This window comes from Varroa destructor, unplaced genomic scaffold, assembly GCF_002443255.2.
Source record: "Varroa destructor unplaced genomic scaffold, Vdes_3.0 BEIS01000005.1, whole genome shotgun sequence".
Lineage (NCBI taxonomy): Eukaryota > Metazoa > Arthropoda > Arachnida > Mesostigmata > Varroidae > Varroa > Varroa destructor.
In genome coordinates, this window is record NW_019211458.1 from 29,975,664 (window position 1) to 30,047,752 (window position 72,089).

Here is a 72,089-nt window from a genome sequence, read left to right on the forward strand (position 1 = left end):
TAGTGCAATCCAACACAAAGCAATATGCAGAAAACTATCTGTACACGGATATGTTAACTCATATAAATATTTACTTTCGGTAAATATAAAAGCTTTTTCATATCTATTCATAAATAACCAAGCTACGTAGGGTTTCGGCTGCCGCACCGACCACAGACTACTATAGTTATCCATAAATTTAGGCAAGTATAGTTGAATGCTAGCTTGTTTCAGTTTCTTTTATGTAGACAAAAATAGTAAGGTACTCAATAGAAAAGTAGGTCTATTTATGAGACTTACGTACTATAATCATAGGTACTTATCTAAGAAAGGCGACATAAAAATCAAGCCTACCGACCGCTACGCAGCAGATAACTAAGCATATGTCAGTAGGGAAAATTGTTAAAAGAGGCCGTCGTCTAAAGAAGGCACCAGGAATGTTGTTTTAGGATCAAGGATATATGATATGCCGTAGAGCGGTAGCGAGACCTAACGCCCCTTTCTTTGAAAAGACGTGAAGCCACGTCAATATTGGTGACTAAATTGATCGACCGTGGCTATTGCCGACTTTTCGGGGACTGAGTACGAAATGCTACCCCTGACGAAATATGGGAGACTCGTTCTGCTGCCTGTCGGCTATAGTCTAACCTGTAATCTAAGTATATAATGCTTACAGTCATCGGAAGGACTAGAAGTGACCAGTGTTTCTCATACACCTTTTCCTGGAGAAGCTCTATTAAGTACCTCTCTAGAAGCAACCGATAGAGAAAAAATCGTAGTTCTTTTTTTACCAGTCCAAGCTGTCGTCTCGTGTAAGAAAAAACGGGCGTTTCAGATGGCGACGAGGGCTATAGAGTAACTACATCCTTTACAAGAACGAGTAGAGTTTGATGTTTTTTAGGGTAGATTCCACTCTTACGCGCATCAGATTGTTGCCGCGTATTTGGAAGATAAAAGTGAGTAGAAACTATCCGGGAAATGAAAGCTTAAGTAAACGAAGGATTTTCAGGATAGCAGCTAAACACTGTAAATATCGTGTTATGGAAAAAAAAACCGTTCCCTTACTTTTCGACGTTTTTGTTTATAATATATAAGTCATAAAAACTATTATCTCTCTATTTTCGATTTTTGTGTATATTCCTAACAACCTAATTAAAATACGGACAAACAAAGGCCTTTCTTATAATCCGACATTCTGGCACAGTCTACGCACGTTGTTGAGCACATGGAAAAACTGCTACCTAAAATCCCTTTTAGAAAGCCAACGATTGAGTATGGACATTGTTGTTTTTCTGTGTCTATTGCTTCATTAAAATATACCTATCTCAGTGCACTGTATTTATTTATAAAGATGCATACTTTAAACCAAGTAAAGGCAATGTCCGTTTGATGACCTAGGTGACCGGTGCTTAATTTACGATTTTTAGCTGAATCGATGGTTTTCACTCATTGCGTTCTCTTCCTTTGAGCAACAGTGAATGAAAATGATCAGTCACTGCTATGTCCATCATATTCTGAACGCTATACATTAAACGTTTCCAAAGAGAATTTGTGTAAAGTAGGTTTAGGTAGAAATTTATTAAGTGTAGCTGAAGCATTTTTAGCATTACATGCTAAAAATATACTTCTTGAAATTCCTATGGGATAGTTGTCTCGAAGTGTTGATGTTTGAATGACTCAGTAATGCCGTAGGACGGAACGAAAGTATTAGAAACGAAAGAAAAGGTACAATTTTAATCAAATGAAAAAAAGTATCTAGATTAGATGTCTGGTCATTCAAAAAACCTGCCTTATAAGATCTTTGCCTATACACAGGCCCGTGGTTACGTATTTGCTCTATACAAGTTATTGCATATGTTAAATTACTTTTGACATGAAGCTTTCTGGAAATATCATGTAATGGTGTCTGGTATGTTTTTTTAACTGTTCTATTAGAGGGAATTGTTATAATTTTAACTGAAAAATGCTAGCAGGTTACAGGCGCCAAATTTCACCACTCATAAGTACTACGTATGTGTGTGTTAGCAACGTGTTTAACGTGTCTGAGTAACACAAGCATGAAATTTATCTTACTTATCTTCTATTTTTATCTAACTAACGTAACAATAGCAACTAAACGCTTTTATCTATGTGTATAATAATTTATTAACTTGTAATGTACCTCATTCAACATTAGTTATGCATAGTAATTTTCAAGCGATTTTATATAAATACTCATATATCTATATACTTTAATTCACAGCAAAATTTAAATTAAAAAAAAAATTAAAATAAAAAAAAGTAGAGTAAGATATACTGATCTTTACGCGTCCGGCCTATCTGTCCAACGTTTTGTTGATAAGGTGGTGATACCCACGGAGAGAATTATATCATTGGCATTATTAATTGCTGAGATGATTGTATGATTCTAGCTCAATGAACGGCATTACATCAGGCCTTTGGCTTGAAACAAATGTATCGATTCTAAGATTTAAGCCTATTAAACCTCCAGGGCTTTCAGGTTTACAAAAATTGATGTATGTGCTTCTTAATCAACTAGACTACCCCTACTAAATAAAGCGGCATCTCTAATACCGACACATTGCTAGCACAGATCGCAACGCGTTAGTATAGGAAGTAGTATCACAAGACAAAGAGGGACCCCTGTTACGATTTCGGTGCGCTCATTATCCTAGCGGTTTTAGAGAAGTGCGTGTTGCCAATAGGCGCTATCCTCACGCTATTCAAGGCGTTGACGTTTGATTTCCATTCCGTATATCATTTGGTCGTCGAGTCCTAATTAAAGTATATAACCATTTCGAACGCTAAAGCGCTCGCGTCTACAACAAAACGACTCTTCGTATAAATGTAGCTGATTGATGCTTGCGTACGTACTTCGACTTGACGAATTTCTTTCGGTTGTGGCACGTTTTCGTGTCGAAACAATATAATATATAAACACTGTCTCTTATTTTGGCAATAGATACATAATACAAACGATGTTGTTTTCGAATAGGAGAAATATACATTACACTGCGCGGTTGAGTTTTATGATTAAGGGATTCGCCCGGTAGCGGGGTAGCTTCATTAGTTAAAAACAGAACTTGTCTGCGTTGTATGGCCCCGATAAAAAAGATTATGGAAGACAAGACGCCGAAACGACTGACCAACGTTAGTTTGGCGTCACAGACGGCCTGTGTATGTATTTAGGTGTTCAGCGATGCATTTCAGTTTTTGTTCCAGAGCGTCATATAATAACATCATTGAAACCCTTTTATTTGTGGTATATAGCGGCTGGTAGTAGACACTAAATATCTCGTTTTGTCTATGACGCTGACGGATTGCATCTAAAATATGGCCTAGATTGATCTCAGATGTCATTCAAATTCGACTTCTTCAGAGGTTCCTCCACTTAGACGACACCACGCCGGGGCTAAAGACTCGCTCAAACGATCTATGAAGGTCATAGATACATTCTCACTGGTAATACTGGTGACTGACACAGTATTGCGGCCGTGTAATTTAGCTATAGTGAAATGCTGACAAATTTAAGGAAGGCACATTATACACGTTTATTCTACAATCCTGAGAATTCCCAAACAGAATTAGCCGCCCGTGCTCAGACGATAGAAAGACATGTCCTGATTGTCCTTGCTAGATGCAGAATTTCAAAAACGATAGGTGCCTCCTGCTATTGAAACAGTCCCATTATGAGCTTTCTAATTGACGCTTGGCCGATTCGCTAGATACAGTTCGGAGCTAGAAGTGCCAGTAGCCTGAAAATGATTACCCATTGATACTGCCGTAAACATTGTAGTGAACGTATTAGGCCCTGAGCTACTGGATTTTAGTACGGTTTTTGGCAATGGAGTTAAAAATGATGTGTTGGAATGTTCAGGTGTCCTTCGCTGAGTGAACATTGCTGCGGACATTAATGGCATAAATGTCCAGAAGCGTTAGACATTGCAAACACTTGCATAGGCAATTTTGTAGGCCCCGTTTTTTCGAGTAGAATTGCCAGGTTGAATTTTGTCCGCTCGATTCGAACAATAAGCTCGGTTTCGAGTTTCAAAGAGGTGACATTTTTATCAGTTTAGCGTTATCCACTCATGGAAAATAAACGGCAGGTGTGCATTTATTCATGCCCTTGTAGCTAAGATTATCGCCGTTTGGCTCCATCGGTCGAATGTGATGAAAAAAAAAGTTGATAATAAAGGACTGACGTATGACGACTCACAGATGACAAGGTAACATTGGGCCTGTATTGCAGTGATGACGTATACTCAGTGATTCGATACGCACCGGATATGCTACGAAGGTTTCCAGTAGCAATCCACGACTTTGGCAGAACCTTTATAATGACAATGCGATAACAATGAACATCGTGAGCGGCTGCAAGGACGACCCAGCTACTCCAGAAACGCCTTTGTAGTCAAAATACGAGTAATATCTATCAAATATATTGTAATCGAATTTAGCCGGAAGTAACTCCGCGTCGTGTATCAAGTGGCAAAATCAGGTGTAGAAGTGGCTAGTTAAAATAGACATTGGTCAACGAGCACGTAGTGATCAAGGACTATAGGTTGTTGACTATAGGACACACGATGTTTGTGTACTGGTTCTCTGGATGTCTATATTAGGAACAGGACATGCGGTCTAATCGGTGCCAATCGGTGGTCCCACTTCTGCGCGCCAGGCCTGACAGTGAGCTAAGAACAGAATAAGACGACAAGCGGCTGCGACCGAGATCGCGTCATGCTTGCAATGCCCTGCAGCGCTTGAAAATGTTTACATCGGCACTTACGTCGATCTTTTGCTCTGGCGGTTCGTGCATCGAGCACAACGCTATGCCGATAGTTCTCCTGATTAGGCCCCCGCCTGTAATCCCCTAATTTTATCGAAGCAGATCCAAAAGCAAGGAGAGCTGCATTTTAGGCTCGGACATCTCGTAGAATCTCGTACAGATATTGGTCAAGCGAATCGATAGATGAAAAGGCATTGTCAGCACAGTACAGGACGGAGTGAGCAATAGGACTTTGTTCGAAGGTGCAAATGCAAGACGACGAATACGAACGAAAGTGAACTACATAATTGTTTTATTACATGGAGAAAAATAAGGAGGATGAACAGATAAACGCACCGTTTCCTTGTACAGGGAAAAGCCAACATACTGTTTAATGGACGATTGTGCTTTGAACGAAGCGGCACCTTTTCAAGGTCTATCACGACGAATATCATGGTGCCAAGCGTAACATAGCCAGAGGGGTACATATGGAGGTCGCGTGACGCACCTCATGCCTTTTGTAGTAGTGTCCTGAACGACTACAGAGCTGGAAATTGTAAACCAATTGAAACGTAGTCCACAAAAGCAAAGAGAAATAAGCCATGCATCCTTAGCGCCGCTCATCGTTGGCTGTAAGTTAAGTTACAAAGCGCAACACCTATTTTATGCAAACCCAGATTAAATACCTAATTTTTTTTGTTTACGATAGACGTACGCATATGACAAATGCTTACCCTCGATGTGCTTTACACATTCATCGTGTAAGAATCATATTTATATTCAATACATGCAATAGAATAATGTACATGATGAAAACTATATTTCTGACTGATCTTTTTCTGACCTGCTCCTTGAAGTTCGTCCCGAACATCTGGCAAATGATTTGTTATGCGTAACACAGTACCATACAGCAAACAATTTGAAGCTGTATAAATAACGTATTCACTGGACTCACGTACTCTATGATCAGATCACCTGTGGGTAACGTAGGCAGAACAAAAAAGAAATACACAGTACGTAGAGTTATCAGGAAAGGGCACATGTTTTAGAAATTGCGCATCCGTACCTATTTAGTTCTTAAGTTCGTTATTATCTACTATCTATAGCAATAAAGCAAAGCAATAGATTGAACTAGATTTGTTTAGTAACTATATTTTACCAATAAATAAAGACTCGACAAATGTTGATTGGCCTATCGATGTCCTACATGTAGAAGTTTGCAAAATATTTTTATAAAACTTTTTTTTTTTCTATCGGGAGGTTTAAAATATCGACTCGTTTTTAATTAATTAACTTGTTACTTAGATGTTATGTTTCATCAAGTGTTGATTTTTACACTTGATGAGATCTTTCTATTCAAGACATTTAAATTTCCTGATCTACGTTTGAACAAAATTACTTTAATAGCCAACTGCTGTTATCCACCTCAAGAAGCAGCTTTACAGTTGCACCTCAAGATGTTCATGTTTTAACTAGAAATTAGCGAAATCGAACCGGGAAATCGGTAAATTTACATTATCTCTGTTATTCTGATTAAGATAAACGCATCGAATTTACAAAAGAACAAAGATAGATGGCGCCTTCTCAAGCTATGTTAGGGCAGGTAATATTATTCATACAAAATCTTTGTTATCGATTTGCGAAATTTTCAATGAACGGAGTTACGAGCGAGTCGGCGTCAAGCTAGCTTGTCGCCTATAGTTCCAAACATAAGCCTACTGAAGGTACTAGACATAGACATTTTTTGTTTTCATTTGATGTAAAATTACTTTAAATAAAAGGTCGTTTGCAATAGCTCGCCCTTTTGCTAGAGGAACGCCGTTTGGGGAGCCACCCATAACCCAGAACCAGGGAGACATAACCAATAATATAAATTTATTGTTGCAATTAACTAGTCTGCCTAAGAACTCTGAAGAGGAAACGAGAGCCGGCGATAAGCTAAGCTGACATTAAGAGGATCGACGATGAGTGCCGTTTTTGTCGTCGGTAAGGGAGATACTGCAAAAACGTTTTTTGAGTTGCTACTTTGCGAACGATTCTGCGGTCAGGCGATGGACGCTACAACGAATCGTTGTCATCATACTTCGAAACAAATAAAAACGTTTTGTCTCGTATCTAAAGTTCACTACTGGCAAAAGCGGTCGATTTCTAGGAAGTTCGTCGTGGTCATAAGCTGGTCGATGCACCTAAATGTAAAAAATATGGTCTAGGTCCTCTACGGGAAGCAACGATCAACAGCTATATAGGTTGCGATCTAAAAATATATTCCGTGTATTTAATGCGACACGCAGAACCTGACTGGTGTTCTGGCATCCGGAATAGTCGCCATTTTGAGTGTCAACCTGGGTTACTAAATGTAGGTTTAGACACTTGCCAACGAAGAAGTAACAGCGAGACAGCAGACAGGTTTTACTGTGCCACGGAAGTTAATCGCATTATTTAAATTATAGATACCTTTCAATTTTCAGAACCTAAAACCGAGAAATAGAAAGAATGAGAAAATAATGTTTTTTTAATAATAAAAATTTTTTTTAGCTAGATGGTTGTATATTATATATGACTATAATTAGGGAATTAGATAATTTCTGAGTTAATTTAATTAGACATAACTGCTTCCTAATTCAACAACTTATTAGATTTATCCGTAAATATAACGAGACTTTTGTTTCAATCAAATGTCAAATCTCAATATATTAAGATCGAGGGCACTTTGATAGTCTAGGTATTGTCTGATATTTTAGTATTATTTTTTATCTGGTTTGTTTGCTTAAGAGGTATTTTCACCTTTTAAGCAAACTAATAGGGCAGGACCATATAGGACACGTTAAGGGTATTATTGGAAGGCTACATATGGAATAGAAACTATAATCGATCTAGTTTATCAAAAAAGTAAACCCAGATGTAAACCATCGAGATCAATCTAAGTTTGATGCCCAACATTTCCCCCATCACCCATCAAAGTAAGCGATATTTCATACAGAATCAACTTTTCAACATGTCACCCTCCTCTAAGTCCTTGGTAATGTCTCGATCTGTTGTTTTGCCAAACAACAGGAGTATATAAAGCTACCAGGCTGACACATTGATCTAGTGAGTACATCAGATCTGGTGTCTTGTTCTTCGTAGATTCACGCTCTAAACGGGTTTAAAAAACGAAGACAAGAGAGTCTCCGTTTAAGTGGCTTTACTTCTTCTCAAAGGGCTTTGCTTTTCATCTTTTTTTTTGCGACTTTTTCCAGCTTCACGTTCTTCAGCGTCCCTATAGTGTATTCGACCGTGGACGTGTTCGTTTTTGAGCTCGGCAGGGTGTGCATTCCAGCGAATGAGCGATCGGTCGGTCGGTCGATCGATAATTTGTAGTAGAGGATACCGCCACGTTGGGAATAAATACTTTTCATAGCTCCTTTGTGTTGCGCTAATAGAAGGAGGAGACGTGGCGATAACGAATTAAATTTTTTGAAAAAATCTTTTGGCGCTTGTATAACCCATCGTGATCTCGTGTAAGTCGTCCTTGTTACAACGCGCTCGCTTATAACATTGCAAACAGCTCGAGAGCGCGAGATTTTGCAACGCACGGTGATTACGCGCAGAGTGTGAACGTGTGAACACTTATTCCATCGTGCGGTAAGATGTATGGTGTCATCGTTATTGTTTAACTCAAGGTTTTTACCAACCAAAAAGAAGGACTACTTGATACTAGTAGATTTCCTTATATGCATTATGTGTATTCTTATGCGCTAAATGAGGCGCTTGTTGGTAAACTGCTCCGCTTGGAAAATGGTCTCGTCGTCGAAATGCACCTTCATTGTTTATTTCTTTTTATCGTTCTGTCTACGCAATGTTCACAGGAAAAGCAAATCAGTGTATTGGAGGGCACTTACTTGCGAAAACTCCGCAGGGCATAGGCTGAGAAAGTTTCCTATCGTTTGTCCTGTTTCCTGTTACTCGATAGGATCCGTCAGTTATACTGTTAGAAAAACCGTCCATTGTTATAGTTTTCTTCTTAACTAATAGATGCATATATAGTTCATAGTCACTGGTAGAACTTCTCTAGAAGCGTGTGAACGTGAGGAACAAAAAAAAAAAAGAGAAACAGAGCAAATCTTTGTAGTCTCCGCTGATCTAAAGAACTTCTCGAGGCAGGAGGGAACGATATGAATGTAGTAGAAACGACCCGTAGCATAAGACCCCCTATAAAGAAACACTGCAACGAGGATCAAAACAGAACTTTGGCCATATTCCCGTTTTGATTTAAACCGAAGGCAGTGTCGTTGTGGTGGAACGAAACTGCGGAAAGTTACGAGAACCAGAGGTGGGTTGGTGCTAGATGTCAAGCGCAGTTGGTAGCTGTCAGTGGATATTCGTAATAGACAGCAGATGGGTGCAAATGGTCTCAAGATCATTGTTCCTGACGGGCAAAGGTCATAAAGCTGCCTTTTGCGATCTTCATAAGTAGCAATGGGTGGGAAGAAAGTCGCGGGGAATTTTTGATGGATCCCTTTTTCACGGCTGGTGTTATGGTGTGGTGCATTGTGAGACAGTGAGGATGGGAAGATGAGAATGAAGAGGAAAGTAGAGGCGTGTGTCCCTGGAGAAGGCTCGATCGTAAAAACGTCTTGGAATCCTTAACGAACGCTCAGGGACCGTATTTAATGTTGTTACCATGACGTCCACTTCTATCCTATTGATTATCCAGGTGCCAATATTGGCAGGACTCGACAACACAATATTAGCTAAAGAAACTGCACAGATTCAGGAACCACTATAGCAGATCATCTTCTGTATCTTTTTTACGTTTTACCACGCGAACAACGTCGTAGCGTCAAGACAATGAATTAACCAACCTAAAGCTGATTCTCTTTTTAAATAATTTTCTAAGCAATTTACATAAACTAAACCATATCAGTCATGCACACAACAAAAGAACTGCGATTGTATCGATGCATGGGTTTCATTGGATCCTATAGCTTTTGTAGTACCCCCAGTAGCTGAGCTGTACCATTTGGACGTTATTGACTGAACATTTATTATGCATAAATAACACTGTCTTGATTTTAATTAGCATTTACCCTCCAGAGATAATCATTGAAAAATCAAAAATTTAGCAATAAAATGCACGATGCAAAGAAAGAGAAGTGTATCTAAAAACCACATAGTTCTACTGTTTCAAAATAAACTCTATATGTGAAAATAGTTTTTCCATTAGTATCTCAGATTTTGTTATTTGTTTCTTACTGATCTCAAGGATTATGGACGTTGATTTATTACAAAGCAAACTTAAAACGTGTGTCAACATATTTACAAAAGTAAGAGACAATCAGCGGTTAGGAGCAACTGTACTAGAGATAACGTGGCTTTTATTTTTGCGTAATGAAAATGAGAAATCGAGAGTTAGAACATTTAGCTATACAACAGACTATATTTGTTATAGTAATTCTCAACTGTTGTCCAAACTGGAAGCTTCTACCATTTTATAATATGTATAATAATATATGTAATTGAAAAAACAACTATCTTCCCGCCTTATAAAATATCTATTGTAAGACTCCCTATGTGCGCCCCCTTGGACCACTACCCGGGACACTGAATAATGATGCTTCACATAGACTCCGTTTGCACTGTTAGTCTCTTCAATTGAAGATAGCTAAGGACGCACTTGGCGAAACGGTGATAAAGCGGTGCCCGAAATTTCGCGAAAGTCCTGTAATAAATACGTCCCCAAACCATAAGGTAAGTGCTTTTCAACTTGCCTATATCAAGTTGCCAATTGACAATTGCTAAGTGGGTTATTTGCGGTCCACTGCTTCTTTCTTACACTACAAAAAATACTAAGGAGTAAAGCTATACCTTGAGTCTTAACGATGAAATCGTCACAAGATAACAAAATCCTGTTTGGTACTTATATGGCACCCATACAAATTACGCGAATCTCCTTCTATCCATATTGTTGTTTGATACCTATTGTCAGCTGAAGTTTACGATAATATGTGACAATAAAACAAGATCATTTCTCTTTTCGAGAACAGGAAAATTTTCCTTAGCCCACGTATGCACGTTTCGGCCTGATGGCATTAATATCTGAGATGTATTTATATGGTAACAAAGCGAGAGGATTGAAGTTCCTTAGGTTATGGGGTAACGGCACGTGTTCATTTTGCTCTCTGTGGCACTAGCTTCCCTCCACTGTTAGGAGAGGGGGAGAATGCAGAAGGCGCTACAATCGCACTTTGAGCGAACTGAGAGAGACCGTGTAGCTCTACAGACACATCTGTCTCAAAAAAGATAAAAAAAATTGACTTTTTACTTTTACAAAGTGTTCGACGACACTTTTTTTTAATAGATGTTCTTTTCTTAACAAATATGCTTGACAACAAGGTAACGGTGGTTTGTTCATGTCTGCTAAAATAAATGAGTAACGTTTTATAGTTCGGTCGGATTATAATTCCTGAATTAATTATCGCGAACTTTTATTTTTTGACTTCTTTTTATGTGTGAAGTTCTGAAGACCTTGTTTCTCATCACATGTCGTGGTACAAATTGGATCCGCTGTTCAATTGCTGGTAAAGATGGTACTCTCTCAGGTCGTTTTCGACGGTTAGTACCTATCTGCCTCCGAGCCTTACTATAATCATCGGCCTAGTGCAAGCGAAATTTTCAAATGATCAGAATATACGCCTTTTAAAAATGTTGATTTGCTACCATTCTGAACGGATTTTACTGTGAATTGCGATTAGTTGCCGGGGCCAAATAGGGTTATCTGTAGTATGTGCTGCTTCGGATTGGGATTACCCTGTGACCTCGTCGAGTCAGAGCCACGAGTTTAAGTCTACCTATTTTTAAGCTTAATATTGAATTAACTAATGCAGATGTTCGATTTCGACATTTTAAAAATTTGTTTGTCTGTCACTTTAGCGCAGGAACAGTGGGATTTCTTGCTAGCATAATCAGGATGCTAAAGTGTTTGTATTTAAAAAACAAAACGTTTCGTTAGTATAGTTTACGACTAGGTATGATATATTTGGTTCTTGAAAATATATGAACCGTTTTTCTATCTAGATGAGTTTAAAATTATATGTCTTAAGTATCGGCGTCTATGGGAAAGCTGAGATTCGGTGGTAATAAATGCGATAAATTTAGACAATTAATTTCCAATGCCCTTATTCAGACTCTAGATAAGTGAAACTTCTGAAAAATTCTATGCTATATTTTGCAGTTTTATTACGACAAAGGCACAAAAATCGTTCTGTAAATTTCGAAACTCGTAGCCGTTGGTTGACGAAATTATCGAGAAAATTGGTACCTGAGTAGCTACGATTTTTGCCAACATTTCTAAACTACTTTTACCAAACAGTTCTAAGCTACTTCAAGGAGCGCGATGCTTGCTTGTTGCACGATTTCATGCAAAAAAGCTTGTATTTACATTTGCGACACCTTAGAGAAACGTAACGAAATTAAGCTATGCCTCAAGCAACTGACCTCCAGCAATCAGAAGTGGCTCACATACGACCATATTATGTAAATGAAAAATTAAAAAATAATGTGCTCCACAATCTGTGGCAAGGTTCAGATTGATCGCGCATTATGAGCCAGGCAAAACGAGTGATTCGGACCTCTACTGTCAAAACTAACAAAATAAAAATGAGCCATTGAAAAAAATCGAACGTCTTTCACGATGACAACGCCAAATCATATGCATTTCTGGTTACCCGACAAAAATTGAGAGAGCTTCAAATGTATCCGCCGTATAGCCAAACCCTCAGACTGTCGTTTCCTTTGGTCTCTGCAGAACTTCTTTAATGGTTTAAATGTAACATTTAGGTTTAAAGTATGAAAAATTATTCCTTTTATTTTGGTTTAAAAACGTTCGAAAAACCAACATTTCAAAACATTTTCTATTTTCTATTGTATAATCGTCTTCGAAACGCTAAACAAGAGCTGGAAAGCAGTTTATCTAGCCCTAATTAGAGTAGCTTGTCCCACAAGGAAATGTTTGACATTGATGTCAGAGGCATTTTTTGCTTACTGCCTAAGCCAGCTACCTTAACAGCGAATTAATGTATTTTCAATATCAGCCTTTTGTGTACTGCTCTGCATAAACTGAAAGAATAGTGCGGGGTTATATATTCTTACGCTTGTTTTATAGGTACGTGGCTGTGGTACGGTTTAAAGTACCTACCTCGCGGATGTAGCCAGTAGCGCGTAGTAGTAGTAGTAGGTGGATAATCCCGTATCTATGCAGGATTCTAAAAACTGGACCTAAGCTTCAAGACTATTTTGCTTGAACAACGAAAGGCGGCTTGCTTCTATAAAAGCGAGAAATTTTCGTCGAAACGAACCGCGCAGATGTGCCTTCATATAAATGCGACTAATGCATCTGTTGTTTATGACCTAGGCTAATATAACCCTTCTGATTAAACAAATATGCCGTTTTTCAGACGGGAAAAATTGGTCCTTTTTAAGTTTTTTGATTTTTGTAAAGTATCGCAACGATGATTTTTAAGCTATATAGGCATTACGGCGTTGGCCTTATCGCGCTTAAAACATCTAGTGCTTACTAATCACCAGCACTTTGTGGATGTTGGCACCATGCATTTAATACAGGAAAATAATGAGGACAAGATCTGGCTTCTGCAAAAACTTCTGGCCAGTAACACAAGACATGGAGTTCAATAAAGCTATTTTTCCTTTCTAATGATGAAAGGATACCGTGTGCTGACAACCAGTAGCGCCCAAGAGTTCGGTTATCCTATTAAGGTACTGCTTACCAAAATAATGACCGGTAGTTTATAAATGTGTAAACTTCGACCATTGATCTAAAGGCTCAAAACTTGAATCCGCCAAGATAGGAAGTAAAGCGGTGACAGTACATAGCGATCCGCGTGATAGCTTAACGTAGCGTGTTTGCCTACTTATTTAAGGACACGTTGTGATCTAGGTTCAAACCTGAGCATAGACTTCATTTCGTGCTAGGAGCAAGTCGTCTGATTGAATGCCTAACAGCGATACCAGACGTAAAACTCGAAAGTAAACTCGAGTACATAGCGATTAGAAGTAGCAGACGGACTTGAACGCTTGTGCGGGGATCGATCACATATTCCTCATCCATCATGAGTGGAGTTTATCTGCCGTCGAAGTAGCATATGTATTCCATGAGAACACTGTTGATGTTGAGATACATCTTTGACAAATCATGGCTACTGAGGCTTAAACATCTCAAAATATTCTCTCTTAGTCGTGGATAAGTCCCGACCATTTATATGGGACAGCTTACGGAAATAGAATAGTTTCTGGCTGATCGACTAATTCTTGTCCCAGAGATAGTTTTCCTTATATCGAAGCTTATCATTTCGCCCACGCCAATAGTGGACTGTTTCAAGGATGTACTTTACTTTATGTCATCGTGTCATCGAAAACACCTATGAGCGATTCTACTGTATGTGTGGCACCTTTAAAAAACCCCAAGATAAGGCAAGTATGTCCTATTTTGGTTTCGTTTTTAAACATGGTTCTGATCGTACCGCTAATAGCACGCACAAAATGCCTGATATTTAGTGAAGCCTAAAGAGTTTACAAAAATGGTTTGATTTTCGAGAAAAGGGCATTTAACGACCAGTTTCATGCCGCTTGTCCATAGGCACCGCAGGCTTCCATGCATATGGACCAGCGTTGGGCCTGCACAGGCCACAAATTATTTTGTGCAAACAAAGATACACGGTAAATGTGCCCTTCTCTGAAAAAGGAGCTGTACTCTTCTGTAGAAAAAAACAACCACTCTGCAAAATAACCGAAGTGCCAAACTTTGTAGTCAAATCGTGGATTTTTGTGAAGTGCTACAAAGTATATAAAACCGTGCTTCTAACTGTTCAATTCTTTTATTTTCAAGTCGTTTATATCTATATCTTTCAAAGAGTTATATTTTAATCAACAAGTGAGGGAAATAAGTGGAAATCGACGCTGATTTCACTTCGCCTCTTGGAAGTCTTGCCCATATTGGGCTTCTCGACGATTTTGTTGTACGAAAAATTGTCCAAAAATCCTGGTTCTCCACCATGTCACACATCTAGAGGCGGTGCTGTTTTCCCTCAATGGTTCGGCGCGGCAATGCGGTTTTCGAAAACAATTTTGAAGGCTAGAGGTAAGACAGGAAAAATGATAGCTTCACATATCTGTACACGGTAACAATTACCTGGCGGGTGACCTTGTGGCAGTTTAATTGAAGATATGTCTTCTTAACGGGCTTAAAAGACCTATTTGCTACTGTACTAGTAGTAAATCGGGTTCCCTTAGCAGAGTCGTTTCAATCTTCCTGGTCATCAAAGTAAAGTGAGGCCCGTATCTGGTACAAATGCTTATAATGTCACATGTCCTTATTCTTGTTTATAGCTCAGTTTGATCATTTGCCACAGTTACCACTGGAAGGTCATCCAGAAAGGCCCCTACTGTAAAATTAATCCATAAACAATGTCCCATAGTAAGAATTCGTAAGTAAACCTGTTTCTAGCTTTCGATGACGCTGCATCATTCTGGCGATATAATCCTATCATATTGCTGATATCGAATATAAGTAAGTTATGGAAAACCTTTATTTGTCTATTTTTAAATGTTCTAGCAGTTAGTTGGTACTTTCCCATAGACGTTATGCATAAAGACGGTGGAAAAGTGGTAGAAAGTAGGGAAATTGTTCTTTATGTCTACTTTCTGCTTGTAATCTACTTCTAGTTTTCAGGCATTTTTTTATTAAGTTAAAAAACTAAGTTAGTCAACACGTTACTAAGTGCGCCTTATTTTCCCAAGATTTGAATAATAAAGTTAGATCTAGCACTCTCTGACTGGCTAAAAAAAAATGTGTTCCAAATCTTGACGGTCTATGTAGTCATCTTTCTTTGCACGAGTTTCGGAAAGATTTCTATAAGCCAACTCAGAAGCACCCGTATAAACAAAGGACGTAAAAACGGGTACATAATTACATAACAATATTTCAATTAGGACGTATTTTCGTATACTAAGTTTATGTGGTCCCTAAGAAGAATTCATACAGCTGTACTTTCTTTCATGTTATCGTCTTTTACTTTTTTTTTTCTGAAAAAAACTGCTCATTCGCTTACTACTCTATATACTTATAATAATAATATAATTTAATTTAATAATAAATAATATAATTTAATTTAAAAAATAAAATGTTCTTTTATGTCTGAAAGGGTACGCGAGGTAACCTCATGTAGTTGGACCTACTTTGTGAAGGCGAAAATGCGGTGTTGAACACAACCCTGTCGGGCTCAATGAGAATTTTAAACGGAGTTTTTCTAAATTTATAAGCAGTCTTAGTCTCAAATTAAGAAATATTGATGTGAATATCCGCTACATTTAAGCATTTTAACTAACAATATGTTTGTCGGCATATTAAAAAAATATCGTTCAAACGTTTTTTTCAGGCAACATCAGGTTCTGGGCCAGATGGGTTTAGCTGGTTACCTTCTTTTTCTATCGTTGAACAAAATCTGGGTTTCAAGTGTATTAGACATTAAAACCAATGTTACTCTATTATTAGGAAGGATCTAGTGGCGCATATAAGCACGGTATATCGTACTGGTCAATCCTGTACATAGTTAGAACGTTATTACTTTAGCATTTTAAACCTGTTCGTGTACGCAAGCCGCTTACTACCAAAGGTCCTCTTCCTTCATTATACTCTTAATAAGCTTCAGCCAATTGTAGTAAAATGTACCCCCTATCCAGGATAATTTAACTGCCCACTTGGGTACTTCTGATGCAGCTAATATTGAAGTCGCGTTGGTGGTTCGTCGTGATACTTCCTCAATACGAATCAATGGCATCGTTTTCGATGCGGATTCAATGAATGCTAGTGTAGTTGATCTGATATAACTGTGGTAAGTACTGTTTTGTTACACTTTTAGCTAGTTTCGATCTAGATAAGTTATGTCGGTGAAACCCGTTCGCACCATTTTCCCGTCCTATAATTAGAGGCGGCATAGAGTACATCTATGCTATTCCTGCAGCGCCGGTGTTCAATCTTAAAGACGTTCGAAATTATGGTAACCAATAGACGACGTACTGTTGCACTTAAATGCGTGTACTGTTTGTTTTAATTTGAATTAGTTCAGTGTCGAAGATTAGTACGCCGTAAAAAAAGTAGACGCCCAAAAATGAATAAATAAGGCGACACTTTTCAAAGAATCGTAAGAACAACTTACATATACATACAAAATAAATGGTTGCAGATTTTCTGGGTGCAATTGGCCGAGTGAATTTCAACTACCCGTTTCAGATCAGCTAAAGGGCTGCTTTTAAGGCCGTGGATATGGTTATTTAGAAATGTTCAAAGGCTACCTGCATTTACAAAGCTATAAATGAAGGTCATACTGTCAGAAAAATTCGAAGCGGATAAAAACATGATACAAGCTTGAATAGATATTGCTCAGTGTCGTAAGTAAAACGGCTCCTGAACGAGGTACAGCTTGTGTACAGCTCGTAATTATCCGAGAAGCTTCAATGTTCTTAATTTAGCTTTCGCGAACTAGGTTTCCACGTTAGGTTGTTACTGGGGTAAGTGAGGCCGAACAGAAGCTTGATTCAATGCGATTTCCCTATCGCTGAGGTCAATTGATTGACTTAGGTTAGTGTAACCTTTTCCAAACTTATCTTCACTTTTTCGGTTCAATCGGCAAACTTTTGACGACGCTTGAAACGTAGACGTTTAACAAATTGTTTTCTTTTTTTTGACTTCTTTGTTGAGTTTCGGTAACACTTAACTGTTAGTTATGTATTACCATAGAGAATGCTAAATAATGAACTAGCAGGTATTACTACTGATAGCAGGCAAACAGCTAATGGAAATTAATTCGAGAAGAAGATCGATAGCTTGGGTACACTGTAGCAACGAGGGTCTCTCTAGAGTATTCTCTTGCCTTTCCGAAGATAGGTTTTTTGTAATAGCTTAGCTTTCATAAACAAATACAGATCATACTTTCAAATAAATTCTCACGAACACCAGTACCACGTCAGGGCACGCTCGTTTTTGCTTGCTCGTGCATAATAGAAGTACAAGGGCATTTGTTCAATGGGCACTGAGAATGTTTTATGCTTATGCGTTCAACGCATGTGGAGTGAAGACAAAATTGCCGGGTTCCTTCGATGCAATTTCAACACAGCTACGGAAGGAGAGCTCGCACTTATTAATTTGCTTGATATTTAAATGGAAATATGGTCCAATCAAGCGAAAAATTGTGGTCTATCATTGATGCCATTAGGCAAATCATCGTCAATAGTATAAGCGCTAAAAACCGTTGAGGATCATCCAAAGTCATTAATCATAGCTGTTTACAATGGATGGCCTGAAAACTAATAGGAGATGAGATCATGGTGACTATTTGGTACAAAAAGGCACAACACAACTGGGGTACTAAGAGGCCAACTTTTTAAAAAAGCCATATATATGAAGCCATGTGCTATAAAACATATGCACAGAATCTTGACCAATCAAATTTATGTCCTTCTTCATTCGTTCATCAGCTAATCGTTGCGCCCCGTAGACCTTTCCAGAAGCTTCCTTATAGACGCGTTGGAGCAGACCTGTCCTAATCACATTTTGTGAACATTATAGTTTTCGAGCTCTGCGAAGCTCTAAGTAGCTCCCTCAACTTGAAGACATCAACTGTGCATGCTTGTCAAAATGCACAAGTGTCTAACGCTCATGTGGCAACTCCGACATTTTTATTACCCAGCTTAAAAATTTGATTGCGCTAACCTCACGTTACCCCCGGTCAATCATGGCAGCCGACTTTTTTTTGGTATAGCTGCTACAGCATCTGCTAAACACAATCCTGTACAAGAAATCCTCGGAATACAACTAATAAATTGTAGCATCATGAAGCTAGGAAATCATTTAATTTCGCCATAGCACTGTCAGCCTACTCCGTGCAGATTTCCTCCTGACCTGTAAGTAAGTATTCAGACGAAATCGTGAAAGAAGTTCAGAAGACAAATGAGGTGGATAATGGGTGACGATTGTTTATTGTGCCTAATATAGATCAAATCTGCTGTATAAGTGTGCTCATCTAAGTATCGCAGTAGCAGTATCAAGCTGACTGAATATAAAAACCCACGTCGTATTTCGGAAGGTGCGTAGACGTTTAGCTCGAAAATGCGAAGTTTTCGTCCTACTTCCAGACAAGATAGTTCTAACTCCTTAACGGATCAGTTCGTATTACGCTGTCTGGTTGAACAGACCAACAACGTCGCTGAAGTCCCACTAATTATTAAAACTGAATATACGCAAAACACTTTCTTCAAAAATGAAGTATGTCCTTATTCGTTTCAATTCAGTCGAAGGTCTCCGCTGAATTTTCCAGTTTATCAAAGTAGCTTCGAATTTGATCAGCGGCTTTTCTGTTACTTTTTTTTTACTATATCGAAACGTTTCCACTAGAATTCCTTAAGCTTGAAAAATCACAGGAAGCTAGGTCCGGTGAGACAGGGAGTCGAATGTGTGAGCCGGTGCATCGTCATGATGGAAGACTCAGGATCTAAAGGCAGGATTATAATGGTCGCACTTGTAAAAACATTTCAACCATACTCCTCAGGTACCGTGTAGTCGGATAACACAAACTAATGATAAACGATTTCCCGACAATCGGAAGAAAACTATAAGAATACGTTCTCGTGCGTGATCGCTGTCACAGGCCTTCCAGGATAAAGATTGTCGTCGATGAACTTCTTCTATGCATTTTCGAGACGCTTGAACCATCTGTTTACTTGAGCTTTGCTCAGAGTCTGTTTTCCGTAGGCACTCTGCAACGTCTGTGCGACTGATTTTATTCTTCATAGAAAAATCTAGTGCAGACAAAGCCGCAGAACGCTCAGCACATGAGACACATCTCTATCTCGCTCTCTCTATCTTCATTTAGGATCCCATCGAAGAATTCGAGATCGTTTTAGGCTCCTATTAGAATATGTATAGCAGGAATCCTATTTCTCGTAAATGTCTTACGAACATCGCTTCGATGTCACCCGGTAGGGTCTGCAATCGATACCTCATCATGAACAATTGTTTAACATTATTTCCTTATTGATTTTCAGGCCGCCTGATACACAATCCGTCTGAGCTGGATGTAGCTTAGTAGATCATTAAAAACGTAACTTAACGTCGAGTGGTTGCCACTGTGGTCAGGTGTTTCTATCATATGTAGCACAAAGTTGTTGTGCCATTTTAAAGTACGACTATTAACAACATACAGTACATATTTTCAAGCAAAATATATGATGTACCCTATAGCTGACAAAGTTACATCTATAGGATTGATGTTATCAGTCGTTAATGCTTGTGTTTCCAATCAAATTAAGATGCCGATGATGTTCCGCACGTCTATGAGTAGGCATTCTGAGACTGCATGTGGTTATTACAAAAGGGAAATAGCAAGAAATTTATGCAACACTATACCACATTGAAAGCCGGCTCTATCGCAATGTTGACTCCTAGACGTTTTGTTCCGTTGTCAGTTGTACCTGCTCTAACCTGGTATATGCTTGTGGATATCACAGTTACAGGATAGGATATCTGACTTTTAGCGGGGCTAGCCAGGTGTCAGACCCCGTAGGATTCAGCTTTCCATTTTATCAAAACGTGATTACGCCGCTTCAGCAATTAGCGTAATAGATCGTTATCCAAGGAAGTGCTTTTAATTTACCAACGTATTATTTTAGCGTTGCAATTTACTTGTTTCCCACATATAACCCTATGCAGAAGCCGGGAGATCGTTTGTCAACTTCGTGCTGACTTGAGCTAAACAACCTTTTAGGAGTCTTACATCAATTAAACGATATCAAACATCCATACAGTACAAGGGCTAAAATTATACAACCATTGTAGGTATTTTTAAATTTTACGGCAACCCCGGCCGCTGGACGGTACTGACCGGAGAACTATTTGGTTCAGAAGGGATTGTAGAGCAATGCCGAACGAGATAGATAATTGCTTCATTTCGCGCTAAAGTTTCTGACCCGCCAGAGGAGGTTGCTGACCTAGGCTCTATCGTGTACAAGATCCTATATTTCAGTTAGCTTTATCTGTTGAATTCATAATTCCAAACAATAGCACAAACTTATAAGGTAATCAAACGTATGTTCAAAAAATGGGTTTTTTTTCTCTATATCAGGCAGTATTATTATCAGGCAGTAAAATGGGATTCTGTATCAAGAAGTAAGTAACTTTTTAGTTTCGGTAATTATGTCAGGCAGCCTTACTGCTGATCTGAAAGATGTTAGGAATTGATTATGCATTATCGTACCGTAAAATAAGTGAAACGTGCGTGTTCAAACCTACGAAACGTTGGATCTAATTAGTGCTAATCAGCTGAGAAGAAAGTATTATATCTAAATGAGGGATTATACTGCGAAAAATTGTATGTATCTACGTTGCGAACGTCAGGTCATCAAACGACGTTTTGAATAAAACCGGCGCTAAATTTGTTTCTAGCTGTTAGTTTCGATGCTCGACTTCTTGCCCATTCTATGCCCCTGGCTGCTTATTGTACGGGAAGCTGTTGAAACAATTGTAGCTATGCATGAGCGATATTTACGTTGTCCGCTTTACGCTTAGCGATCGTACAGACTACCTTACTTTATATTGTTTAGTCATGAATACTTGTTAATAAAACAATTTAATGATGTAAAAAAGTATATTTAAAAATAAACCAATTTAAAAAAGGACAATCAGTATCATTTTAGCAGGATATAGACGGGGCTAAATAAGAGCTGTCTAAGTAACGGGGGCAACGGAATGCCGCCGCCTTCATTTTGATGTTTCTGCATAGACGCTAGGAAAAATTATTTTCATTGTACTTCGGACGAGATAACATTAGGGAGATGCGTGTATTCGATCAGCGTTTTTCTAACTAATTTTCCTCCATAAATATTGGTCAGAAGGTCACTGCGCCGGGTTTGGGCGCATGAATAAAAACGCAACGTTCCACTTGGGCCCGTGATAAATTCATTTGTTGAACGTTCTGCCATAAATTTAATTTACTTGTTATTAGAAACAGTTTTAGTCTACGAGATCGTCGTTAGCTGTAGATATTCGAGCTTTACCGTGATTAGAAGAATATGTACATCATTTATGGTTTCTACATTTTTTTTAGTAGCGTTTTCATGAAGACAGATCGATTTCCAAAAAAAATTTGCTGAAAATTATAATCAGGTATCAATCAAATGGAACTATCTGATGCATGCTGCCTCTTTAGAGAGGGATTACTTATGCGAGTTAAAGTCACTGGTTTTCCCGCTTCAACATGCCGTCGACTAGATTTTTTTCAAGATAAGGGGTAAAATATTACTTGGACATACAAAAAAAGACATGAAAATAGAAGTAGTAAGATGGCGTTGCGAAATAATCGAAGCCAACATTTTATTAGAATAGTTAATGAAACCATTTTTTTTTTAGCTTTATATACGGACAGGTCTCATAATGCCATACATCTTAACCAGATTCCATTCGATGTCAAACGAGGGAGTTGGGTTTTTGCTTCCTAACGTATACTATTTTTTATGCGCCAAACAGGAATCCAACAAGCTCTATGAACCGCATTTAGCACTCAAAGGGTATCAGCTTGTAAAATGGAAAATGTTGAGTAATGGTATATAATTGACTACGCAATTTAGTAGCATAATTGACTACGGCCATTTTTTGCAATAGTGGCCGAAGCTCCGAATGGTTATAGAAAATCAGTAGCTGTTATACGCTTTTCCAGGCTAAATCAATGTTTGAATTAAGACAAACACTTATCGCAATTGTAAAGCATACTCATCGCTAGAATCCCGACTAGAACCCTGTTCCGCGTTTAGAGCAGGCTAATTAACTTCAGCATATTTATAAGGCTCTGATCAAAAACCGCAGCGCTTTTTGAACTTATTCCTATACCTTTTTTATTTTATTTACAAATAAATCTCACAGAACTTTCACCCATCCTTAAACCAATTTAGCTATTTCTTAGTCAATTTTTAATATGTTCTTTACTGCCAAGTGAACGGTTACGGATCTCATAGAAAGGATGCAGAATTTGGAGAATATCGAAGGTGCAGGAAACTTCCTACTTAAGCCATTACAGGTCCCTTCAACAATCTTTAACATGTGTGGCCTGATATTGTCGTGGAAAAACGAATTTGCCTTGTTTATTGGATTTTTCTTGTCTTCTTTCAGCTAGTGCAGTTCGGCTACATATAAACCCTTGTTGGTGGCCTTTTCTTTTTCTTTGTTGAAATGAGATTCTGTATGTAAATATCAATTAGTTTTCTGTATTCTTAAGTGATTCTGATAGATTTACTGATTTAAGACCTATTAGTTTTTCGCAAAATGTATGCCAAGGCTCATAGGACGCCGATACGTTCGATGACCACGAATTAAGAAGGCTTGTCCTTTATTCCTACAGGAGCTCTATACTTGGACTATGATTTCAGACTACCAACAGTTACTACTTACTTTCCTTCAGCTATTGATTTACGTGGTAGTTTCCTTGGTCAGCCCGGTTGTTTGTGTTACGGTTGGCGTCTCGTATAGCGCAGAAAATGGGCAGTTCTGTTTTAATTATGAGCAAAGGCAGTTAGGCGTTGGGAAAGTTACAACTCTCTGGTAGATATGACCCCATTATCTACGTAGTATTTCTATGTAGTAATTTCCAGCGATTGTCTGAACAGGACTTTTCCTTTACTTGATGGACCTTTATAGTTTGGGCCCATAGACAATAGTAAATACACATAAATATGTGTAATTGCGTGCGTCATAGAATTAATGTTAAGAGCCAGCGCTTCGTAAGATTTGTTAGACGTTGAGTTGTGGGAAAAATTGTCATTATATATAATTAAGTTGAATAAAATTTCAGATGAGCAAAGATCTTCAATGAAACTTGGGATGGTCTTTCAAAGCTTGCAACACCTGCATTATAGATTTTGGCAGGCGGTGTGTAAAATTGTAAAGACAAGGGTTCTGTGTGTCGTTTTTTTATATGCTTTCGATCTGTTTTCAATTTTCCTATTTTTATCAGACACTAGCTAAAGACGTGTTCGCGAAAAAGGTAATAGAGCGGTGCCGTTCTCCATGATTTAGGGTGTCAAATTGTCTGCGAAAAAAAAAATTAGCTCCTGTATGATTCCTTTCTATAGTATATACGGATACGCTAGAGTGGTGAGGAAAATTGGCGATAGACTACAATAGGTCACGGTTTCCGAGTATGTCTTGTGTGGCGGTACATTGATACTGTTGCAGGCTACGCCTTGCAGACCACATGCTGAAAAAAATTACCTATTTTTTTTCTGAGTCTGACAATTACGACTAAATTCAATTGCAAAGAACACAGAGGATAGCGGCTTCTCGGCTAACTCACTCCGGGATTGGCAATGCCTCATATTGCATTATAGTACATCATAGTGCTAGAAAAGGCCAATCTTTCTTTCGTACACTAAAGCTACTGACGGCCGCGCAAGTTATTTCATACCACGTGCGTTTCTCTGACAAAGTACAGTGGCACACACCCGTAACACTTGATCACTTACTCACAACAGGCACATTCTGTGAATCATGGATGAAAAATAATTTCTCAGCATAAAAAATCGAAGACGACCTGCTTTGCTCTTAAAAAGAACACCGGAACAAACGACACTGACTAACTATTTTCATGTAGTTGGTTTTAAAGAACATTTGCGTGTGATTGCATAGCCTGTACCTAAGATAGTCCTATGCTACATGAAAATTGCTCACCGGCGACATGATCAATACAAGATGATCATCAGACTTGCACTTATGGACAGTGTCACTCAATTCAGGAGTCCACAATTTTTTTTTCTTTGGCGTGAAATTTCCGTCACGTAACACTAACACCTAACTTTGCCTTTTCTGCAGCCGCTTGTACGTTCGCGCCGTGGACACTGACGATTTGGAATGATCAACGGAGTTTTGGCTACTATAGCGTTAACGGCTCGTCCTAAACCCCTCTAAACTCCAGCACGAAAATGTAAGACAGTCGTTGACCTTTGGTTAAGTTGCGAAAGTCGCCTGCTTTTCTGTTACATTTTGAAAAAATACCTTATTAAGACGCTCAGTGGTTGAATATAATGGACGGTGTGATGTTTTTCTATTAGCGTATACGAGCTAAAGTGCTCGAGGGAAGTTGAATGTAAAAGTCCTATATTGTTATAACCAGCAAGGAGGCATGCTGCAGGATATGCTATGCTTGTAGACTAAGCGATTGAATTTGGTAGCTTTTTTCCAGCCTATGTAATTAGGAATTAGTAGTTGTTTGCCAATGTAAAAAATATGAATCGCTAGAGATCACTTTACTGAGAACACGCGTTGCCAGGACAAATGGATCGAGAAAATCGTCGGTCGGTCGGTCGGTCGTTCGACGACTGCAAAGAGAAGCGTTCGATGTTTCAACGAAAACGGGAAAAAGACTAACTGCTAGAATGCACAACTTTTGATCAAACTAGACCTTTTTTTTTTTTTTTTCATTGCGCTAACCCTTTAAATCAAGATGCACAGATCGTACGCACGCTGCATTCAGTGTCTCTAAATATTGTATCTGGCAGAATGACTTCGATCACCCAAGTCAGTTGCCCCTTTTTACCTTCGACAAATTCATTTGACATCAAATTGACTGACGTTCTGTATCACTCGCTTAGCCATCGTTTTCTACAACTGGTACGATCTTGTTTTGTACGCATGCGCTGATCACACAATTTAAACTACTGATCCGAAGAGGCGACTGTCGCAAGGAATTGCTGAAATTGGCTCCTGATGACGCCGGTTCCGGGTTATAGGTAGACAATCTCACATTTACGTAACGAGTTGTACCCTAACCAATCAGACGCCCTCGACTACCCCCCACATTTCTAGAACGACCAAACCCGCCTCACCTTTCCAAGAGCGGGAAATTACTTCCTGTCGTGGCATTATCTGTGGCGCATGTGCTAGTTCACAAACGCGGTTCCAACCTAGACGAATGTCGTCCATCTGAAATTGAAGTACGTTATCGACACACATCAAGGACGAAACCCTTCCGTTTCACGTTACGGGGTTTTTTTTTTACTCGCGCCAGTAAACAGTGAATTTTAAGAAAAAACTAGCACTATCATACACTGTTGTAAATGTATGGTGTAGCAATAATCAGGATTCTTCGAATGTACTGAGCTCCCTGAGTACTGTGTACTGAGAACATGAAATTTGCTTTCTGAAGTAGACTCAGTCAGTACGAGGTACGTAGTCAATATGACAATTTCTGTTAGTCAATTAGGACTGAGCTAATTGTTATTTTTAGCGGTGAACAAATCATCGTTCGCGCTAGATTATTTGCTGTTTACCAGCGGCGTTCTGATAACCATCCATCACTCTACCTGATTTTTCATTAGTTCCTTAATGGGCGACGTATTAAGATGCCGACGAGTAGTTTATTTTACAACTGTATAAGGGTACGCTACGACAATTACTAGAAAAGTTCGTGTCCGTCGATATAGCAAGCTGCCGGTTAAACCCACATGGGGCATGCACAATTTGGGCACATTGTCTGGATCTGAAACGGGCTCTGCGCAACCATCCGCGTGAAGCTCTACGCTGTGAAAGGCCAGCCATTTAGGGCAATGCTTGACTAAGACAGTGTCGATTCATATAAAACTAGTGCAGAGTTAAGAGCTAGGCTGAATAATTTAGTAATTCGGTGGTTATTTATCATTGTACTAGCGAGAGGCTTGCACCGAAACGCTAACCTTTTCCATATAAATAGAAAATTCAAAAAAAAAAAAACAAAGACGTTTATTAATATTGAAATGCAATTTTGACTAATCATGGCTGGATATGCTTAGATGATACGTGGAGTACTTAATATGCCACGCTTTTCCTTCGCCTTTGCTCGTTTCCTGTTGATTTGTTTAATGCAGCGTATACAAGCCCTAATAATTTGTACGAGACCTTTTGTAGCTAAACTGTATTAATGTGGTCAACGAAATTCCGTTGCTAACAGGCCATCTTACTACCGACATTTCCATAGCAAGCTAGCGAAACGGAACTCGTTGCAAACTCCAAGAAGACTATTTTTTGTGTATATGAATTTTACGAAAAGTTCATTTTACTTCATTCAATGTGAACGTTATTATAGGGAAAAAAAATTTAAATAGGTTAGATTCCGGCTAAACGGAAAACTTTTTTTTTCTCCGTTGATCTGCATTTCTTTACGACTGTTCAAGATTGCGCAATGAAAAGTTTTACCGCTGATTGGGTCTAACGTCGCAGGATACTACCTTTACATCTCATTATTTTATATGAGAGCTTTCTGTTTCTGTCATTGTTTAGCACTTGAAGTAAAAACAAAATTGTGATCACTTTACCAAAAAGTATCTTTCTACAAGACTTTTATTTTTATTTTTAACGTTTTAGTTTGTTGGCAAAAATGTACATATCAAGGTGGGTCTTTCGTGAACAAACTTTTTGAGACTTTTGTCGCTCTCACGCCTCACCTGATTCATATCCTTGAAACGCTAAGGCAGTAGCGAATAATAGGTAGAGCAGGTTCTCGCCCAACTGCCTACAGTCTAACTCACAATAGTGACCGATTAAGTTCTACCTGTAAATGCTGGTATGCAAGCAAATATTTTACTAAGCAAAGTTTAGAAAAATCATAGCTGTAAAATGTATCTATAATTCTAAGCTTCATTATAAAAAATAAACTTGCGTAAACTATTATCATATAGTTATTTAATGAAGTCCTTTAGGGGCTAAGCACACCATTGCGGGGTGATGGCTTGAGACGTTTTGATATAAAGTTGGAACTGAAAAGCAGGTCTGGACACCGTAGTAGTCCAACCTCAATTAACCTAACTCGAGTCGGCAGCTTTGACTCCACGTTACCCCAAACAAATGACCCCCCTTCGTGTCATTTGAACGACCTCGAAATACAGTCGACGAACACATCATCCCGAGAGCAAGTTAAGCGTATTCACACTTGCACGATGGCCGCGAATGAATAATGCACAGTCCGGCTGCATACGCCTTGAACATACTTAACTTCTAAGCAACTGCACAAGCTTATGGATTTAGGAAATAGGCAGACATCTTTTTTTTGGTTGATGACTATGAAAAAATGATTGGCGTTCGATGAACGCCGAGCTTCATGGGTTCTCCTAACTTTTAATTGGCTTGCTCACGGCCAATACTTCATGGATGTTTCCGATATATGTACATATGCACATTTACACATAACCGCCTTTTCTGCTTATCCTGGAGACTGTTCGTCTTAGGTAAGATGAGGGTCTTTTTGAATTTTTTACCATCATAAATTCAGCTTTCATCTGGAAATATCTCGCTTTGTCAGATGAAAACCCTGTTCTTTCAAATCGTGCGAATGAAGTAGTGTGTTAACACAAATGTACAAAATCTGGACAATTTGTCGCTCATATTCAATTGAACTATTTTCGTTCGTTAATTAATCCCTGTGCCTTTTAGGCTTCATGGGTTAATATGGGACTCGTTGCAGGCCTGTATTGTACTTTGTACCCTCTTTCGTTTTCCAACTTTCGGTAATTTTCATATCCGTGTTCGAAGGACTTCTTCCAACTATAACAGGCGAAGCACTATTGAATGATAAGCAGATTTGATTGTTGCTTGCGCTTAATAACTGTATGAAAACTTCATTATGCCTTCTGCTTAAAGTTTAAACTTAATACTATATGATTATGAAGAAGTTTAAAAAGGAACTAGATGCGATCGTTGATAGATTGCCTATTTATCTAGTAAGCCTATATCGCATAGCAGTAAGCGTAACACTAGCGGGGGGGGGGGGGCAAAGGGTGGTCGTATCATTTGGTTGGTGACCTGACAAAACAACAACATCGATTAAACGATGTAAAATTTCTTCAGTAGAAATCACCTAGACAACTACAATGTGAAGACATTTCGTAGTATCGACTGTTGGATGGATTGGCCCGAAACTACCTGTTTGTTACAACAGCTCTTGGCCAATAATTTATTGCCATCGGCTGAGTTATTGAGTCACTGTCCTGAACTTCCTATGAGCCTCCTGAGCGCCGTCATGAATGTTCGCGCTATGAAACGGTATATCGTCCATATAGGAATTTGTGAGCACAGACATTGATATTGGTATTGTACCATAACATGATAAAGTTCAAATTTATGGAAATATAACGTACAGGGAAAAACGTACAATTTCCACGTTATAGCATACGCTATGGTATCGTATTGTTGTGTTCGACGTATTTTGACGGCGTTGTTGAAGTCTTATTAATCACCGATATTAATCAGGCACACATTTCAGTTATGAAGGACTACGCCAGTAGTCCGGGCCTCACAATACGTTTCTAGGGGATAGGGCTTCTATACATTAACAGCGTCCAATTTACGTAATTACTCTGCAGGGCACATCCTTGAAAGTCACCGTGATATTTCAATGAATTCCTTCTATCCCATGGAAATATGTTGTTCCAGAGTTATCCGAAGTTTCCGATCTTACCGGCTTTCTTTGAAGCGTTTAGATTTCCGGTGTTGGATAGGGATTACGTGTTCCAATCTAGGATTATATACTGATATTAATATCGTTTCTCGTTTAGCGAACAAGAAGAGTGCACTAATTAACTTAACGTTACGCTAATAAAAACGCCCAGTCTAAACCGTGTTTCGAGCTTTCCCGTACCTGACTTGCTGGCTATTTTGGTCACCAGAATGATTAGGCCTTTTTCTCACGCATATATAGAAGTTAAAATTACGTCTTCACTTCTGGAGAACAGATCCACCACTCTACTACTTGTCCATTTTCAGACTGCAATATATAATAAAATACTAGGTGCTTTTTGATTGACAACGAAAAAATTAATGCGAGTAGCTCTTGATGGTTTGGTTTATGATACAAACGTTGATGTTTACTAAAGTCCATCAGACTCCGATGTTTTTATATTGTTAGGATAATGCTGAGGTTAAAAAAAACTGTGATTTTTGTATGCATACTTCATTCGATGTTTTTCCTATACCTGAGTTAGGGACGTCCATGGTGAATCTACTGTTTCTGGGTCTAATTATAATTTAATGTGTGTGCTTCTGAATATAATTAAAAACTCTACTGTAGATCCCTTAAATAAAAGAGACCACATTGTTATCAGCTACAAGCCAGGTTCTCTAATTTAAACAGGGACGACCCGGTTTCTGAACCCGGACATCTGACATGACTCCGCAGGCTCAGTAGCAAAAAAGATGGCAGTTTCTTGCGTATATAAACCAGTTACCTACACGAAAATGGCATTTAATCGCCGATGCTAGAAAAGTTACTGTAGATTTATATATATATATATATATATATATATATATTTAAATCCTGCGGAGTCCTCAGCCACTAAATGGCCTATGCTTCAAAAGGCCAACTAGAAGGGCACTTCTAGTTCTAGTGAGCAATTTGCACAGTAACGTATGCTAAGATTACAGTTTCCTCTTTACAAAAGGACAAGGCTTTATTTTTGAATTACAGCTTTACGTTTTTCAATGTGATAATCTATTGAAACACGAATTCACTAAAAGGTACATGCATATGCCTTAAAAATCGATATGCTAGATAGAAACCACTGATATTTTAAAGAGAAGACAGTCTAGAAACGTCAAGTCATCCTGGTCCAACACGAGATTCTCTGCACACAAAAATAAAGTGTTTTTTTCCTTATTAATGAGTAATTATCTCGAATATCTTAATGTTTTTTTTTTCTCATTGATCTCAAAGACTACGGATGTATCTCGGGATTCATTTTATTGCGAGGCATGCGTAAGAGACATGTCGGTACCCGGAGGAGTGACATGTAATGACAACAGATAGGCCATCCGCTAACAGCATCCGGTAACAGATGGACTACACATTTCCGTATAGCATGACGAAGTCACTTTAATCTTGTGAAAGTTGAAAAATTAACATAGTAAAAATTGTAAGATGCAACCAAATGTGTCTACCATACTATGGACCAAATGTCCTAATTAGATAAGTTTTAGGTAAAGTTTTATTTAGCTTGAATCTGTCTTTAGTTTTGCCAAACATTTTCAAAGCCTGTAAATGCTACTATTATGGCACGCAAGATAGGCAGTGTTTATACCATGATAAGAAAGGCCAACTGATTGTTACAATAATAGCTAGTGTAGACCAGTATATATATATATATATTTGGTATCTCAACATACAGTTGTCCTGTAAATCCTACCAAAACTATCCGATTCGAACTTATGTATCACTTCCACTCCAAGAAAAAATGGTTTCAGCAGGACCGACAAGACGATACTTTTTTAAGAAATAATTAGGCCTCTTATCTTTAAAATAGTAATCTCCCGTACATCCAACTAAAATTATCTCCTTTTTAAATGGAACTGCAAGACCCACATGGTAGAAAAACAAGTGGTCCCATTTCGCCATTTAGGTCGAGAATTTTTACTTAATCTCTACAGAATCGGATGAAACTACATCCTGTAAACCTTAAGTAATAAATTTCTGCCTGTCAGCCAACTCTCGGTCTGAGCTGTCTCCCTGCTTCCGGCCTGAAAGTTTTTCGAACATATACTAGAGAAGATATAAGGCTTGCACACTCGGTCTCGTAGCCAAAAAGCCTCTGTTCATCCCTCCGGCGTTACGTGGTACAAGCCGGTAAACGGTCACGGATCATTCAGCCTGTAATATTGTAGTCATACGTGGTGAAACGCGAACGGGAATGTTTTCAGTGTCGTTACGGGATCAAGAAGGCCCAACAATCAACCTGTGCGTGCTGCGACCTCAAGGAAAGTCATAATATAGGACAGCATGGTAGTTTCGCTGTACTAAAGTATGACGTTTGTAGCTTTGTTGCACATTGCAGAGCAGCTGAACTTTGATAGTTTATCTTAACAATTTAAGTTTTTTAGTTTACATATATAACTCATTATAAGTAGTAGCAATCAAATTGTGCATAAAGTTCCGATATTTGTTTAGTTTCACTATTTTTTTGTCAACTGTTGTATAAAAATCTAAATTTAACTGTTCGAGCCAGACTAGAAGTTGTCGAGTTCCAGGAAGAATATCTTTCTTTTGCTTCCTTTATTCTGAGTTGCTCTTTTCGTTTGTATTTAATTTAAATCATTATTTTAAAATGGCTTTTGGTTCGAGCCATAGCGTTGCTAAAGGCCAAAAATGCAAAATACAGACTTTGAAGAACGTAGTGCGTCAAATGGCCCTGAGGAAACATCGGTTGATACTATTAGAGCTGAAGGAATAACCCCTGTTGTAGCAAAATCAGAAAATACTTTAGGTCCCGCTAGAACTCAATTAGATGACATTCGAACTTCTGCCGCTTCGGAAAAGAAAAAAAAAAAAGAAAGAATTAAACTCACTCATACAACTGCTAGCGAAGCTGTTAGGACCACTCTAGGAGAGTCTGAAAGTCGACCTGTTCTAAGGGCACGCCTTGCAGAACTCTGCTAATACTCAGAGGGGACAGTATTTTAGAATATTAAGCTGCTTTTGTTCAAATGAAAAATTCAAGGACTAGGTTATCGGGGGCTAAAATAGAGCTATTTGTTGGTTACTAGGTTAGGAGGATTTTAATTATGCTGTTTACGCATGATCGGGCCCAGGCTAGAAATTATCATCTAGCACGAACTGATGAGCGTGAAGCTTAGCTTCAATGGGGTCGATTTCGTTCCGCGATGAGCACTATCAGATGCTGCTCAGTTCTTCACTTATACGTCGCTATAACAGTCCGGCTATTGAATTTGTAATACTACAGGCTATTCGAAGGGACTGGCTGGGACCACTGGACCATTAGACCAAGATTATCCAATCTGAACACTCAAGGCGTCAAATAAGCTATTTCCCAAGCAGAAAACGACCACAAATTGCCAACATTTATTATCAGACTTGTACATGAAGGATTGAAACGAGCAAACAACATATTTGCAGCTTGAGAACGTTACTATCATTGAGTTTACTGCAGTAACAAAAGTCTAATCGCAAATGATAGACTACAGAAAATTATGCAGCCTCAAACGTGTGAAGAATGTGTCAAATAGCAATAGTATGTAAAAAGACCCAAGTTGCACTTGTGAGAAGAAAATAATATGCCTGTGAAAAACGCGTGAGGTGGTTTGGGTTGGAAACCGGCATCGACATTTGATTTCTTATTGGAGGCTCACCGTCGGAAACATGCAGTAACTCCGTAAAACTCTACAAACCATAAACCATGTAAAAACCATACAGGTGTACTATTCACAAGTTATTGTTACATTAGTTGTTACTTACTTAACGCGAGAACTAAGCTACTACATGAGTTAGTTTCAATGACTAATCATGGACTGTTCACTAATCACATATGTGTATAAATAGCGCAAAAGCTCCCCTGCGCCTCGTATCAGCAATATTTATATAATCAGGTATTCCTAAGCCTCCTTAGGGGCTTTGGGCGAAAGCCCGATGACGTGATTTAGTTACGGAAACAAAAGTAAAAAGCCTTTTTTAATGCCTGATAGCTCTAAAAAAAAAGTAAATTTTCTTCTTTTTCGATGAGAACTTGGCAGGAGAAGCGCGACGGAGACAGTATCATGTTAAGTACGACTTTGGCCACCATGTAGAATAGAAAAAATAATATTGAATCCACGTGGAACATTTAAAGCTTACGCTATGCGTCTATGCTGTTAATTACATCAGTTGGACACGTAAACTCTTGTTGGGCTAAGCCTAATTAACTTTATCGTAAGTATTCATGAATGTCGCGACTGTGACCCTTGAATTTTCTGGAAAAGATTTTCGAGCTCTCTTTTTTTCTCAAAAGGCAAGTGCGGTGTAACTTAGTGAAGCGACTGAAGGATAGCTACAGTTACAAACAAGTTAAAACAGGCCCTTTTCTTTGACAGCATTTGTCGTTTATCTTTGAACTCGCCAAGAGGAAATTGTTGTATATTAAAGAACAAACAGTTAAGCTCCGATTTTGTACTCTGCTACCCTGAAAAGGGTTGTCGATTCTTCGACAATGCTTTGGCCTGGTTTATGCGTACTGTTACGCGCAATAGTACAATTACTCATGGTGTTTCCTGACGCACCTTACTGCCAGTCGTGTTTTAAAAGTCAATATTTATTGAGAATTTCCCGTTAGCTGTTCAGGTTATTTTTAATACGATCAACCTAGAGACTGTTCGAGGGGTGATAATGGCTGAATTTCTGTAGTGATCATATAAGAACACCTGGTTTCGGCTTTTTTTATTTTGAGTTAGTATTTCCCTTTCTATTGCTCTGCTGAGTCTGAAGCGTAATCCAAGATCTTCGACGGCCCGCTGAAACAGGTAGAGTATAGCACTGCGAGAAGGACAAAGAACATAGGACACTTATTTACAAATACCTCCTGAACGCTTTTACGTATCTTTCGATAGTATGCGAAGTAAAACTGTGGCCATTGAAAAAGTCATCGGTCTGGAACACGTAAACACGTTGAGTTGCGAGATGAATCAGCCGGTAAGCGTCAACTTGTCATCAGACTTGCGCCGCCTCTTCCTCGATACAAAAATTGGTAGGCTTAAAGTCCGATCGGATTTACAGGCGAACAGAATGTGGCCTACAGAACCCATACTTGACGTGCTTGCTGATAACAAATCATCTACATGCACTAACGTACATTTCGCACGCGCGAACCTCAGGGAACATTAACTGATGTCGACTTAAATATTATTTCGTAAAAATTGCACAGTGACGAGTGCCGACAAGAACTCTTCAAGCCTTTATTCGTCGAAGTTTTTCAATTGCAAAATGACTTCAAATCGAGCATCATATTAGCTGAGGCATCCAAAGCAAGGTTTGTAAATATGAGCATTGAACAATAAGTGCATAACGCGATCAAATTAATAAGGTATATTAGTAAGGTCGATATTGTTTCCAGCTTAAGGTCTAGGTCCTTAATTAATTGACGATTCCTATGTATGATCAAATTTGCACGACACCCCTATCTTGTTGAATACATGATATTGTCTGATTAAAGTACGAATCAGGCGGTCGCTTCGCTATTCCCCCTGGTTTAAGTAAGAAGGTACACCAGAACGATAGTCCTACTATGTTAGCGCTCACACAACAGTATCATTACAAACTTTATATCGCACTTAATTTGTTCTCTAGACTTTTTTTCAGCGGCGAAACGACGAGCGACGACAACGTAGCGTTGCTGACCGCAAGATAATTTATAATCGTTTATTTCTTTTGTTATTATAATGATAATGTTGACGATGTGACAGTTACGTTACTATCGGTGTTTTAGTTCTGATTTTACAACACAGGGTAAATCCTGTTGTTCTGTTCATGTTTTTGTGGTCGCAGTCTAATTTTTCGAGTGTCTTCTTTGTGACAATAAACGTTGTACTGTTTATTACCTTAACGATGAGTTTTTGCTGGTCTATAGGCGCTGGCCTTCTTGCGTCGACATCGAGAGCCCGGACGCAGACGTTTCGCTTGTTTAACTTAACTGCCCGCCGACACGGGCCCAGAGAAGACCGTGTGAAAGCCTGCGCGTACACGACCATATGTGCGAGGATTAACTTTTCGTTTTTTTACAACTACCTCCGCCGCTACATGCACGTGTTTACTTGCACACGTCGGCTTAAAAGGTAAAAATAACCAAATGAGATAGGGAGTTAATTGTGTACGTGATTTCAACACCTTTACTTGGCCGCATGGTCTGGTAGGCTCGTGACGCTGACGTCAGTTGTGCGCGTCAGCGATACACCGTGCGTTTACTATCTCTCATATGTTGTCAAGTACTACGATACGTGAGTCATATAGTGGAGTAACGGTTGCATCAGCCGCGCCAGGAGCACAGTCTGTATAAACAACACATCTCAACGAGGTATGGCTATAAGTTGGCCGATATCAGCCAAGCGCCGAATCGGCAGTGACGGCTGATGTGTATAATACAGTACCATAGTTAAAATATAGCCTAGTAGAAGACGTTTACACACAAACAGTCGGTACATTCATAACACACTCATAGCTATCGTCCATACGCCGCACCGTTACCGAGGGGCATAATTTTATAAATATTACCTAATGGTAAATATTACATAGCAAAACGTTATGTATGCGTTAGGTGTTTTTTTTTCCAAAGATCAGTAACAAGTGTCTTAATGTATGTGATTAACTTAGTCCGCTATATCTATATACGTGTCGATACTGCTACACTGGATGACGCAAATGTCCTTCTATAATTTGATGATCTTTCGCTTGATTTTTTTTTTTTTTTTTATCTCACCGTTGCTAAATTTCTCAGTGGGCATGAAACTTCATCTAATGACAAACTTGTTTAGATGAGGTATATGCTGGACGCTGTATTCATTGCAGATTGACTTCACTGTCGTCAACTGCGCTGAAATTAACCCGGTCAAATCGATCACTTCAGCGATTTCCATCACGGTAATAAATAGGTTGTGGGTTGATATGAAAGGTCGATGTTATTTTTTAAGCCTGCTTTTTAATGAAAAATAACCCGTCCATATCTCCTATTTTCTGCGATAGTTAGGCATGATAAGTGTGTCATAACTAAGAGAATGACGGACAACGTATTTTCTCGTATCGAAGGCCGTACCTTATTTGTACTATTGTAACCTTTAGCAAGACTCATCGAAATGTTGGTCGTCCTGTTTAACAAAAGCGGTGATTTAGTGTTATGACTTTTCAAGAAAAAACGGTTGACTTTTAGCATATACCTCATGAGCAGAAGCCTTCAACTTTACTAAAGTTTAACTTTATGAAGACGAGTCCCATTCGAGTCGAAATTGTTCACTATTCTTCTTGAATTATATTGATGCAATACAATGTACGGGTCAAGTCAAATTCGAAAAAATGTTTAGATTTTATTATTATGTTAGGATTGAGGAAACTTATATAGTTCAAACGAACTATATAAGTTGTCTCAAGCGAAAAATGTGCTCCTCAGTATTTCTAGTTGCCGGATATTTGATCGTTCGTTAAACGCAGCTTTCAAACTTCCAGTTTTGAAGTAAACTGTACCCTTACACAAAATAACTTTATCAGAATCCAGTGGTACCTGAGCGTCCATGGTTCAAATAATCCGTAAACATGATGTCTGATAGATATATATATATATATACATACGTACCTATGTACATACATATATTGTACTCAAACGATCCAATTTTATAGAGTCATAATCGGCCAGGCACAAAAAGGATAAAGTCGCCGATTTAAGTACTACAAAAATGCTAGAAAAGCAGTGAGGCGACAATATGGTCATTACGTTATCGAGATGCATTGGCTTCACGGTGGTTTCGTCGACCAGGGAAAGCTGATAGACACTTACATTCAGGTTAAACGGAGCAGTTTTCAGAAGTTGGTTTCTTTGAAAGAAGTTCAAGCGGAATCAATTTTTATTTTTCCATCGGCCTGAGTGGCGTAACTTGTTGGAAGATGGGCAACCGCATATGATGGTGCCGTTCGGGGGTACCGGCCCGTCCTGAACGACAAGCATTTCATGGCACCAGCTTTTCGGAAGAAATTTTCAACCCAAATGAGAATAGACTGGACAGATGGGAAATGTTATAGCGTGTCGTTACATAGGAAACAATGCGATATAATAGTAACAACACGCTGCCGAAGCGCTGAACGGTATGGCATTATGAACTTTCGCTAGTAATCGTCTCGCGGGGCATAGCGAGAAAACTTGTTGCATGGGTCGGTCAGATGTATTGGTGGAAATAAAAAAAAGCCCAGTTCTAAAATGGGCATTTGTCAGAAATGAAATTTCGAGATGTTGAAGACAGCGACAACGATAACGACAACAACAATGGCAGTTGCTGGAAATGCTTATTCTGAAATTATGAACGACTCAGGACAACTTCCGACTAGATGTCATAGGCCAGGCGTTACTTGGCGAGGGCTATAATGAATACAATAGCGCTCATATGTATACGACCATATTTCCCCCGAAAAGCTTTCATATAAATAAACATACATATAGATATAGCTCGGTATAGAGGATCCAGATTTTGGAACACGATTTTATGTCTATCCAAGAAACTTCATCCAAGAAGAAAGTTGATCGCAGTCGCTTCTGACTGCATCCGCCACACGGTGGTGCGGGAACATCGAACGTTTTAACAAAACATGATTCAGTATAGAATTTAAAACAATTAATGATTTTTGTTTGTGCAAGATTTTGCCAGAGTCCAAGTTTGTACTAACACAATGTTAATAACGTCTAATGAGACCTAACGAAATACGGTCCGATTTCCCCAGGCCAACGCCATCGAAGCATTTTCATAGTTGATGTGTTCGTGCCAACTGGTCCGTCCACCCATTGTTCCGGCGCTTTCATCCAATTTGAGTATCAAAAATCTTCAACTTTCTGTCTATTGAGTTGACAAGACCGTCCACTTTGATTACTCGATCCAACCACGTTGATATGGCGACGCAATCTCCATGCGACTTCACCATCAGCAACGGCGCCAATAACAGCAGAAACAACACCGGCAACTACAACAAGCGGTCCACTCTGACCATAACAGCAGAAATAACAACATCATAATTTTCATCACTGGCACCAGCATGGCCGCCACCGCATGTATAGTAGTGGCCACTTTGCGGGATGCCTGAGGCCGGCACAGCAGGCAACAGAAGCACGAAATCAGAAAGCAAAATGAAAGGACATGAATTTGTTTGAACGTCGGCTTGGACTTCGAACCGCAGCCTTTACTACCGAAGTCGTTTGCTCACATTCTGACCCGGTCCGTGCTATTTCGCTCGAGTCTCATTCTTATTGGCCCTTCGCTCCCCGCCAGCTTCTTCGGACTTAACTTCATCCTGCATCTGCGCTATTGTGCTTGGCAATGCTGGTACTACTCTTGGTGTTGTTGTTGTCATCGAAATTACAGGTAGCAACGCCTGGAGTTTACCGCAGATCGCTGCATGACTGGGCTCGTATCGGTGAAATTGCGCATGGAGCAAACATCGACATGTGCTCCGTACATGTTGCGGCTGTACAAGACGCGTTTCTTTGGCGGCGACCATTCACGGCGTTGCGTAGCCGTCGTTGTTTCTTGCCAATGGTGACTACGGCAACGGTAAGGGCAGCAGTAGCGCAATCGATACCGAAGGATGAAACAGCTCCGGCGCGCGCCGCCAGCAAGATAGAAGGCTTTTTCCTTTGTTGATTTTGGACTGCGTTTGCCATCGCGCCGTATCCTTAGTTGCCGTCGTCGTTGCTGTTCCCGTTGTCACCGTAGCCTGTATATACTACTAATATCCACGTATTTCTGTGTGAATATGAATGCCCGTGCGGGTTTGTTTGTAAGTATATCTGTGTGTTGCCGTTCCGAGGTAGCTGCTAGGTATGATTTGGGTCCATATGCTTAGGCATCTGCGAGTAGATTATGTCGTTCTGCTGTGTGTGTGTATATGCCGTTAAGAATCTACATGCGTGGGTATGTCTGTTTGTGTGACGGTGCTGTCCGAGGATCCCAGAAGGGCCTCCGAAGCACTTGCTTGTCCTTACCTATCTAAGACTATGACTGGGCCGCCGCCAACAGCGCCAGCACCTAGGACCGTCGTCTGATGTCTTCATAACGGGCGCCAACGGAAGATCAGGCAGGAAAAAAAACGCCAAGAAAAGATAAGTCTATCTGTCAAAACCTCTCGCTCTTACCTCACGAACGACATACAGGGCGAAGATAGTGAATAAAAAGAAGTAAAAAAGAGGCGAAAGCGTAAAAGACGACACTAGTCGCGATATGGCAATATCGAGTAACCGGAGCGGGCACTTGATACAACAGAAACAAAATCAACATGTCTAACGATTAACATTAGCAACAGGGCCGTGAAGGGGGCCGACAATGAGCCCTTTGCTCTTAAAGGAATCAAGAGGTTGAGACCGGGAAAAGCGCGAAGCCGGGGAAGATCTATCCCTCTGTCTGTCTCGAAACCACTCAAGGGGAGCAACAGGTGAAGAGGCTCAATGTGCTTTGCAAATAGATCTAATGACCCTGAAGTTGCATATATATATATATATGTATATATACATATATAGCGATCGTGATTACATCGATGGAAGACGCGAGGACAACGACAGAAACTCACCCAAGACATGAAACCGGCTCACATAAAGACATCATCATCATCACCAAAATCACCTCGCGATTTGTCTCGATACAATTATCCTTATCACTCTTATCGATTGCATCATTATATTGTACACGTAGTGATGTTTATAAATATGTCATACACAGGTGCTGGTCTAAAATAAAACGGGTGTTTTTGCTTTTTTATATTGCTCTATACATGTGATACACGATGGAACATTACTGAGAGTGATACAAGCTTCTCCCGACTTAGACATCGGTAATTAGTTAAGTGTAGATATTCTGCCAACTAGAAATAAATATCTTTATTTATTTAACTGGCCCTTTAATTATAATTGTACAAAACGTGAACGAAATTTATGAGCTATGTTTGCTCCCATTGCTAATAATACCCTATATATCCACAAGTCCAACCAAGAGATGATCACAGTGAAGAAAGTCTTCTTTATTAAGCATCGGTTTCCCGCCCACTCTCTGCGTAGGGATATAATGTAGCTGGACTGCTCTCATCTAAATCTGGAGACCAATATAAATTCTTAAAAAAGCCCGCGACACGGCAGCATCAGATCAGCGCTCTGCATTAATCTGGAAGTTTGGGCAATATTTTGATAAATTAAAAACATTATATTTAATTCGTACGCTAAAACAGGAATTCCGAAGTCCGGCACTGGGTCGGTAGCACGTAATGGTCAGCCTTATAATTGATATATTCAGTATTGGTTATCGCGCGTATCAACAACTACCATAATTAAACTTTGCCGTTTTTGAATAAAGGGAACGCTCTGATCGGCAAGCCACTGCTAAGCGAGTGACTCTATCTATAATAATAAAAGATTTCCGAGAAATCATTCGTTCCAGTCATAGACCTTGATGTGTTTGAATATTCGCGGGTCGTACTTGAGAGCGTCAATATTTTGATCATCGAAGATGTACATGCAAATTCTTAGACCGCGACGGAAGTTATATTAAATAGGTTCATACGTACCTAATATTCAATATGTTACTGAGTGTTTGTTTTTCATATCTATAGATAAACGGGACCCTATACTATCAATTATGCTTCTATTCGTACTTTTGTACAGTGTATTCCGATAGGATATTTGCAGCTGTTTTATAAGACTACGCTCTATCGGACGACTTGCGCTAGTTAAATAACTTTCGTAGCGCATAATTTAATAAGTAGCCCCTTTTGTGAGGGTCGATCTGAGATAGAATAGGCAGTCGCCAGTAAAAACCGTGCGTTCATTGTTGCTAAGATTATAAAGGAGGATAATGCTTAAAATAACATCGTACAAAATAATCACGACAGTCGCTGGCTGTGTTGTGTCGATGGTCCTGCGTTTTGTCCTTGTTGTTGTTGTTGTTGTTGTTGCTGTCGTTCGTGTCGAGGTAATGTTTTTTTATATCCTTGGCTACTTCTCCGTTATTGTCGCGCTCTGTTCCATAATGATTCCTTCATACTGGTTGATGGAGAAACAAGTATTTCTTCCTCTGCAATCATAAAATTGACGATAAAATATCTCTTATGTATTATACATGATCGAACGGGTTTATTGGCCGAACGTTAGTATGTTCCAAGTAACAGCAATAGCCTACCAGCGTTCCTGTTGGCAATATGGCGGCGTTCCATAAAATCCATACGTTGGACGTCCAGAGATGGCCTGTAAATTTCGAAGTGTTAGCGAAATATTGGATTTCGTATGATCACGAACTAAACGCTCTCCTTAGTTAAGTTGGTAGTTGACGATACGTACTGTATAGGTAGACTGCAATAGAAATTATGATGATAAGTTCTTTAATTTTCTATTTAGCTAGAGCGATATTGTACTTTACGATAAGATTATAGCATCTATATCTTCTGGCTATACGAAACAATGAATTCGGTAGGGATTATCAAGTATATAAGCTCTATCGACTATATCTAAAAATTCGAAATTGCAGATTTCCACGCGTATACTAAAAATCAAAGGCGTAACTAGTAATTTTCGCACCTGGTACAGCTTCGAATCGAGTACTGACGTATTGCTGATGCATACAGATGAACCAACACAACAAAGCCATTATGTCTCCCGTGCCCAATGATGCGTAGCTGAGCGAATAAAATCATTCGAGGATGTGACTCGTCTTTCCGTCCCTGCAAAGCGCTGGTAGACGGTCGAGCATCAAAAAGTACATCTTCGACACTGCTGCTATTCCACCTTCGCCGTTGTCGTGCTTCGCTACGACGTTATCGTCGCCGATGGTCGCCGATATAACGTCTTAATGGCGAAAAAGATAACTTGATACTGCGCGGGCATAGAACGGGCCGATGAAGATGTCTTGGTACATTTCTGACCAAGCAAATGCTGAGCGTTCACAACGTCACCCATGAAAAAAGAGGGAGCTGACCGGCGACCAGGACAAACTTACTTTTAAAAGCTTTGAGTTAAACTGAAGCAATCGGCCGCAGTCATAGAGATCTGTAGGCTACTAGTCTGTTTGTCCTTTACAGACATATAAAGAAAACACATGTGTTTAAAAATTAGAAAATATAAAATGCAAAAGCATTCAGTACGTTGGATATCCGCCGAGATATGCATGCAAAAAACATTTTACTGAAATAAATAGTCAGGAAGTATCTTCAAACGGATAACAAATGTACACTGATACATATATTTCTTATTATTCGAATCGGTCGAGTACACATTATCTGATAATCTGGTCCGAAGTGTGTCGTTACTTAAATGGAAAATTACTTTTTTTTTTTCACGATACAGTCAAAACCGAGCGAACATTTACGAGTCGCTGTGAAGTGTGGCTAAGTGCTGCACCCAACGACAAAATTTTCGCTTGACTGACGTGCTTACCGCAATGAACTTCGATCCTGACTAATTACGAATTGACAGATAGTTCCTTCATGCGGGCTGATGCCCAGTCTACAACAGGCAATGCACAGTGGCCTTTTCTATGTAAGGCCCACTAAACCGTTACTCTAAGTAGACGTTAATGCTGTCGTGCAAGGCATTGACTGCCCAGGTCAGCTGTCGAAGTTCGCTGATCAGGTGGTGATTTATATATACGAGGAGACCATATGCATGCGGACAGATGCAACTGCATTAAAACTAACAGGTAGCAACGCCCTGAACCATATGGTTCCGAGCATCTGTACAATATTCTACCGTAGGCATGAACGAGGACGCGTTATTAACGTTGACAATTAATAGTATTATGTAGAATGAGAGTTATAAAAATTATATTGCGAGCTAATCCATTAAAGTCTCAATTAATTAGATACCAAATCATTGAAATTGATAGGCAGTGCCCGTTAGCTATTATAAAGGCAGCGGTATCGACAAATGAAGCAGGCAAGATCATTTATTAATTGATGATTGGATGCTGTGATTTTCGAGGAGACCTTTCACCCTTTTGTTGTTAAGAAGGAAAAAGTGGAAAAATGTCAGAAATAAAATACAACTTCTTTTTCGTGGTCTTTTTACTATATATATATATATATATATATATATATATATATATATATATATATATATACATCTACATTTGGTGACGTTTTTTTTCTTTATGTTTTAGGACTGAGGGTGTGCCGTGAGTAGCATATAGAGTGATTTAATATCGACTACGTATACATAAATCGGCATTCCTGAACGCCTTCGGAAACTACGAGTCACATTCAATATTACGGCGATTTGTATTGCTGCAAAAATAATAGTTTAATTCATTTTATTACCTATAGCTAGAGAGGAGAAATAATGAAGATCCGATAATGAGCCAACACCGTTCAGCCACGGGAACGGAGGAAAGCGAAAGGAAGACATGCAATTACCCGAGTCTCGCCATGGACTTCGCAGATAACCCATTAGGTTAACTCAAAAAGGAGCTGACGGGGGCTTACTAAGTGTCCTATTTATGAGGCAATGTCCTTTGCTAAAACTCTGAAAGTAGATGAACCAGGAGTAAATGTGCGAGCGATCTTGTCAAACGACTGCCTGATAAGATCACACATTTGCATTTTACAAAACTTGAATCAAGTCGTAGTTGAAACACTAAATATAGAATCGTGTCCTAAACATAGGACAATCGACGTAATGTGTGGACGTATGTCGGACCAGAATTGCATCAGCAATTCTTCGTAAGATTCGTCGTATCTCCAATGCAAGGCAGGTGTATGAATTTTCAATTAATTACAGTGGTACGATACTAAGCAATGGTTATCTTGTTCAGGGTACAACTTAAACGAGTAGGTAGTATGTATATTGATTTAATTTAGCCTGTCAAATGTCACTTCATTTGCTCCTTCCTCCACAGACTGGCGACACGATTTCGCTCAAAGTTTTAAACGTCGTCTCATAAATGGTCCAGTAATAACGCGTTTGCCTACCAGACCTAAAGACACATGAGGTGGTCAATATCGAAGCCGGGCATGACCACGTGTCTGAGGAAATGCTTGGCTAAGGCGGTACCGGGAGTAAAACTCTATTTAGCGGTATGGAGTTTACAGACACTTCGACTCTAAACTCGTCGCGAAGGCCTACAGAGGTGCATATGTAGACCATGCCATATGCAATAGCACTAATCATTTGCGGCCGTGTCCTCACAGCCTACAGGCGATTACGCCATCTATAAGCCTCATAGATATTATAGCCATATATCGATATGTATCATTTGGCACGTTTCATAGATCTGTACATAAGTCCTGCTGGACCCTCTGCAATTAGACCTTCTAGTGGAAGCAAGTCCTTGATGCTATATCGAAGGGGCAATTTCAAGGATTGATTCACACAGTGAGAAGAGCCGCGAGCATTAAAAAAGTACACTTCCGTAACCAGCAACTCAGTTATTGTTAGTGCAGCCTGCTGTTCACTTTATACGTTTTTATTTCATGAAACGACAGAGGTTGCCACCTATGGTATTAGCCATTCTGCTGCCGATGCTTTTAATGGCAATAATGCATTTTTAGATGGTGGAACATGGGTCGACACGCATTAGGATGTTGTTGCCGATCATGGAGGACCCACAACGACAAGCGCGCAACAACAACAAATCCGGCCGCCGCGGCTGCTGCCGCTACCGTTGCGTCAAGTGCCAACGCTGACGGCGACAGCAGCATCTACCAGGACGCGTTGAATAGCAAACGAGATGGCTCGCTTTGAAATGCATCGCTGTGGCAATCGCGGTCGTTTAAACAAGCCTGTCATCTGTACCTCATAAACATCGTTGCTTTATTATAGTTACAGACGACGAATACGTCACACATGTTCGCTGGTATTTACGTGCACATGTGCCGGTCTACCTGTGGATTGGTATGGGTACCATGGGGAGTGTGCGTGTGTGTGGCTAGGCACGGTAAAATGTAAATCCGAAGCGTTCTCTCGACGCCAGCCGCCCATTGGTCGCTTGGCCAGCCGTATGTCGTAGTAAATGTGTAACCTCCTTTGTTCAGCTTGACACGGGACCGGCTATCTGACGCCCCGCCGTGAATGTTAACGCGAGACGAACGCCTCACCTTTTGCTAATGTCCTAGAAGAATACAAAAATGAAAGCAAGCATACGAACAGTAAACGCCTACGTTGCAGTGGGGTGATAGGACGGGACGGTCATTGGTGACCAAAAGGACAAAGTGTCCTTTTTTTCCAAATCTAATTTTCCATTTCTTTCTTCTAAAATACGCGCGATTTTTTAGACTGTCCATTGTTTTAGGAAGTCAGTAGTCGGATCCGATAGTTATAAGGTCTGGAAGAACGGTTCTCTTAAATACAAAGCGAACTTATTGCTAACGCTTCTTAAATAAATCAAACAACTGTCGGCTCACAATCTTCGTATGGGCAGCGCATAACGCCGTTGCGAGCGCCCGCTCGGAGCGCCCAGAGTTTCTGTTGACAGTGGTGTTAACGTGGGCAATATGTTATACCTTGATAACGGCAGAAAGCGCTCGTTGCCGTCTTAAGAAGGCACTGCTACGAAATAAAATGAAAACATCTTCCATAACTTCTAGCATATATTAATCGAAGCGAAACTTATATAAATGACATATTCAAATGTAGCATTAAAGTATTACTTTCGCAGATATGAAGCGTCAAGAAGATCTTTTAAAGGAATCATACGCATTATATATACATTGTGTAATGTGGCTTCTTTCCTAAAAGGGCCCACGAAGAACAGGCCGATTTTCATAGACTAGTCTTACATTATTGCGGAACCGCGCATGTCCTACTGTGACCAGGGAAACTAATGCTAAGTAATGCTGTGAACGAACCCTGCTCGATAGTCTTAATTAAGAAAACATATGAATCTTACCGGTCGATCATTTCTGAGTTGTACGTAAGGCAAACGGGATGACTATAAAGCTTATCGGTGACCAATACACAAGCGAGTCCTATACTCGACATGCACTAAATTTGCCATTTGACAAACAACGGGTAAGTCCACGTTTTATACGTGTCTTCTATAAGGCAAACAAACACACGACTAGTGGAGCCATAGAATACTGCCTTAAACCGCCTATGTGCATGTAGTGGAAGCCTTAACGTCAGTTACGCTATTGATCAGATCGAGCGAGACACAGAGAGAGAGAGAGAGAGAGAGAGAGAGAGAGAGAGAGAGAGGGGGGGGGCTATTGCTGAACCTTCTGGGGTACACATCTACGTACAGCTGGCCATCGTACAGATATAGAGACGCAATCAGTAGTTGACCCGTGATCCGGATAGGTTATCAGTGGCTTAAATTGGTAGTACTAACGTTTGCAGCTGTGTTGTGCCTTACCCTCTTAGTCGTCCACAGTTACTAAATAGATTATTGAAGGATTCGACTTCTTTCATATGTTATTATTGGTCCCTTTTGGGCGAGGTGTCTGCGATGCGTATCGACACCTGGAATTTCGAAACTTTACTACGCAAATGATACTTAGCGATAGTTCCTTGTTTAATGAAAAAAGGGCTGCAGTCCTCGATGAAGGATAGACACACCTCGTTGGTAAAGAGGAGCTGTTACGTGACCTTTAAAGTTAATTATACGAATTAATGGGGTGAGCAATGTAGAATATTTTTAGTACTATATATGGATGAAAACTATCTTTCGCTCTAGTCTTTATTAGACCTCCAAAAACGTCTCTTAAAAACGACCATTGGTATAAGAATTTAATATAGTAGCTAGAGCGTGTTAGAAATGTGTGATGATGCTTAGACCAAATCAGAGTGGTATGCCAACAACGTCATGTGTAAAATAATTATTCGAAACTTTTTAAATAATTAAGTTAAAAACTCTACGCACTGATGATTTTTTACCTTTATTCTGAAGATCTACGTCTGTAGATTACATAAAGGAATAGAGAAGACTCTGAAAATTAGCACTACTAGCGCGATAATGCCGAACCCATGATATGACGTCGGTGCCTTGCTTTAACTTTATCTAGCTTTATTGTTATGTATGTCTCATTATAAATGGATCTTTTGACAGCGAATCGGCACAATTTGCCTTCGTCTCAAAAACGGATTAGCTCGGTCGAAGTCATTGAATAGCGGTCTAAGTTAATTATAGAAAAAAGTAACTTCATCTAAAGGCGCAGTGTACACGTTCGCGCTGTTTTCGCAGTTGTCTAGTGAAGTTCGCTAAGAACAGATGATAAAAATAAAAAAAAATTCTCTAAAAAACACCGCATTAAAAGGCACTCTGTCGGTTTATGTATGGCCCAATTTTATCTAACTAGCTGTTTTGTAAATTAGCAAGGTTACAGAAATGACGTGCGCCTAGTTCTAGCTACGAGACGAAAGATGATTAGTGGGGGAAAAAAAAAAAAAAAAAGAAAAAACAATGTTTCCAATAATTTTGGTGAATATAATATGGTAAATTTGTCGGTACCTGTTGTACATTGACTGATTCGTGACGGTGGCTGAATAGCGTACTTACTAATTGTTAGTCTCACACACAGCCGTACAACGGACGTATGTTTATTAACACGCAAACTCGCATTGCTACACGTTTCGTTCCAACAATCATCGTAATAGGCTCGGTAGAAACCGAAAGCCTTTTCGAGTGGTAAAAAAAAGACGAGTTCGTGCAACGGAGCTTGCATACCAGTACTAAAAAAAGTATACAGTATTAACGATCGCCTTATCGGTTCGTTGATATCAGGCACTGGCGGTGCTTGCGCCGCTACCGGCAATAAATGGCCACCGACCATTGGCCTTACTAGCTCGACCTGTGCTAAATCATTGTTCGCTATACAGGCATCTCGAATACGATGCTCTATGGCATTGTTATTCTAAAGGCTAGAAAATGTCTCCATCATATTATGAATGTTGAGCGGCAATAAACCCCCACATCAAAGCCGTAGTAAAGCTCATTTAAACAATGAACGGTCCTTCTGTGGAAAAACGCCTGGTATTTTTTGGCAATATTTTGATTATACGCGATTGACCCACTGGCTAATTGTTCACGTGGAACACGAGTAGTGCTTGTGAAAAGTCTAGAGCTGAACGTAGAAGGGGGTCAGTGCCACATGGATATGGTTACATTGTACCCTGATTTTTCTATCAGTCCAACTCGGACGACAGAACTACAACTTAGCGTGTATTTCGTTTCTTCGTACGTACACCGATTTCCTACTTCCGATAGCCTCTACGGTGGAAAATGATCAACATTTTAAAATCCGGCCCACTCTCAAGACAAACGAGGTTCATTATCGTGAGTGTCGAACAATTTTAGTACGGTACATTGTTAACTTCAGAGAGAAAAATTAGTAGGGTGCAAACAAACAAACAACCCATAGCAATCTTTCCCAGCCAAACGGAATGACACTCTTATCTATTAGTTTGTTTGTATTTCTTGCCTCACTAGCAGTTCATTATAGATCCTCAAATAGTTAATAGTGTGCTTTCACATATCCGTACAGTCGAATAACGAGCACAGCTGGACGATTCAATCCGTCCACTTCTTCACTCTCTATGATATCTTTGTCATCTAGGTTCCCGCAGAGAATGAGTTGATGATGCCCCGCAGGCCCGAAGCAGACCGCCCGACAATCCCGCGCTGGTATCGGCAATGCTGGGGCCGATTCCATTAGCTTCAAGTTTGTCCATCTGACCGCGGTTCCTGGCTGGTGCAGCACAGGCTGTTGTTGCCCTGTTCTCTGTGCACTAGTCTGTATGCCCAGTCGTCGGTTTTTTTTCGGCGTAATTTCGAACGGCAATATCGCTGCTCCCCAGGGGTTCCGTCAGCGCTACGAGTTCTGTTTCGAATCACGATACTTGCGTATAGAGATATCGAAAGTGGCGGCGCCACGACTGTGAACGCTCACATTTCATCACTTTCAAAGATTCATTTTGCCCTGGCGACGACACAGATGACAGGAGTCAGCTACGCTCTTGGTCGCGACGGCAGTAAATCAAAAAGACTTTTAATACTGACACGTACGCGTATCAGGCTGTGTGGACGTTTCAATGGGAACGCCCCATCGACATTTGAAAAAGTACGTCACATACAGCTAGTCTAACATCGGACGTTTCCGCTAAATCAGGCCCTGATTAGAAGGTACATAGATTCTTATAGAAGGATCATTCCACGCAGGGCTCGTTTTATCTACTCGTAATCTCTATACAATTAGCTACATTTAATTGGCCAAGCTGTGACTCGGAGGAGTGACTACAAGGGACAAGAAAAAGTTACTTAAGGACATTTTATCAAACGATAATAGTGTACTTGGATATGATGCTGTAGAAACGCAGAAGCTCCATTATGATGGCTATTTTTGTGGTAAAAAAATGACCCATTGAACCAGCAGCTCCAAACGATGCAGAAACCTTATGCACCTAACAGGATCTTTTCTTTTAACAACGCTTTTGTCAAAAATATTACGTAAATTAAGTTGAAATATTTTCTTCACTACTTTCCCATGTAGCAGATAAGTAAGTCTTCAGCAACGATATTAGATTTCATACTAAATAAGCACATATTTTTCATAAATGAAGAACAACTTAGCGATGGTCGTTATCAAATCGTCGCTGCTAGATAAGTCAACGAAAGCTGTCAGCTAACTAGGCGCGATATACCGTTTTTAACTTACCGAAACATTAAACGTCGAGCTGCTGAAGGCTGAACTTATTCGAAACATTACAGCTGCACGCTGCATAGCAGCTATAAGTTCATGTTTCTCGCAGGTTTCTCATTGAAGTTTCCACTTATCGGAAGTCTCGTCCATAATGCTGCGATGCTTGCTTAAATGTTATACACTATAGATTGGGAAAACAAACTCTTCTTATCTTTAATTATTTTTCTTGTGATGTTTTTGTTTAAGCAGTTGTCCTATAAGAAGACTAAGGACACCAAACATCTTTTCCTAAATTTTCTCTATATAGGCTCTATGACCTAGTGATATGAATCTCCTCTGGCCTAGCTTGAACGTGTTCTCTCCTTAACGGAATTCCCGCTACTGGTGAGTGAGCTGGATTTTTGAACAAAGGCCATACGGCTGCAGTATAAATAGTGATAATAAATCATACCTAGATAAATGGCCTAAAAAGGGCACAGCTGCATCCATCTTATTCTTCAATTGCGACGAAATACGATGTGCTTTGCTGAATAATTTTAATTATTCAGCATTAATTTAAAAATTTAATTATTCATTATGATTAATGGAATGATCTATAATAATTCATCACATACGTGGTCCAACTGAGAGGGAAAGGGAGAGCGGGCAGGCTTGGCTAGAAATTAGTGGACAAAAATAATTTCCATTATAGAACTGTCAGCGTTGTTTAGCCGGGGGCAAATCAATGTGTGGTAAACTCAAATAATGCATGCGATCGGCAAGACGCCATAGAATCTATCTAAATAAACCATCTAAAGATTTCTATTACTACCCAACTGGGTTCGTTTCTATTTCCTCACTCGACGCGGAGAGTATTTATGCCATAAGAGTAACCTATCTTCGTGACCAAAGGTGCGCCGCCCCGTTCGTTGAATTTATCTGAGCCTAGGTATCTTCACGCAGGGAGAGTTTATCCGCATAAGTATTATAGATCTACTCTAGTCACGATTTTCTAATAGGTGTGCACGAAGCCATGTTTGATGAATATCAAATTCTTAGCGCTCCCATTTACCCTCGCGGGCCTTTGTAATCTCCTGTAAGTTTACACATAACCCCGATTAAGCATCCTAGATGATCAACATGTACCAAATTGACATGTTGTGGATCAGTTCGGAGAAAACGCTAGCGCTACCAAGAAGATGAAGTTACGGTTACCTACTGGCGTCCTTTTGAGACTATCCATTGTGTATTCGTCGATCATGCTGAGGTCATATTTGTCCGCAAATTGATGATTCTACGCTATAGAGACATGGGACGATCCATAGAGTTCGTACTAATGCGAACAGTTATTTTTGTCATGAGTGTTGTTCTACTTAGAGTTATCTCATAGATATCGTCGGGCTGCCCCTGCATGCTTACGCCATAGCTCTAGGCGGACCGCCCTGTACCGCTCCAACATTCAAGTCTATGCTTTGGAGGTTGTGCACTCACAGACATTGAGGGTAAAGGCAGTCGAGAGAGGTAAGAATACGATATGCACGATTCGATTGACCGCTGCTACTACCCCGTTTCCATAAATCTATTTCTCGATGCCCTAGCTACTTTGGCCTATAGCTGTTGCTGCAAGCACCGTTCATCTAGAATCTGCCAAGACGTCGAAGCGTCTTAATGACACAAAGTACCCTACGATTACAGACTGGCAGGCGAACATATTTCATAGGTGAGCCAGCGTGCTGCTCGACCACTCAACGACGCAAATGCCGACGCTCGACACGGATGGACCCTTTCGTTGAGTCGATGTCTTCATCGACTTCGGCCACTTTGGTGCTTCGGCGCTTCAAGCTTCTACGGCATTTTCGATCGCTGAACTAGCTCGAGAATTAGGGAGACGGGGTACGGGGAGACCTGTAGAAACAACGTCGGAACCAAAATTACCACCAGAACAGAACAGTTTACTGGTCGGTGATTCCCAATAATGGCGGCTATTAATTAGCAAAACAACAGCAACGATAATAGCAACGAAAAAAATGCAACGACGAAGAGGCCGGAGCCACCACTATTGCTAGCGCGACTGACGACCACGACGATGTGCAGGCTAAAAGAACCCTGTACGTACAGGTGAGAATGCGGTGCAGAGCGCCGGTAAAGGGGCGGAGCTAAATCCGCCCCCAGGCCAACTATGGCGGGGTCGGGTGTCGCTGTAGGTAACAAACATCGTGACACCTATGCCTATAGCTATAGCGGATTCGGCCGCAAGTAGATATGAACAGCAGTTCTACACGAGAAATTCTGCTTTATGCTGGAGGGACTGGTGAGAATAACACGTGTCTTGAGCAACGCCACTCGAGCGCCACGGCCCTGGCTAAATTAAATGCTTGACGTTTTCTCTAGGTACATATGCCTCTATGTGCATACGTGCGTATTTTGACCGAACTGAAGTAACTAATGAGATCGTGTAGATCTCAAAAACGTTACTATTGTAGCTGATGTAAAATGGTCGATACTTTTTTGTTCTATAGGACTTTGCTAAGTTTTTGGCCCCCTTCCATAGTTTCTGTTGCTGTTTCTTGAAAAGGCGCACGTTAAAACTTTTGCGACCTGATGCTTAATAGAATAGACTCCGACGATGTACTACGTAACATAAATACGATCACCACTTTCCGCAAGCCACGAAAGTGGGGTTTTTCTTGTTCTTCGGACTGGGTCGTGGAGCAGACATTTGGGATAGCGTCAAAGAAGATACGTACGAATTTCTAATGCATTTCCTAGCCAAACACTCGATTTGTCCCTTGTAGGTTGCAGCCCACATCGGATTAGCTTGCGATTATCAAAGAGAAGATACCATTTTGTCTTTGATTCAACTGTTTAGTCTACTGTTTGTATCTATCTGTCAAATGATAGAGAGTCTAAGAGAAAAGTACAAGCATGTTCCGAACGAACTGGGAACAAATTCTTCGTCTTTGTAGTGTTTCCAGTGTTATCTCGGAATATACTTCTTTGTCGTATCAACTAGTAAGCAGCTTATTGGTTCATAATTAAATGAATTGCAGCAACGTATAGGACCATACAGGATGAACAAGGAAAAACCTCGGTTGCCGTTCAGGCAACATTCAAGTAAGCTCTCTGCCCTAGGCCAACCACTGATTCTATGCTCGACTCAAAGAAAACTTTTAAAAATTCACAGATTTTTTTGCGTATTATGTGGCATCCACGCTCACGAGGTTCACACGTCCATAGGGGAATTGGTGTTTACTAATGTTGTCATCCATTTCGAAATCGAACATGTTCCATATATTTTCGTGCGCATATATACAGAACGGAGGCGAGGAAGTTTGCAATTAGGATAAGCACAGGCAGCCTTACCGCTGGGAGAACTACACTCGGAGTTAAAAACCATGAATAAGTTACTAGTTTAGTTATCGTAAAGTGATTTGTGTTCCTCAAGTGAGCCCCTCATTTCCTGCAAAGTTCTTGAAATCTATTTTTCCACCAGCTACTAACACATGTTTGCACTGTCTGCACTTGAACGCTCCCGACAACTCCACTAATAACCAAATACTCAGTAGCTCAGGTAGCTTAACAGAGTTAAAACTAGGATCGTCTCCTATACAGTGAGCTGATTTTCTGCTTTCTGTCATAATTTGCCGTGAAAACTCAAGTACATGCGTCGCCCATATCGTAAAATGTCTCGACGGATGCGCGAAGCTACACCGAAAGCTGCAGACAGTTTCCGCCTTCTTCAGCACTTCTGTGCCATTCACTCGTCGCTTTTTGGAAGGACTAAGTGGGGCGTAACAAGGCGGGAGGTAGGGGGCATATTTAATTCCGCGTCAACGGAGGCTATCATGTACCAGACTTCTCTAATTATAAAACGATGTTAAACGAGTAATAATACGATTAATTAAAATATATAACGGATTAGTTTACAGTTGACATAATGCTCATATTAATATCATTAGTATCGTACGCTATCCATAATTTCGTTTAGCAAAAATGTGGCTCGTTTAGAAGATGGCCACTATCGTCGCATGTCGACATTAATCAAATATAGAAGATATAATTAAAGCCTTTGGAGTCGTTAGTTAAGAAAAAAAAAAAAAAAAAAAAAAAAAAAAAAAAACTATTCATGCGCCCAACGAAAGCGCCGACTGCCTAATAGAATCCAAACGTGAATGTCTGTTAGAGCAAAAAAAATTAGAGCAGGTGGATCGTGAACGGGAGAGACACTAAGGTATACCAAACTTACAATGGCTTCTTACCGGATAAAGACTTTAAAATTGAGCTGGTCAAAAAAAACTATCAGCTAGAATCGTTTTTAAAATAAAAAAAATGCAGACTGATATTCAAGCCTTAGTGTGCCATTCAATAAACCTGATCCTCAGTATATCATGTCTATGACACTATTTCTGTGAAGTTCTGCAAATTCGATAGGATCATTCGCTGTCCAGCGACAAGCGAAAAAGGACCAATTGTATTTAAGCCAAAAATAGAACGAAAATTTCTTGTGCATAAAAGGATACGAAGAGACCAAAGTGCGTCATTTTAATCGATTACCTGTTGTTGCTTTTCTGGCAACACGGTATTCTTATCACTGTGCGACTTTCGTGGTTTCTGGGCGAAAAATCGTACCGAGTGATTTTTGTATCACCCCCCATTAAAGCTGGGTTGACGCTGTTAAGGGAGGTTTGCAGAAACCCAGACTTGGTGATGCAAGATCCGTGCTCTGCGGCGGATGTATTAACATTTTCACTTTAGATTCACTTAATTTTCGTCGTGTATCTAGAGATATCTGTTAGGTTAATGCGTATCGCATTGTCATGGTAGCAGACGACGCCTTTTTTGTTCCATTCGATATTTTTCCATATCTTCCAGATACCCAGGCAGCGACAACTAATAACTACACAATTTCTTCCAATTTTCCTAACCTTTGTCATAGATTATAGAATACAGTTTTTATTGGGACATTTTTTTCGTAATTTACCCACTTTTATCGCTCGTAATCAACCGCTTTCGAAGTGGCTTGACTCCGTTACGTTTCTGTAAAGTTTTGCGAATGAAAAGATAATTGAGCATCCGCTTGCAAGTTACATTAAGCTTCTTTTGATAATCCGCTTCCTTTGAATGGTTTAAAACCGCTTGACGACTGATGCTTGATTTCTCAGCGCTATGGTAGCGCCTTAGCGCTCAGCCTTCGCGATAATTTCACTAACATTTTCCATCACTGATCGACCACTATGGAAAGTATATTATTTCCTATTGAAATTTTCAGAACGAAAGCGACAGGATTGCCTTTGGAACGTTTTTTTTTTCCATAATCAGCAAAAAAAATGCTTACAGGTTTAGGCACCATTCGTGTCTTTGTAGACATTTCACTTATTTTCAAGGCGTTCTATCTTAAGTCTATACCTAGAAAAAGTTAGCTCAATCCATCTAACTAGAAGAACGGTCTATGCTTTTTCGGCATATTTCATTTCACTTATGATATTCTATAAATACTAAATTTGCCAGCCAACAAAAAGCCAAATCAGATCCGGCATCGGTTTGGTAGTGGGGCAAGATTTCCACATGGGTCGACAGAGATGCGCCACAAGAAGACGTGAAAAAAAGGGATACTTCTATCGAACAGTCACCCTATACAACCGAAAGTGAAGTTCCGGTTAGTAACAATCGTGTTCTCGTCGTATGTCAGTCACATCACGCTTAACTTACATAGCAGAATTATAGCACCGAACAGTGTGTCGAACAAGGCCTTTTTGTTGCGATAATATCGATCTCGCTATTTATTTAAGAGAAAGAACAGACACCACAGTTTCGTTGAAGTACGTGAACTCAAGACACTGAGACTGAGCAAACTCTAGTAAGATTACGTAGTAGTTCCTCGTCACTGGGCCTTTAGTCTACGAGCGTCTGAACGTCAGTCTACAACGACAAGAGAATCAGCGAAGGCAGATTGTAAGAAATTGTAAAATTAGTTAGTTTCGAGTAAACAAGCCTGTTTACCGACAGGTACTGTCGCGTCGGCTTTTTTAGCAGCTGGTGTCGCGGCTAGCATTGCCGTTACTGATGTCCTTACGCTTGTCTCGGCTGTCCTGAACTGAGACCGTCAAGTCTGTCGGAACGATTCCAACAAGTCATCGGGCATAGTCAGACCAATCACCTTGGCGGACAAACGCCCTGACTATTGAACAGCTATGTGATGCCAGAAGCAGTGTCAGTAGCCAAACGGAAAGCAGCAATAGCGAAAAGACAGAAAGAGTTAAAAACAGCCAGCCGGTACAGACCGACCCAATGAAGATGTCTTCACCTACTGCTAGTCTATGCGTGAGCAAATAGCCAGTCAGTTTGTTCGTGAGGAAGCAGATGAGCTACGCAATGATTCTGAGGCCTGATTGTGATGATGCTGTAAAGGATTGAAGAATTTTAGCGAGAGCCGGTAGCGGAAAGAGAGTTAGAAAAGTGCGTAAGGAGAAACGGGAAAAAACGCTGGAGTACGAGATACTGTCGTTCCATCTATCATCTTCTAGTTAATATATTAGTTGGTTAAGTATTATTATTATTACCTAATCTTTATTTAGTTTTCGAGCAACTTACTCTGTTTGTTTCTTGTTGGTTATCACGCTACCCTTTGTAGGGACGCCGTTTTTCCGAACTCACCTGTCGTTACGAGGTAGCCGGTGATGATGATTATCGCAATGCCGGTGCGCATTCAATCAAATCAATACATTAATGGTGGTTATGATAATGCAGTGGTAAGAGGTTCATCTACCGAGGTTGAAGGCATGCGGCGATCTAGGATAAAAATCCGGGTGGACACGCTTTGTTTTGTACTGTGAAGCCAGCCGTCTGAAACAAAAGCAGTAACAGGTGTAATGCCCGAAGCATCTCTAACGCTAGAATTTGCGGAGACAAAACGTCCAAAGGCGTCAACGTATATTTTATTTACTTACAATTACAAATACATGAATGTCTTTCTACTTGCGAGATATTAGTGCTACGCTTTGTGACAATGGTTGAGCAAGAATCGATTCGAAGTCCCTAATGTTCTTACTGAGTTCATTCCTGTTTAACTCGGTCAAGCATTTATCAACGTGAGCGCTGTTTTCAAGCGTTGAGCGTTGAACTCTTCCGGCAGACCAGCAGAAATCGAAAAGTATCAAACGATCTGTTGCCGACTTTAAAAGTCACGACGATGGAAAAATAAGAGGTATCACATGGTATAGTGCTGCTATTGCCTTTTGCCATGACGTAGTTTGGTGCTATTTGAAACAAAGACGCTCACGAAAGCGCTCAGGATGCCATTGCCTTTCTGACCCTCTAACCTGAACTGAAAAAGGCTATGTTTAAGAACACATAGAGGTTTAACGGGTAAGAAGTGATTTGACCTGGCTTGCTTACTTGAACATATTATCCACACGGGAGAACGGCAAACGCTAACAGGATCGGTTGGGGTACGGGTCGACCGGGAGCACCGACTTCCGTCTAATTGTCATTTGCTTTGACTCGGCAGGAACGAGTGATAGGGTTCCGTGGCGTCGCAATAGCGACAGGCGGCGCTTTACGTCAATGGTGACGTGTCCATCGACGCCAATCGAGCCGATTTTCTTTAGGCCAGTTGGATCTTTCTTCAGGGAAGTATTCTACACGTTGCCACGCTGCCAAGTGTCAGACAGCAGGAGAATGACCAGGACAAAGACACTGATCGAACGAGGTAGGACGAAGATAGGCAGCCAGCTATGCCTTCAGCCAATGTTGTCTCGAAGCGACAGGCGCTTCAACTAAGACTCTGGCAATTCGACCCCCCTCCTGCTGCGATGCCCAGTTCGAGCGTCGCCGAGCTTGCGCCTCCCTGATTACCCGTCTCCCGTTCATGGTCATTTGAGATTCGCAGGTCTCCGGCGCGCTTTTGAGATTTCACATGATGAGGACCCGGAGGAGCTACTCGATCTGTTTCGTTGCTTCTGCTTTTTTCCTTCCCTCTTCATCCTCTATGTTGACGCTCGATTCCGATAAAATCCCGCGTCAGTCGCTGGTTCTTCACCGCTTCACCAGGTTTCTCATCGCCGACGCTGACGTTCGGTGTCGTTCCTGCTGCCAACGCTACCGCCAATGCCTGTGTCATTCCTTGTTTAGTTTGGAGTTGTTGTCGTTCCTGTTACCGCTCTATTATACGTTGTTGATTCGTGATTGAAGTATCGAAGAGTAAAGGGCGAGAATCGAAAGAAGAAATCACCAAGACGCTTCGCTGAGCGGCCATGCGAAAAGCACGCAGAGCTCCATAGCCATAGTATTTGGTGGGCAATGTCTTGATCATTTTGACTTGTTTCTCTTCGTAGTCGCTTCAACTGCTGTTCAATACTCACCAAAAGCGGGTTGCGGCCGCGAACGACCAGGACTGCGGACTCTCAGAACAGGCGGGGGAAGAGGCTCGATTGGCTAGGGCACTTCGGCGCTCCTGTACAAAGACGATTGCCTCGGGTCTGGATGCTGCCACGACCAAGGCTGCTGCCGCTGCCTACTACGTCTAGATGAAGTCATTTTCGAGGCCTCCTTCCCCCATCCCGAACTTCATTGCCCACTGGTAGTTCTCGCGGGCCGCTGGTCATGTTTGTGATGGTAGCGCTGACGTTTACGAAGATACTGGCTAAGATAGAGACACAAACGAAGGCGCCGCTTCATTTAGTGGGTCCGCTTGCTGGGTCTGCTGTGGATGTTGATAGGGCATTTGGTCTGTCAGTGGGTTCGGTCATTCGCCACCCAGGGTGCACCTCACTAACAAAAGAAGGCACGTCACCCGCTGCCAGACTCGCAACTCACTACAGGTTACCCGCTGCCTGTTTCCCTGCCCGGCCTGGCCCAAGGGTGCCACCCAGGTGAAGATGAAGCCTTCAAACGCAGTTATTTCGACGATGATGGCAGCGGCAGCAGCAGAAGCGTTCCGAGGAGACGTCTCAATTTCGAAAGGGGCGTCAAATCAATTGGAGGGTAAGCGCTACGTCGTTTGAGGGGGCATTTTTGTTAGTCTCTAAAATTGACGAAATGATCTACACGCTCACACACACACATACATCAATACTAAAGTAGTCTCAGGCTTGTATATATTTTACATAAACATAAACCCTTTGAGAGATAATGTCTATTACTGAACCAAGACGTTTTTGCACGTTAAAAGAAACCAAAGAGAGACGTTGATTTTTTTTTCGTTGTGGCGTTTTCCGTGTTATTTCGTTCGCAGAAACTTTACAAGTGTTCTTCTCGCAATTTTGAGATCTCGGAACCTTTGGTTTTTATCATTCCTGGAGGCGATATTATTTTCAATTTATTTCATATTCTATGCTATGAAACAAAACGTTTCAACGTTAGAAACATTACATTTGAATATGCATTTGAGGTCTTTCATCTGTTGAATTTCGGCAAGGGCAAGGACTGTTGGAGGCATTATCCAATAGGGCAATTTACACATTATAGCTATATCTATGCACTCTGATATAACCCCAATGCAACGATCCATACACTGTTGTTGTTCGTGATCAAACGGACGGTACTAATCTAACTATATAAAGCTAACTCATAAAGCTACCTATGATCCGATTTGTCGTAGTGAGTTAGAGCGGCAAGTTTTACGAAGCGCCAAAAAGGTAAATAACGAGCTTCATTATAAACGGAGGGAACGTAAATAAAAACAAGGGAATGTCATCACTAGAAATTTTCTACATGCGGTCTAATGAATCCTATTTTTAAAACTGTGCTCAATTTTTACTACGATGCAAATGCTTCACTGCGCTATACTGAATCTATAATGTTATCTGGAAGGTCCGATAAAAAATAAAAAAGGTATTACGTATATAATGTAGGGTATCTCAAAACATATTCTTCTCCACCATAAAAAAAAGACTCCAAGTGACTTTTACACATTAAAAAACGAGGTCAAATCTAGAAAAAATTAAATCTGCTCTTCAATTCGTACATATTTTTTACATAGTTGTGCCAAAAAAAAATTTCATATTTCAATAAATTTTACCTCCCTCAATTCAGATCGGTTACTGTCATAAGCCAAAGATATGTAGCTAATAGCATATCCTCTACCGACATTCGTCGAACCTTCCGAAGTTGGGCAGCTTCGCCATCAGTCAGATTCATACTTTCGTCAGAGCGCAGTCTTCGTCTCCCAAATGAGCCCTGCCATCAGCAGGAGGTGCTCGCTCTTCAATCCATCTCTTGCATTCGGTAGTAGCTGAGTGTTACCCGCTCTCGCGTGTACCTCTCTTCGCAGAGTGCACCCAACTAACTGTAGTCACAGCAGCATCTCCTCTCTCCCTTTTGCTTCTACTGGTAAGTTATAGTACCACCATATATATATCTGTTTCGATGCTATCCTCAGCCGAAATTGTTCCGTGCGCCGTCCAGTCCATCAATGTTTACTTTCTCAGCATCAATAGCAACATCTCGAAACTGGGCTCTGCCGACAGTCAGTCACTATGTGCACCCGAGGGCGCACCAGCTTTCCGTTTGCTTACTGTTCACCTGATTTTTCTCTCAGCCGGCATCCCGCCGCTGTTCGTCCTGTCGATGCTGGATGCTGCTTGCCCCTGCATCGTATTTGCCCGTGTCACTAATAGCTTGCTCTATTCGTGCTGTCTTCAGAGTTGATTTGCTGCTGCGAAACGGCGGAATGCATGTTTGTTTTTCGTGGACGCGCAAGGCTTTCCGTCCGTCCGTCCGTCCGTCCGCCCGCCCGCCCGCCGCCTCGTCATTTGTGCCTTTTCTCACCCGTTCTCTTCGGATCGCTTTTTCTCGCCTCCTCCCGGGACTGTAGGTCGTTGTCGGTGGCTGCCGGCTACGGAACCTCTGCGCACATCTGAGTCTTTTAGCTGCTGCATCAGGCCTCAGTTGCCAGCAACGAGGGATTTAGTTGTCTGGTTGGCATTGGGATTCTCGACCTTCTCCGTCTCACTCGACGCCGCACTCCCGGTCCGCTCTTCTGTTAGCAAATTAGTCTTCAGTCTTCACTTTTCAGCCTTTACGACGACCTCAACGCGCTTTCAGAGCTCGTGCCTTGGACATACATATTCGTCGAACGTCGAAATCACTCGCCTGGGTAGCAGTGATACCCGCTGCGCAAATAGCGAGACGTACAAGAGCGGCCTTTAAACGATACCGGCTTGGTCTCCTCATTTCCTTCTCTCTCTTGGCTTTTGTTCCGTTTCTCGCCATTGCGAATACTGATCTGCTCTGACTATATGTACGGCGTACAGGCATCAACATTAATGTAAGACATACATCTTTACTTGAACTTAGCGCCAAAGTTTCTTCTTCCGTGGGTTCGCAGTTTCGTAGCATCAGGCAAGTTCGTGGCATACGATCGGCATACATCATGCAGCGAATCCACGGCGTCGCAGCGTCAACTCAAAAGCTAGCTCGTTTGCCTGGCTTGCTCACAAAGAAAGAGGCGTCTGGATATATAATTATTTCGCGTATGTATGAGAACGAACTAAATAAGAAAGTTTGCCTTTGAAAGGTTAGTTTGAACCAAGATCTCTCAATCATAGATTCTCTGATTAGATATTGGTGTAGTAACATCTACGCACACATACGTACACGTTAACTTTGTGCATTGGAATGTATAGATGGCAAACTAATGCGTTTAAATAGCTATTAACAACGGGTAAACCCCTCGTTTCCTCTAACTAGCTAGTATCTGACAGGAACTTGATTATGGATCAAGATCGAATACAGTGAAATGCGGAAAGTTACATTGTATGCAGCTCGATACATCGCTTAGAGAAGATTTACTGCTTGGATCTTCTTTATACAATGAATGCTTGAATAAGCTGTTAAATACAGCACATAATAGGCAGCTAGTTCGGGAGATGCTTACGAAACATATCTGTGTGTAACCTGAAGACACATCATTTTCGTTTTTATTGTTGTTAAAATCTAACCTGTTTCTTCTTTCTGTATTCAAATGAGCTAGAGAAACTAGTCGATCTTCTGCAGGTCACGAAGAGCTTTGAATACCTTTAGCTTCGTAGTATATGTGAGTATACTGCAACAATCCTTTACTACAGTCTGTATTCAGCCGTTCCACATGATAGTGACTACATCATTGACAATATGTGAGCAACACAAACGAGGCATATAATAATAGTATACAGCACGTTTCTGCAGCTGATTTCATCTGAGCATATTCTGAAATCCAGTGCCGATGCATACTATCATTTAGAATATAGGGTGCTTGTATTATATAGGTATTCGGTAGGATATAGAACAGTAAAACGACATGGTACTACCTTGAACGAGGCAATCTACTCAACAACAATTTCACAATGCTGTAATGAACTTGAATTTTGCACACATTTATTTCGAAAAACGGCAGATAATATCTATTATTTCCTATATTTCTACGACTTGACTATGATAAAGTCCCATCAGGTGGCAGAAATACCAGTTTTATCTAATTGCATTCAAACAAATAACATTTACAAGCCTTACACCTATCCTGACCCTAGGTTACATTCACATAGGTCACAAATAATGTCGTATCCGTTTATTTATTTGCCACGCTTATTCTAATATGTTAGTAACTAAAAAGGTCCGCCGGTAGACGTCGAATTCACTTCTGGTCTCATCTTGGTAATCTTCGCTCTGATTCATTCTTGTCACTAAACGCAGACTGTTATACGAATCAAATCCTAATCGGGGGCATACTGAGCTAACAAGGAAAGTAGACGGAACCTCGCTCCCCGGGTTTAGCGGTGCTGTGGCTGCCCGCTGCCACGTGTCAATCTGTACCTCATACGGCTGCATAACCCCCATAGCCTACAAGGTACGTCTGAACCCTTTCAAGCAGTCATTGTCGCGAGCATTAACGTCTGTTGCTCTTCTCTGATCCTGCAGCTTTCGAGCACAAATTGGCCTCGTTCCATCACTCCTTGTTTGCTAAGAGCGTAGAAAATATCGGGGCAAATCATTGTGCTTACGTGTTCTTATGTATATATTTGCGTGTGCTTGTAGAGTGTTTTGTCCCTTTGAGTAAACTGGGGGAGGTCACCAGTTCAAGAATGCTGAGCCTTCATACGGGTGTGCAGATATCGCAGCGACGAGCGCCAATGATGTTCATGTTCATCAATGAAATCGCATAGCCATGTACATAGACAGCCGACAGTGGCTTTGGATAATATTTGATCGCCATGTTGTATCAAACATAATAATACCAAGTGATTAATTTAGCGTAAGAGAATATTTTTCGAAGAGGCAATTATTATTTCTGCAGTGTCTTGTAACGTCCCTCAAAAAAATTGAAACGGTATGAATGATTATTGAAAACATGGTACCACTGTCGTAGCTGCCTGTGCTTATTCTGCCCTTAACGTTTATTACGCAATAAATCTTGACAGTCATAATTGTTAGACCTCTACAGGCTGAAAACAACTAGATCTATTACATGTATACAGTCTTTCCTCTGCTTTACGAGATCTATCCAACAGTTACAATATCGAAGGCTCACGCCAGTTCCCGAATGTAATCACTAAGCTCGACGTGCTCCCTATTATTTTTTCTAAGAACGGAGCGTGCGTCGTTAACACACAACAATACATCAAATATGATGGCTGTTCATAGAACGTCAAAGTTCATCGGCTTGTACGCGTACGGCACACCAGATTAACGGGACTAATCCGTCATTTATTCACGTAAAAAAGAAGAAGATTCGTTTTCGTTCTGTAGACCCCTTGTCAATTTCCTGCCCGTTAGAGAAGACGACGAAGCAGATATGTCCCTGAAGAAGCTTTCTGAAGAAGAACCGTTCTATAATGCTATTGAGGGCCGCGAATCGGCTCGAACGATCGATAATTGACTTGTCACTGTAGCAGGAGAAACGCGAACAGCCTTGTCGCGTGTGGATCAGACGTATGGCATAAACAGCAGATCGTCATCGTTTTAGACCTGAACAAGAATTGTAAATAGTTAGAGTAAACGTGGCGTTCGTGCTTGCTAAATAAGGCCTGTGGCACCTGTTCATTATCAGGCACGCCAGTAGCAGAATGTAGCATATTAATATACCAAAAGGATGAGACCAACAAAGAAATCGATGCGTTATCATCAAGATATGACTGTAGCAATACGTGAACAATGCTTTGAGGCCCGCTCGATTAGCTAACAAAACCACGTTCTGCACTTAACTAGTTGGAGGACACCGGAAAAGGCGTCTTCTAGATGGGTGTAGTGGGTAAGGAAAAACAGATCTTTGTCAGTAAAGATATTCCGCCTTTCGATGCTTTGGTTAGTGGATGATTTTCCCTTTAGGCCTTCGGAGGCGGATAATCCACAATACGAATCCAGGTGCTCTAATTTTGCTAACTGTTTCGTTTATGAGTCTCTGACCTTTCTATTAGTCTTTAGGTAGCGACTTACTTGGTAAAGAAATTATGTCGTCTAACGGTAAGTATCATCAAAGTATCAGAACTACAACTTTTACTTAAATGCAGCTTCGAGTTGTGAGGGGGGTTCGCTTTTCGCATAGATATATAAATAAAATGATGCAGTGAACACATTAGAATAGAGTGTTGAATATTTCAGAACTTCAATTTCTTATCAACTTGACCTATAAACTGAGTTGTTTAGTATTATAAAGATTACGGTTAGTATCGACGCAGCGTAGGAAATATGTCGACGTTAGACTTGGAAGAAATGAGCCAGGTGTTTGCCAAGTCTATGATAAGACAACGTTTGTACGTACCTACGCTCATTTTAAGGGTTGTATAGCCCTTGCAATCTTGTATTGTGAGAATGATCCACCGAAATAGAGGTCGTACAGGTTTCTAGTAAAAAGCCAATTGTGGCCAAACGATTATGTTTACGGATGTACTCATTCAGGCATAACTCCTTCCAAATAAAAGATTTTCAATAAAAATCTTTTATTTGGAAGTGACACTTGATTTGACAAACGTTTTCCGAGATCGTCTTCAAAAGCTGTGGCAGTGACAAAACTGGAAATTACAGGTACTGCACGCTTATAAAACTGGTTCCACTCCAAATGTAGTGCAAGCTTTTGGTTTATTAATAGGATTGCAGTAATATAAAATTTGTTAATGCTAGTGATCCATAATAAAACGACTAGCTTACTAACCGGTCAAATGAAATAGAATATACAAATTTATTATCTCGTATTATCCATCCCCTATCTGGACCTTCAATAATGAATACGACGGATTCAATATGTTTTCGACTTGGGAGGTCAAAAGGTTCTCTGTGTGACGGTTGAAAGCTAGCACCCCAAGTAAAGAAGAACCCCAAAGAAAATGGCAAACCTAGATAGCAGGTTCGATACCATGACAATAATCTATAACAAAACAATTTACGTTCTCAGGCAGCATCGTTGAGTGATTGACTATTATGAGGTCACGACAGAGTCGAGCATAATCTACCGAGGTGATACGACCGTAGGTTATCGATACACCTCAGCCTAAGAAAATCACTAGAGAACAGATAATTATTATATTTAATATATATTCGGAAACTTTTATGAGCGAACGAACAGATACATATACAGATACAGTGTTGCATTAGCAGTTGTACAGCCAGCTAGACGTCAATCCAGAACTCTCTGTGGGTACCCATAGATAACAAAACAACCATGATAGATAACGCATAGGTTAGAGTATCCACAAGAAATAGCTCAAAATCTTGCTACTTATGCAAAATGACCAAACATATCTGTGTGTTCAGTCGTCAGACCTTATACCCGGTAAGATCATTACAAAACTAAGCAATATAGCACAGTGACCGTAAGGGGAAATTCGTGATCGTAAACTTCGAGTGTAAAAGACTTTTCATATGAAGAACACCTGAGCTCTGATAGGAAACTATGAACTCGTCCCCGTAATAGTGCACTAATAGCATCTTTGCTTACTAAACTGTTTTGTCTTTATTATATAGTTAAAATCTTTAACTTATTATACTTGTTTGTGAACTACTTTTAGCCTCTGCTCCCTTACACTGAAGTACTCCGAATCTACATCGCAAAGTACTACTACTACTAGAGTCATTCAGGAAGAAGCAGCCAGCCGACGACATAACTGGATCTACTTCTCCCGCTGGGACCCGCGAAGATCAGCCGTTCATGACAGAGTGTTAGCCCTGACGGAAAGTACTATATGTCGTGTTTCTTTCTATCGGTTTGTGGATTTTGCTGGGCTTATGAGAATTTTTTTCCCGACAGACTCTTACAACGGCATGCTAACACTATGTCAAAGTAACCATTTGCCAGCGATGAAATTTGAACGAACCATGACCACATAACGTATTGTAGAAGCGAACCCAGAAATACATATATTAACCATTAGAATTATGTTGGAAGGGGCAGTCGCCTGAGACAATCGACAGTACCAAAAGTAAAAATTCAAGGTTAGGTAACTAAGAGGACCAGAAAATGTGGAGTTTATGTATAATAGCCCGACCTTAATGTACTATATATCTATAAAGTTAAACATTTGAGATGGGACAAATTTTGGCGGCCTGTTTGCCGTAACGAACATGCGTCTATCCGTTACGTCTGACACCAAGCCAAAGCCATTACATTAGAGAAAAAGGCAAAAAAAAAAAAAAAAAGAACAACATGGTCTGGCTTTTGGAATTTAAACGAAGATCACCTTTCATCCAATCTTTCCGCACTGGACGAATCCTCACCAAGATTTAAAGCTTCCTCTTTGCCCAGAATCGACAATCTACGCCATCGCCTGTTTTCATATGGCTTATAAGAAGACCGAAGAAAATATTTATGACTCAGAGCCGAAAATTCTCGCTAGGATTTATACTTAAAGGGTTCATCAAAGGATATCAAAAAAAAATTGTCAACATACTTCAAAAGCAATGTATTGCTGATTTCAGCAAAACTGTTGAACGGCTTTTGGAGAGGAAAATGTTACTTGGTAATTGGGTGGCCTAAATTAGCTCCAACGGTTAGTACCTTTTTACCTTTTGGCCATTTTGAGCTCCTACGTTTTTGAGACCTTTGACCTGTTATTCGCTCAAAATTAAGTTCTGTTAAGGTTTTTGGCTTACGTTTACGAGTATTGCTTGACGTACAGTTACTTAATTAAATAGTTATTTCCGGACTGAAAACGGAATAGTTTGAAGAGGAGTAGTCCAAATCCAAAATTGATGCTGTAACCGCGGGTTATATAACATTAGCGTGACTGTCGAGAATGATCCTTTTGGCACATGTAAAACCTGCTTTTATTTACGTACGGCCTTAGAAATAACGCATGAGGAAGAGTTCCAGTTTTTCTGCAGTACCATATATATACATGCATTTGCTGTTTACAACTCTTTGTCTAATAGATATTCCATGGATATTTAGAAATAAGATAAATGAGATAATAAACTTCGTTGTTGGTGGCTTTACGGATTACATATACGGTGTATACAATGGCTAGAGGCGACCACGGTCATTGTTCACAGAATCTAAATGGTAGCTTTAGGTCTACCCACGAGACAATGATTTTAATCTACATTTTTTTTATGCATAATTTGAATTGCATACAACATTACGGTTCAGTGGCGGTATCTGTTAACTAGGGAATTAATCGTAGTAGTAATAAACGCGCTCATAATATCAGGCTACACTGAGAGTAGCAGAAAAAACCGTCACTGATCCAAACAGATATTTATCAAGCAATTGCAAACATTGCAAAAACTCAACAATGTATATGACTCACCGAAACAGTCACGTAGTATATCGTCTTTTTCCCATCACGTCAACCGAAGTGACTCGATTAATGATAAAAAGACTATATATATATATATAGAGACGTAACACAAAGTCAACGAGGTCGTTAAGCCGACTTCAATAAAAACAAACAACAAATTGGGTTCGATTATCGTTATCAAGGTACTCGTTGTCGCTTGTGAAGACAGAGGGGGAAGGAGTGAAGGGAATACCCGGAAGATAAAGTAACTGCTAAATGAGGTGTACTCGAAGGACAGAAAGATCCTAAAACAGGAAACTAGTGGTGACGGAATAGTTAACAGGAAAAAGGGGAAACAAGCATGATTCAAGATGAGCTCCAGAGGACTGCGGCAGCAAAATTGAAGTAAATTCTCACTGCTGCAGCACCGTTCTCCGTCAGCAACAAATATAGCAAATGCAATCAACATAGTTTGCCTGTCCGTTTTGTATATGCTCTTTTCTCCATATATGTTCTGACATAGCGAATGGAAAGGTCACACGATAGAGAGAAATCGCGGGTACCTCGTTGCAGCAGTAGCCGGCTTTGCTATGGCAGACAGACAGTTTTCTCTACGGTATATTTCGTCGGTGTTATGTCGCTATTTAGCCTGTTTCTGTTGTTGTCGGCGGCCATGTTATTGTCGGTACTTCGTTATTACTATTACTACTGAAATTATTGTTAGTAATGTAGAAGGTTCAAACTAGTGAAAATAGCGCGAAGCAATGGCTTCGAGAGTAGCACAGGCGTCTGAGAATCCAGCAGATGCCGGTGAGATGACCCCTAAAAAAATCTGGCTTCTTGTTTGTTTCTCGGCAGAAACGGCAACATGGGACGTCTTTTATTTATGAGTGTGGGGCTCTGGGGCCTAACCATCTGATGTGTCTAATAGCTAATAGCAATATTGGACGAAAAACCTTGAACCATTTATTGGACTCGTTATCCTTATCGTCTTCACTTGTTCTCCTTCGCGTATGCGGGTAGTTAGCCAAATTCAACTGGTGTCTATTCCAACGAATCGTTTAGCTACATATTAGTCCTACTCATATCTCAAAACGGCGTCGTTTCTGTTCGATCTCTAGAAACAGTGCGTTGGTGGTCGCTACAGCAGTGCCAGGCCGCAGAAACGTGGGTTAGGCGCCAAAAAGTGCGAGAAACCGCCGTAACGGCCGCAGTGCGCGCTGGTAGGCAGGCAGGCAGGCAGGCAGGCAGGCAGGCAGGCACACGCCAACGAAACAGGTGACAAAATGTCATGGATGCGCGTGGCCTTCACAAGTGGCATTGGTGATCATCTTGTTGTTATCGGTCTTCCATATGGTGATGATTAGTTGCACTGAGATAGCTTGTCTCACGAGTGCCCGCCGTCTTCGTTTGTCGCCTGCCTGCCTGCTCTCAGTAACTGTAGCATACGCACCAGAGTGAAAGGTTACCCAGAGCTGGCAAGTTGATAGGTAAAAACCTCACTCTGTCGCGCCTGTCATTGAGCTGCCCGTGTCGCTGTTGTTGTACCAATTATTTCCGACTCACCTAAATGTTGATTTTACTTTTTCCCGTTCTGTCAAAGTCTTGTGTCGTTACCTCTCACTTGTCGTTCCTTGTCAGCTAGTTTTGCCACAGGCAAAGGGCGCCACTGAACGCGTGAAAGGTTAGCAATCTTGCACTCGTCTCGGGCACACGAGCAGCTGCAGTGCCGGCAGTGGTTGGCTAACTCAGGCCAACGACACAGCAACGAGTGCACGACCGACCCGTCGCTGATTCAGTGGCCGCCACCGTCGCTCTCATCAGTGAGGAATAGATAGAGAAATAATAGAAACGGATGGCAATGGCGATACGCTGGACAGACGAAGCGGCACGGAGTCGCAACTACTAATCACAAGAAGCACAATAGACGGAAAACGCGCGAGAGTGAAAAAATAGATACCGAATTATGGTGAAAGAATATGAAACTATTTCTACCTCTGTCTGTCCGCTTGAGTCGCCGGGGTCTGTCATCGCATCCGCGATGACGGCCAATTCCGCAGGACGAACGCCGCAAATTGTTAGCTTGCTGGTCCTTGGAGCGCCTGTGGCGACGGTTTCTTGCTTTCATTTTCGGCCAAACCCATCCCCTTTTATTGTCGTCTACTCAAATGGCTGACAGTTGTTGATGTTGCTATTGCACTAAGGCCCGTAAATATCACCGAGAAGAAATAGCCGTCAGGGCCACTAGCGTCAGTAGCGCCATTGCGACTAATTGTGTGCAAATTACCCTGTATAATGGTGGCTGCTGGCAGTAAACGACAACTTGTCAAAATTTCTGTGAAAGATGGAAGGATGGGTGTTTTATGTCACTTTGCTGATGAGAATTTTTCCCTAATAATAACAAAAAAGGCGAGGTAAACATCACCTATTTGGTTATCACATTATGAGTTCACAATATCTGCTAGACGCCAATTTCTCAGACGATGCCGTAGTTCTAGGTTTCGACCGCTTTTTCCGTTTATGCTCGTTAGATCAAGCATTAGGTAGAACATCTATCTTATCGCTTGGGAAAGTTGCTTTGTATCAGCAGCTTTCGTTCCTGCCTCATTGGGCATAAGCATTATCGATCTTCGTTTAACGCCACAGCTAACTTTGATTAGCCGCAAAGAACATCCCTGACGTTTCCTCTTCCATATGCGAAACTTTCTTAAACACAATATAAATAAAATAATTAATAATAGGAAACGACGTGAGTTTTATATAGTTTAACATGTACAACTTTCCGTATCGACTTTAGCTCTAAAATACTATCGATTTGCCACCGGGGTTATCTATTTAGCGACAGTGAACTCCGACAGGGTACGTATAGGCTGGTTTACTTTTCCTGAGGTCTATAATCGTTATGGTTGGCATAGAACATATATTGAATCATGAAAATAAAGCTGAACCAAAAGATGGCAGACAACGTATTGATCTTTAGCAATGCCCGGGCTGAAACTATTGCAGTTAGGATACTCAGATTATTCAGACGAAGATTAGTCACAGAATAATTTTTTCGGTACTGTAAAAAGAAAATATTTTTTAAATATAGCCTTTTTAAAGGCCCCTATGGGAAAACTGGGAGCATTTTATTCGAACTTTGAAGTGGCATCAAAAACGTGTCTGCATATCACCATTCGACGTTTCGCTATGTCAAAAGAAGAGGTGATTAAAGAACGATATTAGAACGAAAAGATTCCAGAACATCTACTAAACCGTATATATGTATGTATATAATTGTGCGAGATACGAAATAATTTCCAGATGAAGCCTAGAAATTTGTCCTCGTACTATTATCAGGCTTTAGGTATTGACGACCTTTTGTTCGTTCTGGTTCGTGCAACTGATATGATGCAACCGATTGGACTAAGCAACAATAATATAAACGTTGCAACAACTTTACCGTTTACTTATAATATTCTCAACTGACCTTCGATCAGCTTCTCCTATTTCTAAACTTTCACTAATTCAATATCTCAAACCGCCATTAGAGGCAATCAGCACACACAGAAGAAACAGCACCCTTAACAGAAATTACTTCTGTTTATGAACCCTGCAGGCTTCTATAGACGCCTGTTGAACAGATCAGTCGCGGCGGCATACAGTCTGTCGATCGCCTATTCGCATTCCCCTTAACTAGTCCCACGTAGTCCATTGAACGATGTTGGATTCTCATGCCATCCTTATATTCATTACATCGTACCCGTTGATATCGAATCAAGTCGGACTCGAGCGTCGCGGGCAGTTGAGCGCGCTTTGGCCGATGGGAGCCCCCGACCGTCGGTCGCTTTTCGTCTTTTTTCCTGTTCGTCCTCATTCGGCGTTCATTGACACCTAGATACAGCCACAGACGCATATCGATGGTCCTACACACATACATCCTATGGTTTTATATATGCTCAACTAGTGGCAGCATCAACTTCACATCTTCTTTACATGTCACCTCCACATTGGTATTGAGTTTGGCAATTCCGTCAGGTCGGGTTCACATTTCAATCAGACAGAGCCTCCTGTCCCCAACCTTCAGTCGTGGCGAAGCTGCTGTCGACTAGGTAGGCCGCCTGTGGCTAAGGCTGACTTTCAGCAGAGTCTTCGACTGATCAAAATGGCAGCATCAACGATAATGGCGCGGCTAGAAGGCCTAAACCTTGCCATCATACAGCCTTTTTCAATGAAGCAATCGGGATTCGGCATAAAAGCGCCTCTTTTACCCATGATAGGCGGATACACCCCCACGTTTTTGGCTTTTTGATTCTTTTACTTGTTTAACCGATTGTAGTTGTTACTGCTACGATCAGAAGGAACAGCTATATGGTACACGGATGTTGAGGCATTTACCACAGACACACTCATATACAACCAACTGGTTAGGAAGCTTACAGGGACAGTGAGTGCGGTTAAGAACATAACAGAAATATCGTCGGTTTCACTGGACTTAGCATTATTTTCGTGGTTAGTTAGCGTTTCCTACGACGC

At 40.5% G+C, this 72,089-nt stretch overlaps 2 long non-coding RNA genes across 6 annotated transcripts; one reads left to right on the plus strand and one right to left on the minus strand.

Annotated features, from left to right (window-relative positions):
- Positions 1-3,967: 3,967 nt before the first annotated feature.
- On the plus strand, positions 3,968-36,186 carry LOC147755523 (uncharacterized). 2 transcript variants are annotated; one of them, XR_015328749.1, is made up of 3 exons: positions 3,968-5,373; positions 24,648-24,759; positions 35,186-36,186. It is a non-coding gene; the product is annotated as an uncharacterized LOC147755523 (long non-coding RNA). The 2 variants fall into 2 exon arrangements; XR_015328748.1 differs by lacking the exon at positions 3,968-5,373 and adding an exon at positions 10,145-10,471.
- A 4,110-nt stretch (positions 36,187-40,296) lies between these two features.
- On the minus strand, positions 40,297-56,163 carry LOC147755524 (uncharacterized). Of its 4 annotated transcripts, none has more exons than XR_015328745.1 (5): positions 55,600-56,163; positions 41,864-42,355; positions 41,469-41,533; positions 41,166-41,363; positions 40,297-40,457 (listed from the first exon to the last, which is right to left on the minus strand). It is a non-coding gene; the product is annotated as an uncharacterized LOC147755524 (long non-coding RNA). The 4 variants fall into 4 exon arrangements; XR_015328744.1 differs by having other exon boundaries at positions 41,864-42,016; positions 55,600-56,146; XR_015328747.1 differs by lacking the exon at positions 55,600-56,163 and adding an exon at positions 49,927-50,353 and having other exon boundaries at positions 41,864-42,255.
- Between the last annotated feature and the right edge of the window lie 15,926 nt (positions 56,164-72,089).